Genomic DNA, 72,089 nt, shown 5'->3' with positions numbered 1-72,089 from the left:
CAGGAGACCAAGAACTGAAATGTCTTTGACAAAGATTTAGCGCTGAAGTATTTCTCAAATGTGGAGAGGTTCTGAAGCATCTCTACTTGGAGTACCTGATGAATTTTGTCAACCTCAGTGGCAATCAATCAATATAGGTCCCACAAAGAGCTGATAAAAATTAAATAATTAGCATGGGAATGCGATGCCCAATTGTTGGCTATGAATTTTCAATTGCATTTGAGCCTTTCAAGTAGGACCCTCCCCCAACCCCTTCCCAAAGGTTCAACTGCCCAATATAGATCTGAAATGAAACAAAAAGGATTAGACTCCAGTCTGAATCCATATGAACATAGTTAGTGGAATCATATGACTTGATCAACTAAGATCAGTGAGCTTTTTTATTCTTTCATTAGATGTGGGCTTCGCTGACTAGACCACCATTTGTTGCCCATCCCTAATTGCCCTTGAGAAGGTGGTGGTGAGCCGCCTTCTTGAACCGCTGCAGTCCGTGTGTTGTAGGTACACCCACAATGCTGTTAGGAAGGGAGTTCCAGGATTTTGACCCAGTGACAGTGAAGGAACGGTGAAATATTTCCAAGTCAGAAAATATTGTGATTTGGAGGGGAACTTGCAAGTAGTGGTGTTCCCATGCTTCTGCTGTCCTTGTTCTTCTAGGTAGTAGAGATCGCAGGTTTGGAAGGTACTGTCAAAGAAAGCTTGGTGAGTTGCTGCAGTACATCTTGTAGATGGTACACACTGCTGCCACTGTGCATTGGTGGTGGAGGGAATAGAAGTTGAAGGTGGTGGATGGGTGTCAATTAAGTGGGCTTATTTGTCCCGGTTGATGTTGAGCTCCTTGAGTGGTGTTGGCGCTGCACTCATCCAAGCAAGTAGAAAGTATTTCATCACACTCCTGACTTGTACCTTGTAGATGGTAGACAGGCTTTGGGGAGTCAAGAGGTGAATTACCCTCCACAGAACTCCCAGCTTCTGACCTGCTCTTGTAGCCACAGTATTTATATGGCTAGTCTAATTCAGCTCCTGGTCAATGATAACCCCTAGGATGTTGATCTTGGTAATGCCAATGAGTGTCAAGGCGCGATGGCTGGATTCTCTCTTGTTAGAGATGGTCATTGCCTGGCACTTGTGCAGCACGAGTGTTACTTGCCACTCACCAGCCCAAGCCTGGATATTGTCCAGGACTTACTGCACATGGACAGGGACTGTTTCAGTATCTAACGAGTCACGAATGGTGCTGAACATTGTGCAATCATCAGCGAACATTCCCATTTCTGACCTTATGATGGAAGGAAGGTCATTGATGAAGCAGCTGAAGATGGTTGGGCTTAGGACACTACCCTGAGAAACTCCTGTGGTGATGTTCTGGAGTTGAGATGATTGATCTCCAACAACCACAACCACCTTCCTTTGTGCTGGGTATGACTCCAACCAGTGGAGAGTTTTCCCCCTAATTCCCATTGATTCCAGTTTTGCTAGAGCTTCTTGATGCCACACTCAGTCAAATGCAGTCGTGATGTCAAGAAAAGTCACTCTCACCTCACCTCTGGAGCTCAGCTCTTTTGTCCATGTATTTGGAACGAGGCTGTAATCAGATCAGGAGCTGAGTGGCTCTGGCAGAACCCAAGCTGAGCATCAGTGAGTAGGATATGGCTGAGTAAGTGCTGCTTGATTGCACTGTCGATGACCCCTTCCATCACTTTGCTGATGATCAAGAGTAGTTTGATGGGACGGTAAATGGCCAGGTTGAATTTGTCCTGCTTCTTCTGGGCAGGACATGCTTGAGCAATCTTTAACATTGCTGGGTATATTTTAGTGTCAGAGCTGTACTGGAACTTGGCTGGGCTGGGAGCATAACTAGTTTTGGAGTCTAGCTCTACATTGTAATCACCTGTTGCCTGACACTTCTATTTTGTGTGCACCATCCACCATGGAAACTTCACGGGAAAGTGAAATAAAGTATGTGTAAAACAAGTACATATTAAATGGTTATATAAGAACACATCTTATCACATTTCCTCATAAGATTTTGATAACACTACTAATTTTTAGGGTTTTATGTCGGTTTGAAGTAACATTTATAGAGTTTATTTTAACCACTTTTAAACAGTTTAGTTTGAATTTCTGCTAACGTGACAATTAACTGTTAGGTCAGCTTTGAACAGGACAAGAGCTACTATAAAGAAACTTTCTGATGGACTTAAAACTTTAAAGGTGCAAATAGCTTGGGTTCAAGCATTGTATTTGTCTTAATTGAACTATATTAAATTGGGGGCCACTTAAAGAAAACTCAGCAGCTTGAACTCGGTGTGACACATTGGCCAGAATTTCTAGCTCCTTGGGCAGGCAGGCGCCCGACCTGAACAAGCGTAAAATGACACGTGATGACGTGCACGCGCGCGGTATTTTGCTCGGTGGGTGTGCGTGGGAGTCAGCAGTGCTCCCGCCAACAATTCAAAGACCTATTGAGGCCATTAAAGTCATAGTTGAAAGAAATTTTTCACTGCCTGTCCGACTTTACGGTTGGCGAGCAGGCGAAAAGGCCAAGCAGCCTTTGGAGTTTTTAGGAAACCTCATCCATGGGCGGGATGAGGTTTCCAACATCTTTAAAAATTAAATAAAAATGTAAACTTTTCATTAATAACATGTCCCTGCTCATGTGACAGAGTCACGTGAGGGGACATTTTTTTTTAAACATTTTACAGTTCTTTATTTCTCATTTTCAAAACTGTTGATCTCTGTGCTTCAGGGAGCTTTTCCAGTGCACGCCCACGTGCATGCACTAAGTGGCAGCTCGCCCTCCTCCCCCACCCTACACGGGCAGTGCTGAGCGCTACCACACGTGATTCACATTGGGCGGGCCTTAACTGGCTCACCAGCGTGAAACCGTGGTCCGGCCCCGATTGCAGCCAGTGGTCAGCTTCCCAACCGCTCTCACCCGCCCCCACCGAGCCTGCCCGACGGCCTTTATCTTTAAACAAGAACCATCATGCCTTTGAATCAGACTTCAGATTGCTAATGCCTTAATCAATGAACAATATCTGTAGGGCAGGACACCTATAATTTAAAATGACATATTTTCTGATATTATGTTAGGAAACTACTGCTAATGTGTTCTTAATTACTTTAGAATCTGTGGGAATAAGTTAATATGTCTACATGAAATGTTTACGATAGGTTGTGTTATCGATACAGGATGTAATATTGTTTGTATATCTGCTCTGTATCTACAAGGCTGTGTTATTGTTCACAACGGAATGTAACTCTGGGGGTCTAGAGATTAAGAGATGAATATTTGTCTCAGTCCTCATGACTCTAGTTACAGAGACAGGGTGACACAAGATGACCTTCACCCTAAGCCAATGGAAAGAGGTAATTCAGACTATTTCCTAACAGGGAATGAGATAGTTAGAATTAGGGATAAAAGTTGAAAACTTAGAGACCTTCGTTAGCACAGTTTAGCATCACTTCTGTGGTATAATTCATCTGAGTCATAGTTCAAAGTATCGTCACTTCAGAGACAGAAGGAGAAAGGCATCGCGTGTGCTGGTAGTACTCAAGGAAGCCTGGGACTTGAGGGATAAGAAACCTCCACACTGTCTTTACTGATTTTGTTAAGTATATATAACTCTTGTTTCAGAAATTCCAATAGATCCATAAATACTGGTTGTTACCTTGTTAGGTCAGGCACAGCTAAGGGTGGGATTGTTATAAATTAAAAAATCAGGGGCAGAATTTTTCCACCATCAGGCAGGTGAGGTGGGATGCTCGCCCAACATCTATGTGCGTCATTTTGCGCTCGAGCATGTTGGGCACATGCCCGCACACTGAGTGAAAAATTCTGGCCCAGAATGAGATATTTTAAGTAAAATTCAAAACACCAAAAACTCACATCCTGACTTGCAGCAAGCTAATACCACTGTCCCATTTTCTTTCCATTGTCCAGAATCAATCCCAAATAATCCCACTGTTCTGCTCTCTCCCCATAGCCCAGTATCCATTTCAAACTGATCCATCTGCTACGTGCTCCCAAATTAACCCCACTGCCCCGCTATTTCCCCATAGCACTGTATCTATCCAAATGCCCCACTGTCTCCCCATTGCCCTGTATCAATCCCAAACTAATCCCACTGCCCCACTTTCTCCCCATAGCTCTGTATCAATCCTGAACTAAACCCACTGTCCCACTCTCTCACCATAACTCTGTATCTTCCTTGGCTTCAAATATTTATGTACTCTTCTCTTAATAGATATAAGGTCTCTGCCTTATTTATTCCTGTGACAAAACTTTCCATGCTTCAAGAACCCTCCAGGTAAACATTTTCCGTTGCCTTTCTCCTTGCTCAGTCAAAATTCCAAACTGATGATCCCTTGTAATTGACTCCCCAATGACTGTAAATAGTCTTTTCAGAATAGGAGCTAAGGTCCAAAGTCTCATCCCAAAGGTGGGACCTCTCATAATGCGGCACTCCTTCTGAGCTGTACTGAAGTGTCAACCTAGATTTTGCAACCAAGTCTGGAAGGAAGGCTTGAAGACATTATTCCCTAAGCGAGGTGAGAGTCCTATCCATTGAGCCAAGTTTGCAGCTCAAGCTTCAAGGGTCCTGAAAACAGCACAAACAGAGCTTTGTCTTGAGGTAATTGGTTTTACGTAAGTGTCCATTTCCTATCATGAGACTCTGTGCTGAATCTAGAACCTGCCCATTAACCATCCCTCAATTGTTTTCATATGTTTCAACCTTGTCTCTATATAATAAACTAAATGATGATGACTACCACTTCCATAAAGCTCGAGCCTGAATGTGATCCATTATATAAAAAAGACATTTGCATCCTATTTGTATTGAGTTATTAGCGTCATTAAAATTAGAATATTCTTTATGGAACCACACAAGACTCGTAAGAGTGGTTTTGCATGGTATAATCACAAGCTTTTAGCAAGTCCTTATCAAATAAATCAGTTTCCATTCAGAGAATCAACACAACAAACTATGAGCATTATACTGAGTGCCTTTCACTGAACCCATTTCATAAAAGGGTTCTGAATCGTTTTGATGGTTTTTACACCTGGTTCTGTGATTTGTCACAATAAACAAATCTATTTTGAAGCAAAGGATTAATTTTAATGTCTGTGTTGCTGAAGGATGATAGATAAAGGAAGCAGAAATCACCCTGCTTCTGAGAGCTGATAATTGAGTAACTGTGACACTAAAACTGAACCCAAGAGCTCCGAGGCTGAATCCTATGCAAAGTCATGAGCAATGAAGACAGCCATTCTATGGATACAAATCCAGCAGACCATACAATCATAGAATGATGCAACACAGAAGGAAGCCATTCCGTCCATCATGCTTGTGCCGGCACATCCATTGCAACACAAAGTGCCTCATGCTTGCAGCTGATTGGCTCAAAAATCCAATCATAAAACCAGCACCAACTCCGAATTGAACATTTTTTTAATATGAAAAGTAAGAGAGCCAGTCATATCCAATTGGATTTTCTGAGCAAGGACAGAAGGTAAGGACTTTCTCACAGATGCAAATCTCAGGACTAACTTCTCTCAGCAATTAGGCCCCTTTGTCTCAAGTTCTGCCTATTTACTTTCCACAAGGAGCAATTAGACAGTGGTCTTAAAGAAACAGGCCAGGTTAAAAATAAGAACATAAGAAATAAGAGCAGGAGTAGACCATTTGGCCCCTCAAGCCTGCTCCACCATTCAATACAATCTTGCCGATCTTTTCCCTCAGTACCGCTTTCCTGCCGCTCCCCATAGCCCTTGATTTCCTGGGAGATCAACAATCTGTCTGTTCCAGTCTTAAGTGTATTTAATGATTTGCATCCACAACCCTCTGGTATACAGGATTCCAAACATTCACCACACTTTGAGTGAAAAAATTTCTCCTCAGCTCAATTCCAAATGATCAGCCCCCTATCCTGAGACTGTGACCCGGAGTTTTAGATTCCCCGAGCAGTGAAAACAACCTCTCAGTGTCTACCCTGTCAAGCCCCTTCTGAATCTTGTAGGCTTCAATGAGATCATCTCTCATTCTTCTAAACTCCAGATGCTATTGTTACAACCAGATGAGGAAGGGTGCAAGGACTCCCTCCTTTTTTCTCACTCCTTGGCTGACAGTAACAGGGATTTTGGACATTTATAAGGATGAATGTGCCAATTCAGTGCACCTATTTAACTGTTTACATGCTGATTGCAAAAAAACTCAGTCAACCAGGTTTCCTTGAGTTTAAACATGTAAAGGGTTAATTTTTATGGTGCTAAAAATCCACCCAGGTAACAATCTTGAAATTATTAGAAAGGAAAATACACATCCCGACTGTCACCGGCCAAATTAAGGCCTGGATTTTCGAGTCCTGCCAGCAGTAGGAATCATTTCAGGTGGGACCGGAAAATTTGGAGAGCAGCCAAAAGTCCCGCCCTAAGATTCAACAAGACAAGGCAAGTAAATAAAGAGTTCACTGCTTGCTGTTATTCGTGGCTGAGGCAGTTCTTAAAGCTATTGTCCTTTTTTTCTCTCCTGGAAATATTGCTTTGGAATTTCAAGCTTTCTTTAGAATTTCTCTATCTGCTGTCCACTGTATGATATAAGCAAGCACACCAGTTAGTAGAGAGTGGGGGAAGAGGTAGACAGTCTTCAGCTGCTGGTGTTGGCTGCTTTCGGATGTTACTTATCCAGACTGCTCCAAAGAAGGTAGTGTTTTGTAATAAAAGGCTTTCAAAGATCAAAGAGCTTTGGTCATGTGATGACTAGCTATTGATATGGAATGGAAAACAATTGACAATCTATTCATGATAACGAAGGAGTTTCCACCTCCCATGGTCAAAAAACCATTGAAATACAACAGGAGTCCGTAGTACTTCCCCTTGTGCTTAATCAGTTTTGTTAGTTCTCCCTTGTTATCTGGTAGTCTTAGAGATTGAGACCTTAATGTCCTTGCTATTTTAGGGTAAGTCCTGACAAAGGCAAGTGTGACATTCCACAAGGATGTGGTCCAGGCATAAAAACAAAAAAACTGCGGATGTTGGAAATCCAAAACAAAAACAGAATTCCCTGGAAAAACTCAGCAGGTCTGGCAGCATCGGCAGAGAAGAAAAGAGTTGACGTTTCGAGTCCTCATGACCCTTCAACAGAACTTGAGGGAGTCCAAGAAAGAGTTGAAAGATAAGCTGGTTTAAGGTGTGTGTGTGTGGGGGGCGGAGAGAGAGAGAGAGGGAGAGAAGTGGAGTGGGGGTGTGGTTGTAGGGACAAACAAGCAGTGATAGAAGCAGATCATCAAAAGATGTCAACAACAATAGAACAAAAGAATACAGGTGTTAAAGTTGGTGATATTATCTAAACGAATGTGCTAATTAAGAATGGATGGTAGGGCACTCAAGGTATAGCTCTAGTGGGGGTGGAGGGAGCATAAAAGATTTTAAAATATTTAAAAATAATGGAAATAGGTGGGAAAAGAAAAATCTATATAATTTATTGGAAAAAAAAGGAAGGGGGAAACAGAAAGGGGGTGGGGATGGGGGAGGGAGCTCAAGCCCTAAAGTTGTTGAATTCAATATTCAGTCCGGAAGGCTGTAAAGTGCCTAGTCGGAAGATGAGATGTTGTTCCTCCAGTTTGCGTTGGGCTTCACTGGAACAATGCAGCAAGCCAAGGACAGACATGTGGGCCAGAGAGCAGGGTGGAGTGTTAAAATGGCAAGCGACAGGGAGGTTTGGGTCATTCTTGCAGACAGACCACAGGTGTTCTGCAAAGTGGTCGCCCAGTTTACGTTTGATCTCTCCAATGTAGAGGAGACCACCTGCGGTCTGTCCGCAAGAATGACCCAAACCTCTCTGTCGCTTGCCATTTTAACACTCCCACCCTGCTGTCTTGCCCACATGTCTGTCCTTGGCTTGCTGCATTGTTCCAGTGAAGCCCAATGCAAACTGGAGGAACAACACCTCATCTTCCGACTAGGCACTTTACAGCCATCCGGACTGACTATTGAATTCAACAACTTTAGGTCTTGAGCTCCCTCCCCCATCCCCACCCCCTTTCTGTTTCCCCCTTCCTTTTGTTTTTTTTCAATAAATTGTATAGATTTTTCTTTTCCCACCTATTTCCATTATTTTAAAATATTTTTAAGTCTTTTATGCTCCCCCCACCCCCACTAGAGCTATACCTTGAGTGCCCTACAATCCATTCTTAATTAGCACATTCGTTTAGATAATATCACTAACTTTAACACCTATGTGTTCTTTTGTTCTGTTGTTTGTGACATCTTTTGATGATCTGCTTCTATCACTGCTTGTTTGTCCCTACAACCACACCAATCCCCTCCACTTCTCTCTGTCTCTCTCTCTCTCCACCCCCCCCCCCACACACACACCTTAAAGCAGCTTATATTTCAACTGTTTCTTGGACTCACTCACTGTCGAAGGGTCATGAGGACTCGAAACGTCAACTCTTTTCTTCTCCGCCAATGCTGCCAGATCTGCTGAGTTTTTCCAGGTAATTCTGTTTTTGTTGTGGTCTAGGCATGTTTGTTGTAATCCACCTGTTAAAAGCTTCCAGTAGATTGGCCAACTTGCTTTTCTAAATGCCAGGTGAACCATCTTGTGGCAGCCATCTTAAGTCAGCATCTTTGTTTCCTCACTTGAAATGCCTTTCTTAGAAAAGTTACACATGTGAGTACAGCAGATGAAATTGAAATTTAATATTTGACATCAACACACCTCGGTAACAGTATATTCAACCTTTCATTACAGGACAAACCTATCATCTAGGAACCAATCTGGTGAACCTAGTAAATACAGATCCTTAACAACTAAACATAGCCAGACTCCAAGGCCCAAACCACCTGAACAACAAATTGGGACATGAGCCAATGGCAAATAAATCATGGGTTCTGACTGAATGAGTTCAGAATTAGAAGTAGATATAAGAATGGAGAGAGCAGAAAAATATTCCTCTTCGTTAATGAGGATCTTGAGAATACAGAGGTAGATTCTGTACATTTTAGCTAAGAGGTATATAAAGTGCGTATTGAGTTGATAGGATAGTGAAAGAGAAGCTATTTCCTCAGTGGCAGGGTGTGGGGTGGGGGGGCTGGTGGTGGGCAGAGCAGGGGACATAATCTTAAAATTAGAGGTAGGTTATTCAGGGGTGTTGTCAGGAAGCACTTCTTCACACAAAGGGAAGTGGAAATCTGGAACTCCCTCACCCAAAAAATTTGAAGACTGAGTTTTTTCGATTTTTATCGGGTAAGGGGATTAGGGGTTCTGGAACCAAGGAGGGTAGCTGGTGTTGAGATACAGGTGAGCCACTATCTAATGAAATGTTTGAATAGGCTCAAGGGATGAATGGCCTCCTCCTGTTCCTATGTTAATGAGGAATTCTTTCCCTTCCACCTCAGTAACCAGCCTGGGATAATTCCCAAATGATTCAGAGTGTAAATGCTCTGTCTGGTGTAACACTGCATCGTATAAATAGGGTCCTGGCTGCAAACTTCAACCTGTGCTCAATTAAGCAATCTCAGTGGGGCAGGAGGTTAATACAGTTTACTTCAGTGTCTATGGTCTAGAGAGGGCAAAATTCAACAAGGATTCCTGTTCCTGATTGCTGACCGGTGATTTCTATTTGGAAGTGTTTAATATGTAGACAGAGCTCAGAATATGAATTCTCCCATAGTAGCATTCCCTTTATGGTGCTCACAGGTGAAGATGGCCTCTTGAGGGTGTGGGAAAAAGTTGCTGGTACTTGCAGAACCCAAAACCAGAACATGGGAGCGACAAGCAAGGAGGGAACAAATTGCCATCTCATTGGATGCAATTATAAACAAATAATTTGTATTTGTCGATTGACTTGTTTTTGTAAAAAGTTAGGCAAACACATTGCTCTTGTATTATGGCCACAGTCTGTATTGTTAATTTTGTTTCCTGTTGGAAGCATCATCAATATATGCGTGAATGTCACCCTACCCTTGTGTAAGCACTGCTCTCTCATGCACTCCACACAGTTAATGTGGGAACATAACACCACATCACACAGCTGTCTCCTGGCAAGACTCAATGAGGTCAGAAGTCTACAATGTTGTAAACATCCCAGGGTCTGACTGAGGGCATGTACTCACAGTGAGCACTCACCACTGGGTGACTGCAAGTACAATTGTGGACATGAGGAAGGTCATTCATTCAGTGCAGCGATAATTATCCGGAGAAGAACAAGAGAGAAGGTGAGGCAGAGTGGAAAGAAAGATGGGAAAATATGAAGAGAAGAGAAAATATGACTGATTGTCACTTGGAGGTGACAAGCGGTTAGAAATGGCGCCTGCCCTCTTGTTCCTATGGTAAACCTGACAATCAGTATACTGCCATTTTGAAAGGTGCTACTCATGTTTGGAAAAGTATCTGCCTGTTTCGGGCTCCAAGTCCTTTTAAATATGCAATGGGCCATAGGAGCTGAGTTTCCATTTTTTGGGGAGAGCTGATTGGACTCACTAATCATTTCCACTGGGGATACAGAACAGAAAGAGAAAGGGGAACTGGGGATAGGGGATACATCATAAAATAGAATCATAGAATAATACAGCACAGAGGGAGGCCATGCTGCCCACTGCATCTGTGCCAGCTCTTTGAAAGAGCTATCCAATTATACCCATTCCCCTGCTCTTTCCACACTGTGCTGGAAAATGTTAGGGAGGCAGAGAGAGCGGAGAGAGATATAAGGTTTGGAGGGCAGAGTGGTTGTGAAACAAGAGAGTTGTAAGTGCTCTGAACTGATAAACATTAAGAAGGAAAATCTTTTGGCGGCACTAATGTCGTGTTGTGACTTATTTAAATAAGCTTTAGTTTCTCTGCCATTATTATGTCGATGTGAGTGCAGGGGCGTCTCAACAACACACTCTCTCCCTGGCCTGGCAGAGCTGATTATGGATCCAGAAACTGGGGCTGCCAAAAGGCCTAATCCTTCTTTAAGGCAGCAGGAAATGTGATTTCAAAGTGAAATATTTGCCAATCTGCCAAGCGAGACAGGATTTCTTGAGGAAACTTAACATTTGGAAGCTATTGATTTACAACTTATTAGGATTAAAGGGGCCAGTTTCAATGCATTGAAAACTAGCGATTTGGTTTACAAAACTATTAAAAATCAGATTTATACACAGTGTTTAAGATTTTCCTTTTTGCTGTAACCCACATGAACAGTCTCTCAGCACCTTTTAGTAATACCAGAGCTTTGATTCCTTTATTCTCATTTCTCTCACGTATTTGCAATGGTGCCAAGACAGCTAGTACTGAAGTGTTGGAGTAAGCTATACTTTGGCTTCTTGCCTCCATGATCTGGTTTGGCATTCAGCCTAGATCGATGGCATGAAAGTCTTTTCTGTCGACAGCTGTTAGGCTCCCACATGAACTGGATGATGCCAATCTGCCTCCTGAGATGGCACAAGGGTTGCCAACTCTCCAGGAATGCCCTGGATTCTCCAGGATTTGAAGTTAATCTCCAGGAGAGAAATCAGAGCGGAAAGAAAGATGGGAAAATATGAAGAGAAGAGAAAATATGGCTGATTGTCACTTGGAGGTGACAAGCGGTTAGAAATGGCACCTGCCCTCTTGTTCCTATGGTAACCTGACAATCAGTATACTGCCATTTTGAAAGGTGCTACTCATGGTTGGAAAAGTATCTGCCTGTTTCGGGCTCCAAGTCCCTTTAAATATGCAATGGGCCATAGGAGCTGAGTTTCCATTTTTTGGGGAGAGCTGATTGGACTCACTAATCATTTTAAAAAACAAAAACAGAATTACCTGGAAAAACTCAGCAGGTCTGGCAGCATCGGCGGAGAAGAAAAGAGTTGACGTTTCGAGTCCTCATGACCCTTCGACAGAACTTGAGTTCGAGTCTAAGAAAGAGTTGAAATATAAGCTGGTTTAAGGTGTGTGGGGGGAGCGGGGAGAGAGAGAGAGAAGAGGAGTGTAGGGACAAACAAGCAGTGATAGAAGCAGATCATCAAAAGATGTCAACAACAATAGAACAAAAGAACACATAGGTGTTAAAGTTGGTATTATCTAAACGAATGTGCTAATTAAGAATGGATGGTAGGGCACTCAAGGTATAGCTCTAGTGGGGGTGGAGGGAGCATAAAAGATTTTAAAATATTTAAAAATAATGGAAATAGGTGGGAAAAGAAAAATCTATATAATTTATTGCAAAAAAAAGGAAGGGGGAAACAGAAAGGGGGTGGGGATGGAGGGGGGAGCTCAAGACCTAAAGTTGTTGAATTCAATATTCAGTCCGGAAGGTTGTAAAGTGCCTAGTCGGAAGATGAGGTGTTGTTCCTCCAGTTTGCATTGGGCTTCACTGGAACAATGCAGCAAGCCAAGGACAGACATGTGGGCAAGAGAGCAGGGTGGAGTGTTAAAATGGCAAGCGACAGGGAGGTTTGGGTCATTCTTGCGAACAGACCACAGGTGTTCTGCAAAGCGGTCGCCCAGTTTACGTTTGGTCTCTCCAATGTAGAGGAGACCACATTGGGAGCAACGAATGCAGTAGACTAAGTTGGGGGAAATGCAAGTGAAATGCTGCTTCACTTGAAAGGAGTGTTTGGGCCCTTGGACGGTGAGGAGAGAGGAAGTGAAGGGGCAGGTGTTGCACCTTTTGCGTGGGCATGGGCTGGTGCCACAGGAGGGGGTTGAGGAGTAGGGGGTGATGGAGGAGTGGACCAGGGTGTCCCGGAGGGAGCGATCCCTACGGAATGCCGATAGGGGGGGTGAAGGGAAGATGTGTTTGGTGGTGGCATCATGCTGGAGTTGGCGGAAATTGCGGAGGATGATCCTTTGAATGTGGAGGCTGGTGGGGTGATAAGTGAGGACAAGGGGGACCCTATCATGTTTCTGGGAGGGAGGAGAAGGCGTGAGGGCGGATGCGCGGGAGATGGGCCGGACACGGTTGAGGGCCCTGTCAACCACCGTGGGTGGAAAATATAATTTATTGGAAAAAAAGGAAGGGGGAAACAGAAAGGGGGTGGGGATGGAGGAGGTAGCTCAAGACCTAAAGTTGTTGAATTCAATATTCAGTCCGAAAGGTTGTAAAGTGCCTAGTCGGAAGATGAGGTGTTGTTCCTCTAGATTTTTCTTTTCCCACCTATTTCCATTATTTTTAAATATTTTAAAATCTTTTATGCTCCCTCCACTCCCATTAGAGCTATACCTTGAGTGCCCTACCATCCATTCTTAATTAGCACATTCGTTTAGATAATATCACCAACTTTAACACCTATGTGTTCTTTTGTTCTATTGTTGTTGACATCTTTTGATGATCTGCTTCTATCACTGCTTGTTTGTCCCTACAACCACACCCCCACTCCACCTCTCTCTCTCTCTCCGCCCCCCCCCCACACACCTTAAACCAGCTTATATTTCAACTCTTTCTTGGACTCGAACTCAAGTTCTGTTGAAGGGTCATGAGGACTCGAAACATCAACTCTTTTCTTCTCCGCCGATGCTGCCAGACCTGCTGAGTTTTTCCAGGTAATTCTGTTTTTGTTTTGGATTTCCAGCATCCGCGGTTTTTTTGTTTTTATATTTTAAAAAATTCTTTCAAACTGTTTGTTTGACTGAGAAATTCATCACAATGGTCCAACAGGTCCATGATGCCATGCTCACACATGTCCTGGGTGATGGTGAGTCTCCTGACCCATTCCCAGTCACTAATGAAGTTAAACAGGACTGTGTGCTAGTGCCAACCCTCTGCAGCATGTTTTTCTCCGCAATGCTCCATGATGGTGATCCCAGACTCAAAATGAGATATCACATATTCAAGAAGCTGTTCAGTCTGAGATGGCTCTCCAAGGACATTTGCTGATAGCTCTTCACTAACTGTTGGTTCAGAGCTGGACATGCAATGTAACATGCACTTGTTCTCCAATGCATTGGACAGCTTTGGCCTTACAATCAGCACAAAGAAAACTGGAGGGATGTACCAGCCTGCTCCAGGAAAGCCCTATCTTGAGCCCAAGATTTGTCCAGAACCTGTCAGCAGTGGATATGTTAATTTATCTCAGCAGCACACTCTCTTGAGCTGTCTTTATTGACCACGAGGCACATGGAGAACTGCAAAAGCAAGTGTAGCCTTTGGCAGACTTCGAACATCAGTCTGGGAATCAAGAGGAGTAAGAATGCCTACTGAACTGAAAGCCTATAGAGCAATAATCTTGCCCACTGTGCTCTGAGCATGTGAAACCTACACTGTGTACCAGTGTCATGCCAAGAAGCTCCACCGCTTTCACCTGAGCTGCCTTCGGAAGCTTCTGAAGATCAGATGGCAGGACAAAATGCCAGACACTGAATTACTCACCTGTGCTGGCATGCCAAGCAGATACTCCGTATTGAGACAGCCACCACTGAGCTGGGCTGGTCATGTAGCCAGAGTGCCTGACACTCACTTACCAAAGCAAATATCCTTGGAGAGCTTGAGTCTTTAGTGCTCTTCTATGGCCATCAAAGGAAGTGCTACAAGGATATTTTGAAGCTTTCACTTAGGAGCTTTGATACTGACTTCAAGTCCTGAGAGATGCTCGGGCAGGAATGCTACACTTGGCACAACCTTCCTTCAAAAGCAAAGGCATATCAGAGGCAGAGAGAAAACACCAGGAGAGGAAATGCCGAGCCAGCAACTCATCCAAAACCCATTTGTCTGTGGTATCCTGTCCTATTTGCAACAGAGCCTTCCGGGTGCAGATCGGCCTTAACAGTCACCTACATATCCACAGGAACCCTAGCAAAAACTCCAGATGATGAACATGATCTCTTTGCCTCAGAGGATGAACAAAAAATTGTTTGACTGACGGACAAGACCATCCAATTGGATAACAAAAAGTATTCTCACTTTCCTATTGGCTCAGGAAGGTGGGCTGCAGTGAAGTTGGACATGGCAGGTGGCCAATGGCAGGGGTTAGGGGCAGAGCAATTGGAGGGAGGTAGTAATGTGATACCATCTCCAGGAATGCATTCACCCAGAACTAGCAAACTGAGACATGGGCCTACAGCACCAAGTGGCACTAAATTCACAATCAGAGATGGTGCAACTGGAAGATTGGTATGAAAAATAACCTTTTATTCAACAAGGGAAGGTGGCACAAGCATTTGAGGTTGAAGGGAATGGAGGATTACAATGATAGATTTAAATGAGGAAAGTTGGGAGGAGGCCTGAATGGTGCATAAACACCAACAGGGACTAGTTGTGTCGATTGGCCTGTTTCTGTGTTGTATATCCTATGTAATTCTCTGTGACATATGTTATATTTGACCTGGGAGTGTGTGATTGCTGAATTGGAAAATGTTGTGCTCCTCAGCACCAGCATCTGTCAACTTGATCAGTACAAAGCAAATTAAGTAAATACTGAGCTACATTGCCAGATCAGAAAATATTGAATCTGAGGCATAATTCTGAAGATGTATCGAGCATCAATTCTGGTGTAGAGCAGGCCATGAGACAGATCCTGTGTCAGAGATTGAGTTGCAGGGAATATTTAAAAGAAATAGGCTCTTCAGTCTTAAGGACGCATGAGAAGAAATCAGACAAGCAGTCTGTTATGTACTGGAACAAGGATGCAGTTGTCCCATTGTTTGCCGGTCTCCCATTCCCATGAACTCTCCCCTCCACCCTCCCAGCTCCTGGATCAGGGAGCTGGACTGAGTGGAATAGAAATGATCAATCCAAAGTAGCTGTACCAACTGGGAAGAAGGCAGGTTCAAGAGCAATGTCCAGAATGTGACGAGTAATCTGCAGCTGAACAGGTGGAAACAAAACTGGCATCATTTATGGGAGGGTTAGGGACTGAAATGGGGAAGTATCTTCCTACAGAAGAATGAACCAGTGAGGCTAAATGATCTCTTTTCCCTGTATTTCATACAATAAAGCTTTATGCATTGAACACGCTGACATTAGGAGCTTGTCAATGAACATTCTCATTGTACAAAATTCCACTGGAATGAATCCCTTATTAATCACACACTTTGGGCAGAATTCCAAAGGACATTCACCAAATCACATGCCATTCATTATCTGTCCAATTAAAAAAAGATCCTGGATAGTTATGAAATATAAAACACTCTTTGCTTGTAATCTGACAGTGAACACACAGCACAACAATCCTGTGCATTATACCCTAATAATCGGGGACATGGAGTTATGTGAAAGACTAGAGAAGCTGAGATTGTTTTCCTTAGAGCAGAGAAGGTTAATGGAATAAAACAATATGAGAAATTATAGATGTAAAAGTATTTTCAATTAGGTTATCCGCCACACTTGGAAGTGCCACACTTGCCAAGCCTGTCACCCGTGAATCAGATTGTGATGTGTTGCTAACTGTTTAAGAATATAAAAGAGTTTGTCCCCTGTTGCATTCTGAGCAATTCCATGGGTAAACTGCTAGCGCCATTTAGTACACTGAGCCACAAGACTGCCAGATTTCATTTTGACTGATGCACATTTTTAAAAGTCTAATCACTTTTGTGGAAAGCATATGGTGTGTGATGTGATTTCTCCTGTCTTTAAGTCTGGATTGAATTTCTTGAGTGATTAAGCAGCCTGCAGCACTGAGGTGGGACCGGCCTCTGACTGATTTCAGTTTCCCAATGGAAGCAGTGTTTTGGCAAGGGAAATCGGACAGTGTGAGCTTTGTCCATTCAGCTTGGGTTGTCGTTTTGGACTGGACATTATATTTTTAATTAGGATGTCCAGAGATTTGAAAAACATAAAAACAGACATTAATTTTAATTATTGGAAGCTGGGTGTAGGGTACGGTGGGATCACTTCCACCCTATTATCCGACTGCTTTCCCACTGTGTTTCCATATTAGCCTACTCCAGGTGAGCAGGACAACTGCAAGCATACTGCAAAACCATTATTTAAATATCCATAATGCCTGAGCTGCAATTTCAACTTTAGAGCTGAACAGGGGAGGGGGAGACCGGAATGAGGGAGTGCAGGGACAAAGAACAGGGTGGGGGAGGGAAAGGGAGAGGGAATAGGGAGGAGGAGGGAGATGAGTGAGCGGGAGAGGGGAGGGGTTTTGGGGCGGGGTGTGGAATGTTGGAAGTCAGATCATGGCCCAGAAGGGAAGTTTGAAAGTTGTATTTTAGGGTTCATTGTGTGAGCCAGGAGAGGAAGACCATTCCTCTCAGACTCACAAGGAAACCTTGGACTATAACCTTCCTGACCCATTCCCCCATGATCTCTCCGCCACAGACTGCCAGATCCGTCCTCACAGGTCCCCAGCCGTAGCCTCCTGCTGCCAGCACCCCTACCCCTATCCCTCAATCTCCTCCAACCTCCCACCACCAACCAGGTAGTCATTCTAGCCAAGACTCTGCAGAGATTTATTCAAATGAGGTCCTTCCATTAAGAAATCTTGCTGGATTTCTGACCCAGTGATAGAGATGGAAGTTACTCCTGCGACTTACTTTCCAACTCCAGGAGCTCCTATTAGAAGGCAGAAGCTCGCTGCTTTGTCAAAATTAGATTGAACCCAGGGTTTTGTGTCAGGATCTAGTCAGGGGACTGTTACTCTCACCTCACCCACTTTGAAAATCAATGCCAATATGTCAACTTCACTTTAAAACTAATTTGTTCTCTCAACATGAATATATATATATATATATATGATTTGTATATAATATATATAAATATGGCAACTGGAGGTTATTAAAGTGCCTGGATGTGCTGCGTATGTCACTACATTTTTTCTCCTGTTGACTTGAAATAGCAAACCTTGGACTAACTCCAGATAGTGTGGTGTGAGACTGCAAGAAACTGAGTCTTTGCCATTGTAGTTCAGCACAAGAGGCTTTATTTAAGTTCACAGAACGTTCAGACACTAGGTAGCTTGTGTCATAAAAAGCCAGTTACAGCCATGAATTACTTTCGGGCATGTTGAACTTTTATGGAAGATGTGTGTGTTTTTAAAGAAATACAAGCAAGGACATTGAGCAAAAGGTGGCTGATAATGTAAAGTGACCACTTTCTGGAAAATTCCAATGTGGATTACACTGACAGATCTAACCTGAGAACATGGAATGTCGCACCTGAAAAGGTGTCATGACCTTCTTCAAGCAGAGACACTTGAAAGGGAGACAGGAAAGATGCAAAAGACTGAACTTTAATCTCCTGTGGTTGAGGAGACAAAGACTGATTACCACGTCTCAGCAGTCATCTAAAATCCATCTCATATTGATTTATATCTCAGAATATGTAAAATGGTCGGAGATAAAAGAAAACAGACACTAGGTGCAAGGCATGGTTTTTTTCCCCTTTTATAGGAGTACACAGGGAAAAAAGGGTTAAAAAGCTATCTGCAGAACAGTGCAATGTATGCTGGTGTGTTGTGTATATGACAGCAAGAAGAAGACCAACTAGGTACCCCTGCAGTTTCAGGTGAATTCTCTCTCCCGCTGTTTGTCTCTCTCTCTCTGTTGCTGGAGGCAAGACGCAGCAGAAGCCATAATCAAAAAGGAAATACGACAGCCTCTTCAGCTATCCTGCAGAACCAAATGTCTCCAAACCAACTGTGAAACTGTCAAAGTCAGCTCTACTTGATCACCCAACTTAACAGCTGCAACATATCACCTTCTATACCTCATGGACAAACCAAAGACTGATTCGTATACTTTTAAAAACTTTTATTGGGACCCCTAACTTCTTATTTCTGATTTGTGTGTATGTGTGTTGTGTTTTTATTATTTTTCTTGTGTTTTTAGTAGCTAGTAAACTTACTCTTTCTTTGACTTGACAAAGCCTGGTTAAATTGGTTAAATATAATTTGGACTGGGAAAAGATATCCACGGGGGAAGGGATCCCTTTTAAATTAACCTTATTGTGACCAACCGTGGGGGTTGAATAAAGAAGGGGAGCCAGCTCATTCCTTTGCATCTGGTAGCATAACAAAATTGGGGTCCCGTTCAGGAAGTTAACAAATTGGGGGACCTCACCTGGGGACTGGCCGTAACACTTGAGGTCAATGGGCCATACCTGAGAAGCCCTGGCTTTCTCTAGTTGAGTGAATGGACAAACCTTTTCTATGTCTGAACATCAGTTAGCAGTTGCCAACCCTCCAGCATTGCCCTTCAGTTTCCAGCAATGAAAAATTAATCTCCTGGACGCTACTGCCCAAGAGGAAAATCATAGAAGCATTAAAAAATACTGGATTTTGTTTTAATTTGTTCAGTTTAAAATATCGGCATTGGGGAAAGAAAGACAATTTAACTGGCCAGGCGATCATGTAATGAAATCTCTAGGAATACATCCAACTATAGTTAACGTCCCTAATGCCAAGTTATCCCTGACTCCATTGACCAGAGGTAACCATTCTGTGGGGCAAAGCTATAGACTGAGGAAGTCTGTAATTCTACCTAACTTGTCAACATTTGTTGGGAACAATGAAGAAATGGTGTTTGGGAGAGGCCAGAGAATCCAATTGTTGCTCAGCTTGTTAAGAGTTTATTTGTGAGTTTAACACCTTTCTGTACATTGCTTTCTGGCTTTATTTCCAAGATGCCAACCAATGCTATTTTTTCTGATTGGTGATGGAGAGATCAGAAACAGTGTTTGATTAAAGCAGTGTGCTATTTGTGGCTGAATGCAGGTGCAGTGAGATGTCTCTTCATTCTAAGTGTTGTTTTCTTTCACACTGGAGGAACTTTGTGCATTGGAATGAATTCATCACCAGTGGCCTGTTAAAGAGGAAATTCCAGTCAATCTTTGTCACTACACCTTAGTTAAAAGGGACATCTGGTATGGAGTGTGTTGCTGGCTTCAGAATAGTTCAAAAAGGTTAAATACTAAAAGGGGACAGGGGAAAAACTCAACATTTTTTTAGATGGCATCTTTCAAGTTGCAAAAATCGCTGAGATTAGCTGCAAAATTAAAGTGATCAAACCAGCAAAGGGTGTAAGAAATAGAGTAAGAATAAAATGGAAGAAAATAGTTTCCTCTTTGCCCTTGTCTTTTACTCCTGGATCTTGTCACCAACAACATGTGACTTGTTTACCATCTCTCTTGAAAAACAATATTTCTATGGGGATGCCTTTATAGAATTAACTTAGGGTACATTAATGTATGTTTGTTGTTCTGGGCAAGCAGGCTGAGGTCATGAGTTCAGACTACATTTACAAATTGTGAAGTTATATTCAATAAATCTGGTAGCATGTGCATTGGCTTCAGCTCAGAATAATGATAAAAACTGATGGATTGTAATAAAACTAGCCCATAAATCCTTTTGCAACTCCCCTGTTTTGGCCAAAATGTGTCGCCCGCTATTTTATGAGTCACCCTTTAAAATTAGAATTATTGTAGTAAACCTTGTTCATGGGCTCCCGACATTGGGGGTTTTGAACCCACATGCCTGATTTCTGGTTTAGCTCATCAACTGCTGCTCTCAGATTGAGACTGACTGTTACCAAAATATTGACTGAGCTACTGTGGGAATCCTGGACAAGAATTCACCCACCCAACCAACAGCACCAAAACCAGATGACCTGGTCATTTCTCACTCTTTGTGTAATCCTGCCACACAGAATATGGCTGCCCTACTCATCATAAAAAGTCACCACATTTTACGTTAATTTATTCTTTATGAGGTGCTTTGAGATCTTTTCAAGACATGTGATGAGGCACTATGCAAATACCAGTCTTCTTATTGCTGTAACTCATTGTGGCAACTTCTCTCTCTCTCTCTTTCTGTCTTTCTATCTCTCAATCCCTTTGTTTGTTTCCTTGGACAAGATTTTATTCCATGCACTGGGTGCACAGAGTCAGAAGGAGACCCAGTTCCATGAACCTGACTTTTAAAAATGTCTGATTGAATGTCAGATTTTCGGTTATTTTTGCATTAGTTACTGTCTTAATGCTGCTGTATGCTGCTGGCTGGGATATAGCAGACAGGTCTCCTGATAAGCCCTAGAAAGATCCTGAGGCATAAAAATTGAGAGTGACAGTTACCTTCACAGCCACTGGCAGCACATGGGGGTCAATGCATTGTGGCTCAGTTGTTGTCTGTCACCACCTCACGGCTTAGTGCCAGGTGCCTTTGACACCTCTTCTCCGTCACGTTGAGGTAGGATGTCCTAGCTCTGTACACCCTTCCCACAGGGTAGTACCTGCTTACCCTGCCTCTTCCCTTCCTCCTTCCTGGTGCACGTGGGGCTGCATTTCCCTCCGGACTTTCTGCCCTCCCTCTGGCCTCCAGCTGCTCACGTTGACTAGGTGTGAGGGCTTCTGTGTGGGTGAGGGTGCCATGCCCATCTTGTATCTTCCTTCACAAAAAGCACAATATACTCTTTTCCAGCAGAAAGTTCCTCCTGGCACCCGGGTGCAAGAGTCAGTAGGGACATAAAAAAGTGCCCTGTGAGTGTAGCAGACCCTTGGGATAAATCAGGACAGTTTGAATTGAGTTTTGCCAATTCTGGGGCAGTTAATACAAGTTTAAAGTTAACTCCACAAGGGTACCTGCAGCTCTCCAGCACCCTGGCTATCCAAAGAATTGCATAAAGTTCAGACCCGGGCCCATTCATGCCCCTGTAGAAATAGAGGTGTCGTGTTCAGGGGTGGGGATTCTGATTTCCAGGCACATTCGCCATTTTTGCTATGATGAAGAGGCACTCCATCATGGCAGAAATCCAGGCCCTTATCACTGCCTGTCTCTGTGTCTCTGCATATAGCTTAAATTTTACCTCTTTGTCTTTCTTTCCTCTCTGTTTTCCTCTATCTCTGCCTGTCTGTCTCTCTGTCTGCCTCTCTCTATCTCTGTCTCCCTATCTTTGTCTTGGTCTCTCTACCCCTATCTGTTTTGCTGTCTGCCCCTCTGTGTCTCTGTCTCCCTCACTCTCTATTCCATCTGTCTTCTGATCTCTGCCTTAGTCTATTTCTGTCCGTCTCTAGCTCATGTTCTATGTTTGTTTAATCCGCTTATCTCTCTTTCTCTCTTTGGCTGTTCTCTAGTGTCTTGCTCTTTCTCACATTCGCTGTTTTTCCTCTGTCTCCCTGTCTCTCTTTGTCATCCCATCTCCTGTAATTCCACTTGACAACAGTTTTTCGCTTCCTTGCAGGTTCAGCTCCAATCATTGCCCCTTCATCATTGACCAAAGCAAACCATTTATCTTGTACATAACAGTCACTAGTAAATGGCTGCACAGTGGCTTGTGTGATGCAATGTTCCATTAGCAGCTGCCTCTATTGTTAACTGCGACTACAATTGGACTCAGGATTTCAAACATTGTCATTTAAAATACGGTTTACAGAAAACTAGAAACTTAAAAATGGCCTTTGTATTTCATCAGCTACATTCACTGTCAAATTATCCAATTAATTTGCACCGCCTAGTTATTCAGTATGATTAAAGGTATGTTGATATGCAGGAGGATGAACAGAACCAAACCCTTGCAGGTCTCATACAATATAAAGCAACATGAATGTGTGAAAACATCTGAATCGATCTTTCTAAAGCTAGGGGATGATTACTTTTTCCTCATGCCTTCCTTCACTCCCGGCTCTCACTGCATTGACAAAGCTACTCAGTTGCTGCCAATTATTAAAAGACCCAGATTTACTTTGTAATTCTGTCCTCAACACATTTTATGACATCAGTTGTATTTGTAACAATATACAACAGCTGGTCTCTGTATACTCTGCAGACCACCACTACAACCCATCCTCCAATACACTAGAAATTCTGCTGTGAGTATATCTCACCTCCTAACTTCCCAAAGCCTGGAGAACAATCCAGGAGTACAGAGTGGGATGGAATAAGACCTTACACTGTGCATTTTTATGAAATATATACATATACATATATCCATTGCTATTTCTAAATTTTAAAACAGGACCTTGAATGAACAAGATCCTTAAAATGCCTGAACCTATGTTTATCTGTGACCCCAGAATAAAGAAGCCCCTTTGCAGTTTCAGGAAAATATCTCTGAGGAGCCACTAACAATCACCTGGGCACTGCACAGCCCAACTTCAAACAGAGCTATTCAAGGGTCATTTGCATTTGATAACCCAGGCTTGCCAGCACAAGACAGAGGGTCTGCTAATCTGCTAAGACAGAGGCTCTGCCAAGACAGAGGGTGCCCCAAGACAGAGGGTCCGCCAAGACAGAGGCTCCGCCAAGACAGAGGCTCCGCCAAGACAAAGGGTCCGCCAAGACAGAGGCTCCGCCAAGACAGAGGGTCCGCTAAAATAGAGGGTCCGCTAAAACAGAGGGTCTGCTAAGACAGAGGGTCTGCCAAGACAGAGGCTCCGCCAAGACAGAGGCTCCGCCAAGACAGAGGCTCCGCCAAGACAAAGGGTCCGCCAAGACAAAGGATCCGCCAAGACAGAGGCTCTGCCAAGACAGAGGCTCTGCCAAGACAGAGGGTCCGCCAAGACAGAGGGTCCGCCAAAACAGAGGGTCCGCCAAAACAGAGGGTCCGCTAAAACAGAGGGTCTGCTAAGACAGAGGGTCTGCCAAGACAGGGGGTCTGCCAAGACAGGGGGTCTGCCAAGACAGAGGGTCTGCCAAGACAGAGGGTCTGCCAAGACAAAGGGTCTGCTAAGATAGAGGGTTTGCCAAGACAAAGGCCACTCAAGCATTCCATTCAACTCACAATGGCTGGGATGTTTAGCAGTCTTTGAGACCCAGCCAAATTGCAGATGATGGATACGCATCCTTTATTGGAAACCTGGTGGGGGTCATGTGACCTGGCCTCTGGCTTGTTGAACAAGTTAATATTGTCTTGCTGAAGTGAAGAGCTTAGTATGTTCTTTAACATCTGACTAGCAGCTACACAGAAAGGAGCTCTGCCCAGGTTGAACACCTGGCCCCCATCTACATTGCTTCTCCATTCTGTGTGTCTCAGATTGTGAGTCTGTTTAGATGAGGCAATGAGACTGTTATTTCCCACTGGAGAAATGAACAGGAAAGTTAGTCAGTTCTTAATCCTTAATAAACTTGAAATGCTCGACTACAAAGAATTATTGTTGCAGCGATGGTAACATCATTTAAAATTGGTTGAGCGCTTTAAAAGGAAAAAAAAAATGATAGTTGGGAAAGGCTGGGGAATAGGCAGCACCAGTTGAAGAGAACTAGCAGCAGTACAGGTGTGATGGGTCAAACAGCCTTTAATAAATAGCTGCACTAAAGTGGTAAACACTTTAAGGCCACGAGGATAGATAGGCCACTTGCTGTCAGTCCCAATAAAATATGAGTGGACCCAACTTCAACTTCAATTCTGAGACCAGTGGTTTATGCAGAAGAGTTACAATTAGTCCAGAGAAAGAACAAAGAGACCTGGGGTATATGTGAAGGTGGAAGGGCAGCTTGAGAAAGTGATTAAAAAGGCATACAGGATCCTGGGCTTGATAAACAGAGGCATAGAGTTCAAAAGCAAGGGAGTTATGATGAACTTTTATAAAACACTAGTACTGTGTTCAAATCTGGGCATTTTAGGATTTATATGAAGGCTTTAGAGAGAGTGCAGAAAGGATTTACGAGAATGGTTCCAGAGATGAGAGACATCAGTTATGTGGATAGATTGAAGAAGCTGAGGATGTTCTATTGAGAGGAGTTTGATAGGGGTGTTCAAAATCATGAGGGATCTGGACGGAGAAGATAGAGAGAAACTGTTCCCATTGACAAAAGGGTTGAGAATCTGGGGACACACACTTAAAGTAATTGGCAAAAGAACCAACGGTGACATGAGGACAAGCTGTTTTACACAGCAAGTGGTTAGGATCTGGAATGCGCTGCCTGAGAGTGTGGTGGAGGCAGGTTCAATCGTGCCTTTCAAAAGAGAATTGGATAAGCGTCTGTAGGAAAAAAATTACAAGACTCAGGGAAATGGCGGGAGAGTGTGACTAGCTAAGTTTCTCTTGCACAGAGCTAGCACAGGTTCAATGAGCAGAATGGTCTCCTGTGCAGTAACCTTCTTGTGATTCTAAAAGCTGTTCTTTGTGAATAAAATTCATCTAAAGATAGCTGATTTGTTGTGCTCTTCTCAGCCATGACCTGCGATACAATGAGAAGACACTCCTAGCTTCTTTTCTCCTTCACTCATGCAGGCAATTCTAGCTAGCCCTGGCTTTTTCTGTGGCAGGTTTAATCCAGGCAGAAATATGAGCAGCCTTAGCTTCATCTTACCAATGCCACAAAATCAGATTTCATAGCCAATTGTAATCCCAGGGAAAAAAAAGCATCAATTTCTACACATGTCTGGTCACCTTGATGTCTTTATCCTGAATACCTTGTCCTTTATTTTCTCTTGGCATTCATTGATTTCTGTCAAATTGTGGGTTATTTTTCCCCTCTGAATCTCGTCATTCTGTGCACAAAGGTTTATCTTCCTCACCGAAACCCGTCATTCATGAATACATTCTCATTCTTAAAGTATGCTCCTGTCAAAGCTGGTTGCAATGGTGACCTTAGCCCTAATACTGTACCTCCTTCAATGGTTTGCTTGTAATCTTTGTCTGAGTACACTCCTGTTAAGTGTGTTGGGATGTTTTATTACGTTAGTGGTGTTATATAAATGCAAGTTGTTGTTGTTCAGTCACTTTCCCAACAAGTGAAAGAAAAGAGGATGCTATGAGACAGTTGCACCCACAGAGTTAATGAAGTGGCCTTATTAAAATTCTAGAAGCAAAGCTTGTTTAGGGCTTTTCTTGCCAATTCCCCTTCTCCCCCCTGAAAATACTGATTCCTTGCTGGTTATGGCTCCCCATGCCAAAGTGACTGCTATTCAATGTGAACTTTGACAATGAAGGTCCCCAGAGTGTTTGACAATGGAGGGAGTCAAACTCAGTCCTGATCTGCCCTCACTCAGTGTCTGCACATGAACAGCTTTCTATCAGGCACCAGTGCGTAGCAATCGAGAGTCAGGCCTGGTTCATTTTGTCGTCCTCACCCCAGCCGCATCAATGAGACCAATTGAACTGTGGTCACAGAGCAATTAACTCAGCCTAGACTGGTCAGTATGATTGGCTGTTCAATAGGAAAACTCACTAATTCATGGCAGCGAGGAAACACTGGCCTACAGTTTATATTGTGCTTTTTTTTCCCTCCTTTTCCTACTTTTGGGAAGACCCTGGGCTGTACTTGGCAACTGCTCACTCGAAATCAGGAGATCATTTTGTAGGTCTGCAGTGTAGACCCACATCCCACCCCTTAATGATACAACATGGTAGGAGCTTTCCTGAGAGGCACTCTTCAATAAAGCATTGCCTGGATTTTCATGACATGAAAGAGAGTCAGCAAGTAACAGAAATAAACTGAATACACTTACTAACTTATTCATAGTCTGCACAACGGGTGCACAAAAGGGAGCAAAGAATCATTGTACACTTGCAAAATGATGCAAAGATTCAGCATCCTAGGAGATATTTACACAGAAATATAAACAACTGCCCAATACATTAATCAGCAGAACCTTCATTATTTTGTGAGATATCATATAGGCAAAAAAACTATCAGTCCCCACATTCTATTTCAAAACAGAATAATGATGACTCTCTTGCTGATTAATGTAGAACTTTCTAAACATTTATTAAATTCTGACAGTCCAATATTCCTCCACTTGGAGCAGGCAGTATGAATGATTTAAAAACGTTATCAACTTTTCATGAGAATCAAGAATGCATTAGTTTTTTTCACAAAAAGCAGTAAAACGTCACAACTGTCAGACAGATGCAAAGTGAGAGAAATGTGTTCAGATGAAATATAAATGAGTTTGGTGAGCTACAACCCGGTTTCTACCAAGAACATTAGAATTGTGAGACAAAAGAAGGCAGGAGGTCATCGAGTTTGCCTTATCCTGGTAGTGACATGATGCAACGATAATGGAGTTGTTGTCCAATCACAGTGATCAATCTCAATCAATGATTCTACGACAGACCTAGACACAAGGGCCTGGGTATTCACTGAGTCAGGATGACCTGGAGCCTTTTAAAAATGGCAGCTGGGACCATATGCCGGGATTCCCGACTCCATTCCTGGGGTTTCTAATTTCCCATAGAGCCTTCAAAGGGCGTGGGCTGGTTCAGATTGTGAACCCTCCATCTTGCACTCCCAACCTGCCTGACTCCAGCACGGGGATAGGCATGTCCTACTCCTCCACGATCTTCATGGAATCGGCACAGGTTTTCATTGGGTAGAAATTTCCCCCCATTGGGTGGGGGGGTGGGGGTTGTACAGAGGCAGACGTGAACCCGGTTGGCGCTCCCGATCAGAGCCATGCCGCCATTTTACATGGGCGGGACGCTCGCCAAGAAGCTCTGAGCGCTCCCTGTGTGGGGGCGGGGGAGGATTCTCTGCACGTGAAGGTGCCTCAGGGAGATTAGTTTAAGTTTTAAACATCAAAATAAAGAAATTAAAAACTTTTAAAACATGTCCCCTCATGTGACAGTGTCACATGAGCTGGGACATGTCAATGAATTTTTAAAAAAATTTTATTGCATTTTTAAACACTTTATGAAACCTCTTCCCACCCATGGATGAGGTTCCATGAAAAATACAAAGGCCGCCTGGGCTCTTCGCCTGGCCCCCCTACCTTAAGGTTGGACTGGCAGCACATTTAATTATTTCGATTAGTTTTAACAGGCTTTAATAGGCCTTTGACAGTTCGAACTGAAAATCTAAGTGAGATGTGATGATGTTGGGAAGCCCACCCGATGTCACCGTGTCATTTTACGCATCAGTGAGCAGGCCCCGCCCCTCTCGCCAACCCGAAAATTCGCCCATTGAGTTGTGGTTCCCAGCTCCTCAGAGGACTCGTGATCCATAGTCTGCATGAGGGGACTTTTTAAGAGATGTTCAAAGGGTCCTCCTTATTAGGCCCTCTTCTTGCCCCCATGCCAAGGTAGGTAAGGACTCATAGGCCCTATGACCCTTCATGCCCTCCCTGGGTACTTCCACACCCTTTCACCCACTATGCACTGTAGAGAAGAAATGAACCTATGAGACAATACGACGTGTAAGAAAAAAACTTTAAAAAACAGTCGTTCATTGATAGCTTTCCACTTTCTTAACAATAACTCCTTTTACCTACTGGGCAATAAAAATGTCAATCATCCAGATCCTTTAAAGCATCAATAGCAGAAACCTCTTAACCTTGTGTAAATAAATATTGTGCAATTGACAGCAGAGATCAGAGAGCCAGAGCTTTCAATCAAGCCAGAGCTCAGGTGTTTAAACAAGCTCATAGGTTTCTGGGCTCTCAGCCAAGCCTCATTATGTACTTTTACTGAGAGTCCATATATCCATTAGAGTGCTTTTCCTTACCCATCCCACCATCGCTATAGTGTTCTTTACTTCTTTACAGTGCATAGTAGGTGAATGGGCATGGAAGTACAATGGCTTGGCATGGGGGCATTAGGGTCCATAGGGGATGGGTGGGGCGGAATGAGTTGGTATGGATGGCACAAGGGGAGTGTGTGGAGGGTGTGAGGGGTTGTGAGGGCTGGAGGGGCTTTTTCTTTTTATTTTAACTGGGGTGAAGTCCCACAGCACGGAGGCAGGCCTGTTAAACAGCTGCCCTCGGCACACAGCATCCCCTGTGGCTGCCTCCCAACTTTTTCATGGTCAGCTGGCTGAACTCCAGCCCACGCCCTGCCATCCCTCCCTCCTCCCCCACCGCAAAAAAATGACAATCCTACCTTTGTGGGTGCTTTCTCCAGAGGTGGGTGGGCTGACTCGGGAATTTTCCTAACTGCCACTACTCACCTCAAGGGTGAAAATCCAGGCTGAGGTGTGAAAAGCCCTCAGTGGTGCTCACCACACACCTGGAACAGAATCTTGTTGAGGCGGGAAGGGTCTTGCCTGCCAGCTGGAGAGACACTGCCTATTTTCGGGAATGCCAACCAGGCCACCAGCCAATCAGGCGGTGGCGAGGCCAGCAGCGGGCCTTCCTCTAGATTCAAGACCCCGGGAGTGGAAATCTCGCCTACCGAGATCTGCCGGCCAATCAGAGGCCGGTTGCTCTTGTGCTCAGCAGCGCCGCTGGGGAGGCTGTGGCTGCTGCCGGAAGGACAGGCGCTGGAGTCTCAGGATCACAGAGTGATTCAGGCTACGGGTAAGTCATGTGGCGGGGGTTGGTTCACAGGATGCGGGTCATGGGGAGAGGAGTGTCGTGGGGTCGGCAGCAAGGGCAGGAGCGTAGCTGTCAGCGGGCCCCCTTTCTCAGTATTGAGTCCCTCAGTCAGGCATTGAGGGCCTTTGATCGAGGAACCACACCTTCAGGAAGTGACGAGCTGGCTGCACAGTTTTAGCTGCTATGCACACCACATGGCGACAGGCCTGTCAGCAGCTGGGTTAATACCACTGGCGGCAGGATGAGGCCCTTAAGGGGTCATTAACTGATCAGTTGGTGGTGAGGCGGGCAGGTCAACCGTGGGCCTTCCCACCCAGAACTTAATTCTGGCAGAGGCAGGAAGGTGGTGATGTTTCAGTATGCCACCATCCCACCTAGTTAAATGCCCTTCCTGCCTCCAAGCTCACCACCGCCAAGAGAAGACCCCACCACAGATCTCAAATTACTCATGTCCTGTGTTCCAAAGTGTTACTTTCGGAAAGAAGTCTACCTATGTTCTCGGACATTGACCCACAGAGGGAAGAGCGGGTTTTCCTCTGTGTTAAGTGGTGCAAAGACTGTCAGTATTTGATGATGGCATTGGGTTCAATTTCTGAGGACCAGCATCCCTTACCTTTGTTGAGCACAAAACTGTTCTGGGCAAAATTAAGTTTGTAAAATAAATATAAACTTGGCAATATAGTTTGGGCAAAGCAGCCTGGGAGGTAAGTGCAGGCCAGGGGAATGATAATTATCAGGGGAGCAATAGCAGATGTCAAGTTTAGAGCAGCTAATGTCACCCCATTGCTATTGTTGACCTTTATTTCTCCTTTTCAGTTCCTACCTCCCTGATCCATCCGCTCGCTCATTCATTATGTCGCCAAGCCACCTGCTAAGAATTCTACACATGCAATCATGTCGAGCAATTCAGTGTGTTGGCACCATGGAGGTATTGAAATGCAGGCTCACTGGAATGATAGCCAGAATGAAAGAATCTGGTTCTGATGGGAGACTTTAAAAACTAGACGGTGTAGTCTGAAACATGCGTAGTTACAGAAGGACCAAACAGACAGATTATTTCTCCCAGTCTGTGAATCAGCAACCATGGGCTGGAAACAGCATAAACAGGGAAGAGGAAAGCAAATGGCTATTAGGATTTGCAAGTCATTATCATAAATGGGCTGTGGAAACTGCCACTCTTGGAATTTATGACTAAATTAGATAAACACTTGAAAAGGAAAAGCATTTCTTTTTATTCTTTCCTGGGATGTAGGCATCGCTGGCAAGGCCAGCTTTTGTTGGCCATTCCTAATTGCCCCTTGAGAAGGTGGTGGTGAGCCCCCTTCTTGAACCGCTACAGTCCATGTGATGTAGGTACACCCACAGTGCTGTAATGGAGGGAGTTCCAGGATTTTGAAACCAAGGGTACGGGGAAAGAGCCAGCCGGAGAAAAGGTTAGATGTCAGTCGGGAGCTAGTAATAGCATTGGTATAATGGACCAAATGGACTTATTCTGTGTCAGGATATCTGTCAGGAGTATATTCATGAAGAGGCCATTTCAGAGACTGCACCACGAGAACTAGAGGAAGGAAGATAAAAAATGTTTGAGAACTGCAGTTTCTCTCTGTCTCCGAGTTAAATAACCCTGTGTGAGTGTGACTAACCACATTGAACATGGGAACCCAGCCATCTCTACCTTTTAAAAAATAAAATTGCCATCAATCTATTTTTAGTCTTCCAATTCTGTTAATTTTTTGAATACAGATTACAAACTCAGGGAGCTAAACTGGAGCAATTCCTACTGTAACAGCACAAGAGAGCCAGATTAACACAACATGACTCAAAATTGACTGGACTGAGTGGAGAATCTCTTTCATTTGCAGAGCCAGTGTCTAGTCCATTTCAGCAGATAATCAGGGTTGTACTTGACTGCCCCTTTGCAATTTTTTCTGCTAAAGAAGGTGTCACGGATAAGCAACACTTGAGAACTCACCCCTCCTTTTGCACCACTTCAAAATCACTCTGATCACTTGCTCATGTTCTCATCTCTGAGTCAGAAAGTTGTGGATTGAGAGAGCACTGCATCATCGGCCAGATGTTAAGTTGAAATTCTGAATGGCTGTTTGATGGCTCAAGCAGTTACTAAAGATCCAACTGCACTGATGAAGTCCTATTTAACATTCTTATCTCAGCCAATTCCACTGACTGACCTCTAACTTGTGCTGTTTGTAGGACATTGATGCTGTGTTTGAGTATATAACAAGCCATTATACCATAGAATCTTACACCACAGAAGGAGGCCATTCAGCACCACCACGCCTGTGTCAGCTCTTTGGAAGAGCTTTCAAAATCGTCCCACTCACCCATTCTCTTTCCTCACAGCCTTCCAAACTTCTCACATTCAAGTATATACCCAGTTCCCTTTTGAAAATAATGATGGAATCTGCTTCTACTGCCCTCTCAGGCCGCATGTTTCAGATCACAACAACTCATTGTGAAAAAAAATTCCAATCCCCCCCGCCACTCCCCCGCCTCCCGATTCTTCTGGCAGTTTCTTAACTCTGTGCCCTCTGCTTACTGGCCCTCCTGTCAATGAATACAATTTCTCCTTATTTACTTGTTCAGAACCTCCAGAATTTTTGAACACCTCTATCAAATCTTCCCTTTAATTTCCTCTATCCCAAGGAAAACAATCCCAGTTTCTCTAATCTCTCCACATAGCTGGAGAATCCTCATCCCAGTCTAGTAAATCTCCCCTGCACTCACCTCATGGCCTTGACATCCTTCCTAATGTGGGCTGAGGCCTAATCATTAATTTGAAATGTTTACCCTTCACTCCAAATGCTAAGTAACTGTGTGAAGGCATGAAGACAAAGACATGTTTTGCAGCAATAAGGCATTACATGAGTATTTCATTTGGAGGTGTAGCAGATGAGGAACTCCTTTGACAGCTAATTAGAATATTATTTGACTTCCCTGGACATGGTAGACTTGGGAAAGCTTCCAGCTATGTTAGGGATGTTGCAAACACCAAGTTGCTCATGTAATTCACCCCTAAGGGATGAGTTAGAACTTCTGTGTCTTAGGTGCTATTAACACATTTAAAAAATAAATCTTTAAATGTAATTGCAGAGTTCTGGTCACTTTTTGAATCTCGAGTCATGTTGACACCTACCAGATGTTATGCTGGGATCAGAAGCAATTATTGGTGATGTACTTTTCAGTGCAGAGAGAGATCAGCTGATCTAAGATTGAAGGGGTGTTGGAGAAGCTGAACAGAGCTTTTGACGTATCATATTAACGTTTCCTGACATGGCTACTTTCCTGAAAAATAGCTTTTAGTTCAGTAATTACATTTAGATTGCAATCTAATACCATCCATTTGACAGTATTCCATGATCAGCACAGATGCAAGGCTCTGGCAATGGAAAGGCACATTTTTCAGATAGCTTCACAAAATCTGGGCAAAGGGATCTTATTAAAGCTGTGGCAATGTGAAGCAAATGACTTTTTGCAATAAAATAGTTCAACTTTTCTTGGAACATTTCTTTTTTCATTCAGCAAGCAAATCGAATCCCAGGTCAGTATTCTATATTGTTGTTGGTTTTTGCGGAGTGACTACAGCAGGAGAGTGACACACATGGAGAATAAATGATGGGCAGGCATTGTGTCAGAGAGGACATTCTATAATGCCAGCTGAGATTGTGGCCCCTTCATGCTGCTGATCCACTTTGTGTAGAAAGAGAGAACTGACCACTTATATACATGGGGCCTTAAAACATGTCCAGAAGTCCCGAATTAACTGAGAAAGCAACAGCAATTAGGCTTGGTGAAGGCCACGCAATGTTACTTTGGCAACACATCAGCCAGCCCAGCAACATCCCTCTAAGAATTATAGAATGAATGATGAGTTAACCTTTATGGGACAGGCTGTACAGACTCAGTTTGTATTCCCTCGAGTGTAGAAGATTAAGGGGTGATCAAATCGAGGCGTTTAAGATGATCAAAAGAGTTGATAGATCATTAAAGAGAAACTATTTTCTCTGGGGGTGAAGAGTCCAGAACAAAGGGGGATAGAAAAGTGGGCCTGGGATCCTCAGGTCTGCATACCCCAGTTTGACATTCTTAAGAGCCCGCATTGAATCAGACGTTGTGCAAGTTCCCAATCCCATCAAATCCCATAGTTAGGGTTGCCAACTTTTTGTTGAAAGTATTCCTAGAGAGGTCATCACATGACCTCCTGCCTCTGACATTTCACCATTGGTTATCTAGCATGGTCAATGTAACATCTTCCCAAAGCCAATCAGAAAGAGAGCAGTCTCTTTCTTACCCACTGAGATAAGAGTGGACTATCAGCCATTTTTTCCCAATCTCTAATATTTTTCTTACTGATAAACAAAAAGAAAATCAAAGAAAATTGAACGAAATACAATTTTTAACAGCTGTGTGGGTTTCCGCTTGGGATTTGCTCACAGCGGTGTCCTGGAGATTAACCTTTAAATTCTGGAGAATCCTGAGCAATCCTGGAGGGTTGGCATCTCTGCCCATGATAGTCCAGTGTTTTAAAGGGGCAGTGGGAATATTTCCGAAAATTACCAATGTCAAGCAGCTCCCATTAGCCCAGCATGTGACATGTGTGCGCTTGTGGATGCTTGAATTTGGCCCCCCACCTCCCCCTCTCCAATGGAAAAGGTGACATTCCCCAGAAAACTTAACTTTCCTATTGGACACATGTCACTGTCAATCCCTGTAATTCTTCGTTCTGGGCAGAGAATGGAGTGAGACATCGGGGGTAATGAGTGACACGATTAGATATTTTAAAAATGACAGTCATAGGAACAGGCACATTAGCTCTGTTTGTATTTCTTCAGGAGGAGCATAAAACATAAAAAATAGGCCACACGGCTCATTGAACCTGCTCCACCACTCACTAAAGTGATGGTTTATCTGATTGTGACCTTAACTCCACTTTCATGTCTGCCCCCCACATAACATAAGAACATAAGAACTAGGAGCAGGAGTAGGAGTAGGCAATGCAGCCCCTCGAGCCTGCCCCGCCATTCAATACGATCATGGCTGGTCTCATTTCAGCTTCAACTCCAATTTCTCGCCCTCTCCCCATAACCTTTCAACCCGTTACTAATTAAAAATCTATCTCCTCTCTGAATTTATTCAGCGTCCCGGCATCCACTGCACTCTGAGGTAGTGAATTCCACAAATTCATGACCCTTTGAGAAAAGTAATTCCCCCTCATCTCTTATTTAAATCTATCACCCTTTAGCCTAAAACTATGGCCTCTCGTTCTAGAATGCCCCAAAGGGGAAACATCCATTCCACGTCTACTTTATCTATCCCCTTTAGCATCTTATATACCTCAATTAGATCTCCTCTCATCCTTCTAAACTCTAGCGAGTATCGGCCTAAACTGCTCAATTTCTCCTCATAATACAAGCCCCGCATCTCTGGAATCAATCTAGGGAACCTCCTCTGAACCACCTCCAATGCAACTACATCCTTCCTCCAGGTGCGGTCTCACCAATGCCTTGTACAGTTGCAGCAACACTTCCCTATTTTTATACTCTATTCGTTTAGCAATAAATGGCAAAATTCCATTTGCCTTCCTTATTACCTGCTGTACCTGCATACTAGCTTTCAGTGATTCATGCACGAGGACACCCAGATCCCTCTGCACTAAAGCATTCTGAAGTTTCTCTCCATTTAAATAATAAGCTGCCTTTTTATTCTTCCGACCAAAATGGATAACCTCACACTTATCCACACACACACGTATAACTCCCGACTCCTTTGTCAAACAAAAATCTATCTAACTCAGCCTTAAATATATTCGATGTCCAAACCTCCACTGCTCTCTGGGGAGAGAATTCCATTGACTAATGACCCTCTGAGAGAAGAAATTTCTCCTCATCTTCATCTTAAATGGGAGATACCCTATTTTGAAACTGTACCCTCTAATTCTAGATTCCCCATGAGAGGAAACATTCAGCATCCACCCTGTCAAACTCCCTTAGAACCTTATAGGTTTCAATAAGATCACCTCTCATTATTCTGAACTCCAATGAATACAGGCCCAACCTGCTCAACCTTTCCTCATAAGACAGACTCCTTATCCCTGAAATCAGCTGAATGAACTTTCACTGAACTGCTTCCAATGCAAGTATGTCCCTCCTTAAGTAAGGTGACCAAAACTGTACACAGTGCCTCAACGGCAGTCTCACCGACACCCTGTACAGTTGGAGCAAGACTTCTCTACTCTTATACTCCATCCGCTTGCAATAAATGCCAACATTCTGTTTGCATTTCTAATTGCTTGCATGCTGAATTATTATGATTCATGTACAAGGACACCAGAGAAAAGAAGGCCCTTATAACCTGTGGAAGATTGAGAAGTTTGAGGATTTATATTAATGAGTACTTTCCTACAATTTGTTTGATTAAAATATTCTATTCATGCGTTGTCAAGCAAACCAAGCATTGATTAAAGAAGAACATTGGGAAACAGCAGGCAAATTCTGTTAAAATTCCTGTTGCTGCAGTCTGCTAATACCTCCTTTATTTATGAAAAATTGATGAAGAAAATGGATTCAGGACATTATTTTATTCTGTTCAATTTATCAGCTAACTCAATACTTATTGCAATGATGTGTGGGTGAAAATATGCAGTAGCATTGAAAAATATTTGCAATCTCGTCCTTCTATCTTCAGTCATTGTGCTGAATAGAGGGAGACAGCCTGGAAACCTCTTATAAAGAGTGACAGAACCATAATCACAGGCTGAGTTGTAATAATCTGCAACACGAGAAAGAACACGCAATGTAAAAATCCTGTTATTTCATATTTGGGGGATGGGGTTAAGGCAGCAGCTGGATTCTGTACTTGGAATACAGTAGAAATGATTTAATGGAAGGATATGTGATGAAGTGGGTTGAAGGGTCTTTATCATTCCACCCTATGCTTTAATGAAGGGGAAAGTGGTTTCCTTCTGGAAAGCTAATTTTGGCATAAGTGCTGCTTATTTTTCTACATTTTAAGCAGCAATTTTTTTTTTCATTCCTGAAGGAGATTTTCTATCTTGGTGGGAGTTTTCTACAGACAATCTCACCCCTAGAGGCCTGAGATATTCTATAAAGTATGTTGTATTTTGTGTTGGAGAGAACGCTTCTGGCTAAATGCTTTCTTTCATTTTCTTTTCATAATGCATAATTTTCTTTCAAATAAAAATCAGTCGTGATTAAAGGAGACAAATCATCTGTGTGAGGAGAGAGAGTTATATATTAGTCAATTCGAGGGTTACTGCAGTTTCATATATTGCATTCAGATTCATGCTTGCAAAACTATCAGGTTATGCGCAGCCCAGGTTAGATACAGTGCAGGTTAGGTACAACACAGGTTAAATACAGCGCAGTTTAGGTACAGCACAGGTTAGATATGGTGCAGGTTAGATACAACACAGGTCAGATACAGCGCAGGTTAGGTACAGCACAGTTTAGGTATAACACAGGTTAGATACAGCACAGCTTAGATACAGCACAACTTAGATACAGCGCAGCTTACATACAGCACAGGTTGGACACAGTGCAGCTTAGGTACAGTGCAGGTTAGGTACAACACAGGTTGGACACAGCGCAGCTTAGGTACAGTGCAGGTTAGGTACAACACAGGTTGGACACAGCGCAGCTTAGATACAGTGCAGGTTAGGTACAACACAGTTAGATATATCGCAGCTTAGATACAGCGCAGGTTAGATACAGCGCAGCTTAGGTACAGTGCAGCTTAAATACAGCACAGCTTAGATACAGCGCAGGTTAGGTACAGTGCAGCTTAGATACAGTGCAGGTTAGGTACAACACAGGTTAGATACAGCGCAGCTTAGATACAGCACAGATTAGGTACAACACTGGTTAGATACAGCGCAGCTTAGATACAGCAAAGGTTAGGTACAACACAAGTTATATATAGTGCAGGTTAGGTACAGCACAAGTTATATTGGCACAGGTTAGGTACAGCACAGGTTAGGTACAGCGCAGCTTAGATACAGCAATGGTTAGGTACAGCAAAGGTTAGGTACAACACAAGTTATATACAGCGCAGGTTAGGTACAGCACAAGTTATGTACAGCACAGGTTAGGTACAGCACAGGTTAGGTACAGCACAGGTTAGGTACAGTGCAGCTTAGATACAGCAAAGGTTAGGTACAACACAAGTTATGTACAGCGCAGGTTAGGTACAGCACAAGTTATATACAGCACAGGTTAGGTACAGCACAGGTTAGGTACAGCACAGGTTAGGTACAGCACAATTTAGGTACAGCACAGGTTAGGTACAGCACAGGTTAGGTACAGCACAGGTTAGGTACAGCGCAGCTTAGATACAGCAAAGGTTAGATACAGCAAAGGTTAGATACAGCACAGGTTAGATTCAACACTGGTTAGATACAGCGCAGGTTAGTTACAGCACAAGTTATGTACAGCACAAGTTATGTACAGTGCAGGTTAGGTACAGCGCAGGTTAGGTACAGCGCAGGTTAGGTACAGCGCAGGTTAGGTACAGTGCAGGTTAGGTACAGCGCAGGTTAGGTACAGCACAGGTTAGGTACAGCGCAGGTTAGGTACAGCGCAGATTAGGTACAGCACTGGTTAGGTACAACACTGGTTAGATACAGCGCAGGTTAAGTACAGCACAAGTTATATACAGCACAAGTTATATACAGCGCAGGTTAGGTACAACACAAGTTATATACAGCGCAGGTTAGGTACAGCACAAGTTATATACAGCACAGGTTAGGTACAACACAAGTTATATACAGCGCAGGTTAGGTACAGCACAAGTTATATACAGCGCAGGTTAGGTACAACTCAAGTTATATACAGCGCAGGTTAGGTACAGCACAATTTATATACAGCGCAGGTTAGGTACAGCACAAGTTATATACAATGCAGGTTAGGTACAGCACAAGTTATATACAGCGCAGGTTAGGTACAACACAAGTTATATACAGCGCAGGTTAGGTACAACACAAGTTATATACAGCGCAGGTTAGGTACAACACAAGTTATATACAGCGCAGGTTAGGTACAGCACAAGTTATATACAGCGCAGGTTAGGTACAACACAAGTTATATACAGCGCAGGTTAGGTACAACACAAGTTATATACAGCTCAGGTTAGGTACAACACAAGTTATATACAGCGCAGGTTAGGTACAGCACAAGTTATACACGGCACAGGTTATAGACAGAGTAAACTGTATTAAAAAAGTCAAGCATTTTTATCTACATATCATGGTAGCATTTTCTTTTTGTTTCAGTATGTAATTAGGTCACTCACAGGAAATGGTTCAGCTTTTTCACTATACAAACTTGCCATATCTGGAGGTTATGAACAGTCAGGAATCCAAGGGAAGGGTCAAGCTTTTTTCTAACTGTTGATGACACACATTTAAATTTCCTTTGTGTCAGTCCTCTTTTTAATCAAGGTGTTTCTTAGACTGCCTCATTCAGCTCGTTGGTTCATTTGAAGACTTCAGAGAAGGACTGAGGTCAGAGTTGGACGTCAAACCACATTGTGTCAAAGTCTGGTTCATATTGCAGCAGGTCGTCACTGGAAGTTTCTGTTTTCTGATGAACTTGAAACAATTGTAAATCTAGGGCCGGATTTTCTCATCCTGAATCAGGATCTTTGGAGGCGAGACAACAAAAAAGAAAATGGCACTGGCAGCCTCCGTTTCGGGCTCTGCTGAGGGTGGGAATGGCTGGGGTGGGAGTGGGCAGTAAAGTGAACTTGCCTGCCTTGATAATTGGGGGTCTTGAGGTCATTCGGGTGCTTGTTAAGAGCTTGCCTTCTTAGTTTTTGAGATTTTCATGGGGAGTCCATTAGGAGCTCTCTGAAGCTGGCCAACTCCAGCCTGGGGGGAGCATGGACAGTGGCACTGAAACAGTTTTATTTGATCAACAAAAGTGCAAGTTTGAACAAAAAATTTGACTAATCAACCTTTCCCTAAACCATCCCAGGTCCCAGCTCTTCTGGTCACTTTGAAGATGAAGATCCTCTCATATATTTTAAGACCACAAACTGAAGGCAGCCACATAGCAATGGTCACCGGTTCAGGCCATGGATCGGCCTGCTTCTCTGGTGTCCTACCTCCATTCCTGCTCCGCCCCCACATCGGCCATTAGTCAAGCAGTGGACCCATCCTGAGGGTCATTAAGACACTGACCCTGTGAAAACTTGGCCTCCCAGCAGGCTGGGAACAGAGCCAAGAACATTAATAGGATCAGTCCCACCTCCCCATTCCCACCACCAATGGGAAAGTCTGGATCCTACAGCATGTTATTCTCTAGTCAAACATCTACTGGTTAATAAATAAGTTTACAGAAATCCACAGCCTGATCTACAGTCTAGACAAATTGTTATTCTGTCACCAAAATTGAGGAAGATCATGTTTGAGCATCTCAGAACCAGGAAGCCTGTCAGATCCCAGGGTTCTCTACAAATTACACAGATATTGAGCAGGTAACAGCACAGCCTGGATCATAAACAACAGTGTTTCCTTAACAGGAGGAGTTTGAGATGCTGAGCTGGAGAAAAGCACCCAGAGGACAGTATCACAGTGGTAATATTACTGGGCTAGTAATCCAGAGGAAAACAGAATTACCTGGAAAAACTCAGCAGGTCTGGCAGCATCGGCGGAGAAGAAAAGAGTTGACGTTTCGAGTCCTCATGACCCTTCGACAGAACTTGAGTTCGAGTCCAGGAAAGAGCTGAAATATAAGCTGGTTTAAGGTGTGTGTGTGGGGGGCGGAGAGATAGAGAGACAGAGAGGTGGAGGGGGTTGGTGTGGTTGTAGCGACAAACAAGCAGTGATAGAAGCAGATCATCAAAAGATGTCAACAACAATAGTACAATAGAACACATAGGTGTTAAAGATAAAGTTGGTGATATTATCTAAACGAATGTGCTAATTAAGAATGGATGGTAGGGCACTCAAGGTATAGCTCTAGTGGGTTTTTTTTTTATTTTATATAATGGAAATAGGTGGGAAAAGGAAAATCTTTATAATTTATTGGGAAAAAAAAAAAAGAGAAGGGGGAAACAGAAAGGGGGTGGGGATGGGGGAGGGGACTCACGACCTAAAGTTGTTGAATTCAATATTCAGTCCGGAAGGCTGTAAAGTCCCTAGTCGGAAGATGAGGTGTTGTTCCTCCAGTTTGCGTTGGGCTTCACTGGAACAATGCAGCAAGCCAAGGACAGACATGTGGGCAAGAGAGCAGGGTGGAGTGTTAAAATGGCAAGCGACAGGGAGGTTTGGGTCATTCTTGCGGACAGACCGCAGGTGTTCTGCAAAGCGGTCGCCCAGTTTACGTTTGGTCTCTCCAATGTAGAGGAGACCACATTGGGAGCAACGAATGCAGTAGACTAAGTTGGGGGAAATGCAAGTGAAATGCTGCTTCACTTGAAAGGAGTGTTTGGGTCCTTGGACGGTGAGGAGAGAGGAAGTGAAGGGGCAGGTGTTGCATCTTTTGCGTGGGCAAGGGGTTGTGCCATAGGAGGGGGTTGAGGAGTAGGGGGTGATGGAGGAGTGGACCAGGGTGTCCCGGAGGGAGCGATCCCTACGGAATGCCGATAAGGGGGGTGAAGGGAAGATGTGTTTGGTAGTGGCATCATGCTGGAGTTGGCGGAAATGGCGGAGGATGATCCTTTGAATGCGGAGGCTGGTGGGGTGATAAGTGAGGACAAGGGGGACCCTATCATGTTTCTGGGAGGGAGGAGAAGGAGTGAGGGCGGATGCGCGGGAGATGGGCCGGACACGGTTGAGGGCCCTGTCAACGACCGTGGGTGGAAAACCTCGGTTAAGGAAGAAGGAGGACATGTCAGAGGAACTGTTTTTGAATGTAGCATCATCGGAACAGATGCGACGGAGGCGAAGGAACTGAGAGAATGGGATGGAGTCCTTACAGGAAGTGGGGTGTGAGGAGCTGTAGTCGAGATAGCTGTGGGTGTCGGTGGGTTTGTAATGGATATTGGTGGACAGTCTATCACCAGAGATTGAGACAGAGAGGTCAAGGAAGGGAAGGGAAGTGTCAGAGATGGACCACGTGAAAATGATGGAGGGGTGGAGATTGGAAGCAAAATTAATAAATTTTTCCAAGTCCTGACGAGAGCATGAAGCAGCACCGAAATAATCATCGATGTACCGGAGAAAGAGTTGTGGAAGGGGGCCGGAGTAGGACTGCAACAAGGAATGTTCCACATACCCCATAAAGAGACAGGCATAGCTGGGGCCCATGCGGGTACCCATAGCCACACCTTTTATTTGGAGGAAGTGAGAGGAGTTGAAGGAGAAATTGTTCAGCGTGAGAACAAGTTCAGCCAGACGGAGGAGAGTAGTAGTGGATGGGGATTGTTCGGGCCTCTGTTCGAGGAAGAAGCTAAGGGCCCTCAGACCATCCTGGTGGGGGATGGAGGTGTAGAGGGATTGGACGTCCATGGTGAAGAGGAAGCGGTAGGGGCCAGGGAACTGGAAATTGTTGATGTGACGTAAGGTGTCAGAGGAATCACGGATGTAGGTGGGAAGGGACTGGACAAGGGGAGAGAGAAGGGAGTCAAGATAACGAGAAATGAGTTCTGTGGGGCAGGAGCAAGCTGAGACGATCGGTCTACCGGGGCAGTTCTGTTTGTGGATTTTGGGTAGGAGATAGAAGCGGGCCGTCCGAGGTTGGGCAACTATCAGGTTGGAAGCTGTGGGAGGGAGATCCCCAGAGGAGATGAGGTCAGTGACAGTCCTGGAAACAATGGCTTGATGTTCAGTGGTGGGGTCATGGTCCAGGGAGAGGTAGGAGGAAGTGTCTGCGAGTTGACGCTCAGCCTCCGCGTGGTAGAGGTCAGTGCGCCAGACAACAACAGCACCACCCTTGTCAGCGGGTTTGATGACAATGTCAGGGTTGGACCTGAGAGAATGGAGTGCAGTAAGTTCAGAGAGAGACAGGTTAGAATGGGTGAGAGGAGCAGAGAAATTGAGACGACTAATGTCGCGCCGACAGTTCTCAATGAAAAGATCGAGAGAAGGTAAGAATCCAGAGGGAGGGGTCCAGGTGGAGGGAGAATATTGAAGATGGGTAAAAGGATCCGTTGAACTGGGAGAGGACTCCTGCCCAAAGAAGTGAGCCCGGAGACGAAGACGGCGGAAGAAGAGTTCAGTATCATGCCGAGCCCGAAATTCATTGAGGTGAGGGCGTAAGGGTATGAAACTAAGTCCTTTGCTGAGCACTGAACGTTCAGCATCGGAGAGGGGAAGGTCAGGGGGTATAGTGAATACACGGCTGGGGTTGGGATTGGAAGATGGGGTGGGGACGGAGGGACAGGCAGGGGTGGAGGGTCCTAGATGGGTGTTGGTGTCGATGAGTTGTTGGAGCTTGCGTTCCTTAGCACTTGAGAGAAAGAGAAAAAGTTTCTTGTTGAGGCGTCGGATGAGCCGAAGGATAAAATGAAACTGGGGGCACGCGCAGCTTTGAAAAAGGGTACGGCGGTGCTGCTGGAGGGAGAGGTCGAGTGTGTTCATATGGCGGCGCATGGCACTGAGAGTGGATTTCAGAATGTGACGGGAACAGCAGTCCGAGAAACGTTTTATGTCCCGGAGATACCTATAATCCTGGGTGGGTTCGAAACATGAGGGGTGGAATTTCAGTTGAAATCCATGTGGGGTAAGTCGGAGACGGAGACAGTCACTGAGAAAGGAGATATGGCTGTGAAAGCGGGTTTTAGTAAACACCTTGTCAAACACTAGGAGAGAAATGGAAAGCAATGAAGGTGAACAAGGCAACAGGGAAATCCGGAAATCTTGTCGCAGAGAGGAACAGAACTTCTTCAAGGAGGTAGGCATTTCTTGAAGAGCAGTGGCAGTCAATTAAACACAGAGATAAAAACAAAAAAACTGCGGATGCTGGAAATCACGCAAAAGATGCAACACCTGCCCCTTCACTTCCTCTCTCCTCACCGTCCAAGGACCCAAACACTCCTTTCAAGTGAAGCAGCATTTCACTTGCATTTCCCCCAACTTAGTCTACTGCATTCGTTGCTCCCAATGTGGTCTCCTCTACATTGGAGAGACCAAACGTAAACTGGGCGACCGCTTTGCAGAACACCTGCGGTCTGTCCGCAAGAATGACCCAAACCTCCCTGTCGCTTGCCATTTTAACACTCCACCCTGCTCTCTTGCCCACATGTCTGTCCTTGGCTTGCTGCATTGTTCCAGTGAAGCCCAACGCAAACTGGAGGAACAACACCTCATCTTCCGACTAGGGACTTTACAGCCTTCCGGACTGAATATTGAATTCAACAACTTTAGGTCGTGAGTCCCCTCCCCCATCCCCACCCCCTTTCTGTTTCCCCCTTCTCTTTTTTTTTCCCAATAAATTATAAAGATTTTCCTTTTCCCACCTATTTCCATTATATAAAATAAAAAAAAAAACCCACTAGAGCTATACCTTGAGTGCCCTACCATCCATTCTTAATTAGCACATTCGTTTAGATAATATCACCAACTTTATCTTTAACACCTATGTGTTCTATTGTACTATTGTTGTTGACATCTTTTGATGATCTGCTTCTATCACTGCTTGTTTGTCGCTACAACCACACCAACCCCCTCCACCTCTCTGTCTCTCTATCTCTCCGCCCCCCACACACACACCTTAAACCAGCTTATATTTCAGCTCTTTCCTGGACTCGAACTCAAGTTCTGTCGAAGGGTCATGAGGACTCGAAACGTCAACTCTTTTCTTCTCCGCCGATGCTGCCAGACCTGCTGAGTTTTTCCAGGTAATTCTGTTTTTGTTTTGGATTTCCAGCATCCGCAGTTTTTTTGTTTTTATCTCTGTGTTTAATTGACTGCCACTGCTCTTCAAGAAATGCCTACCTCCTTGAAGAAGTTCTGTTCCTCTCTGCGACAAGATTTCCGGATTTCCCTGTTGCCTTGTTCACCTTCATTGCTTTCCATTTCTCTCCTAGTGTTTGACAAGGTGTTTACTAAAACCCGCTTTCACAGCCATATCTCCTTTCTCAGTGACTGTCTCCGTCTCCGACTTACCCCACATGGATTTCAACTGAAATTCCACCCCTCATGTTTCGAACCCACCCAGGATTATAGGTATCTCCGGGACATAAAACGTTTCTCGGACTGCTGTTCCCGTCACATTCTGAAATCCACTCTCAGTGCCATGCGCCGCCATATGAACACACTCGACCTCTCCCTCCAGCAGCACCGCCGTACCCTTTTTCAAAGCTGCGCGTGCCCCCAGTTTCATTTTATCCTTCGGCTCATCCGACGCCTCAACAAGAAACTTTTTCTCTTTCTCTCAAGTGCTAAGGAACGCAAGCTCCAACAACTCATCGACACCAACACCCATCTAGGACCCTCCACCCCTGCCTGTCCCTCCGTCCCCACCCCATCTTCCAATCCCAACCCCAGCCGTGTATTCACTATACCCCCTGACCTTCCCCTCTCCGATGCTGAACGTTCAGTGCTCAGCAAAGGACTTAGTTTCATACCCTTACGCCCTCACCTCAATGAATTTCGGGCTCGGCATGATACTGAACTCTTCTTCCGCCGTCTTCGTCTCCGGGCTCACTTCTTTGGGCAGGAGTCCTCTCCCAGTTCAACGGATCCTTTTACCCATCTTCAATATTCTCCCTCCACCTGGACCCCTCCCTCTGGATTCTTACCTTCTCTCGATCTTTTCATTGAGAACTGTCGGCGCGACATTAGTCGTCTCAATTTCTCTGCTCCTCTCACCCATTCTAACCTGTCTCTCTCTGAACTTACTGCACTCCATTCTCTCAGGTCCAACCCTGACATTGTCATCAAACCCGCTGACAAGGGTGGTGCTGTTGTTGTCTGGCGCACTGACCTCTACCACGCGGAGGCTGAGCGTCAACTCGCAGACACTTCCTCCTACCTCTCCCTGGACCATGACCCCACCACTGAACATCAAGCCATTGTTTCCAGGACTGTCACTGACCTCATCTCCTCTGGGGATCTCCCTCCCACAGCTTCCAACCTGATAGTTGCCCAACCTCGGACGGCCCGCTTCTATCTCCTACCCAAAATCCACAAACAGAACTGCCCCGGTAGACCGATCGTCTCAGCTTGCTCCTGCCCCACAGAACTCATTTCTCGTTATCTTGACTCCCTTCTCTCTCCCCTTGTCCAGTCCCTTCCCACCTACATCCGTGATTCCTCTGACACCTTACGTCACATCAACAATTTCCAGTTCCCTGGCCCCTACCGCTTCCTCTTCACCATGGACGTCCAATCCCTCTACACCTCCATCCCCCACCAGGATGGTCTGAGGGCCCTTAGCTTCTTCCTCGAACAGAGGCCCGAACAATCCCCATCCACTACTACTCTCCTCCGTCTGGCTGAACTTGTTCTCACGCTGAACAATTTCTCCTTCAACTCCTCTCACTTCCTCCAAATAAAAGGTGTGGCTATGGGTACCCGCATGGGCCCCAGCTATGCCTGTCTCTTTATGGGGTATGTGGAACATTCCTTGTTGCAGTCCTACTCCGGCCCCCTTCCACAACTCTTTCTCCGGTACATCGATGATTATTTCGGTGCTGCTTCATGCTCTCGTCAGGACTTGGAAAAATTTATTAATTTTGCTTCCAATCTCCACCCCTCCATCATTTTCACGTGGTCCATCTCTGACACTTCCCTTCCCTTCCTTGACCTCTCTGTCTCAATCTCTGGTGATAGACTGTCCACCAATATCCATTACAAACCCACCGACACCCACAGCTATCTCGACTACAGCTCCTCACACCCCACTTCCTGTAAGGACTCCATCCCATTCTCTCAGTTCCTTCGCCTCCGTCGCATCTGTTCCGATGATGCTACATTCAAAAACAGTTCCTCTGACATGTCCTCCTTCTTCCTTAACCGAGGTTTTCCACCCACGGTCGTTGACAGGGCCCTCAACCGTGTCCGGCCCATCTCCCGCGCATCCGCCCTCACTCCTTCTCCTCCCTCCCAGAAACATGATAGGGTCCCCCTTGTCCTCACTTATCACCCCACCAGCCTCCGCATTCAAAGGATCATCCTCCGCCATTTCCGCCAACTCCAGCATGATGCCACTACCAAACACATCTTCCCTTCACCCCCCTTATCGGCATTCCGTAGGGATCGCTCCCTCCGGGACACCCTGGTCCACTCCTCCATCACCCCCTACTCCTCAACCCCCTCCTATGGCACAACCCCTTGCCCACGCAAAAGATGCAACACCTGCCCCTTCACTTCCTCTCTCCTCACCGTCCAAGGACCCAAACACTCCTTTCAAGTGAAGCAGCATTTCACTTGCATTTCCCCCAACTTAGTCTACTGCATTCGTTGCTCCCAATGTGGTCTCCTCTACATTGGAGAGACCAAACGTAAACTGGGCGACCGCTTTGCAGAACACCTGCGGTCTGTCCGCAAGAATGACCCAAACCTCCCTGTCGCTTGCCATTTTAACACTCCACCCTGCTCTCTTGCCCACATGTCTGTCCTTGGCTTGCTGCATTGTTCCAGTGAAGCCCAACGCAAACTGGAGGAACAACACCTCATCTTCCGACTAGGGACTTTACAGCCTTCCGGACTGAATATTGAATTCAACAACTTTAGGTCGTGAGTCCCCTCCCCCATCCCCACCCCCTTTCTGTTTCCCCCTTCTCTTTTTTTTTCCCAATAAATTATAAAGATTTTCCTTTTCCCACCTATTTCCATTATATAAAATAAAAAAAAAAAACCCACTAGAGCTATACCTTGAGTGCCCTACCATCCATTCTTAATTAGCACATTCGTTTAGATAATATCACCAACTTTATCTTTAACACCTATGTGTTCTATTGTACTATTGTTGTTGACATCTTTTGATGATCTGCTTCTATCACTGCTTGTTTGTCGCTACAACCACACCAACCCCCTCCACCTCTCTGTCTCTCTATCTCTCCGCCCCCCACACACACACCTTAAACCAGCTTATATTTCAGCTCTTTCCTGGACTCGAACTCAAGTTCTGTCGAAGGGTCATGAGGACTCGAAACGTCAACTCTTTTCTTCTCCGCCGATGCTGCCAGACCTGCTGAGTTTTTCCAGGTAATTCTGTTTTTGTTTTGGATTTCCAGCATCCGCAGTTTTTTTGTTTTTATCTCTGTGTTTAATTGACTGCCACTGCTCTTCAAGAAATGCCTACCTCCTTGAAGAAGTTCTGTTCCTCTCTGCGACAAGATTTCCGGATTTCCCTGTTGCCTTGTTCACCTTAATTGCTTTCCATTTCTCTCCTAGTGTTTGACAAGGTGTTTACTAAAACCCGCTTTCACAGCCATATCTCCTTTCTCAGTGACTGTCTCCGTCTCCGACTTACCCCACATGGATTTCAACTGAAATTCCACCCCTCATGTTTCGAACCCACCCAGGATTATAGGTATCTCCGGGACATAAAACGTTTCTCGGACTGCTGTTCCCGTCACATTCTGAAATCCACTCTCAGTGCCATGCGCCGCCATATGAACACACTCGACCTCTCCCTCCAGCAGCACCGCCGTACCCTTTTTCAAAGCTGCGCGTGCCCCCAGTTTCATTTTATCCTTCGGCTCATCCGACGCCTCAACAAGAAACTTTTTCTGTTTCTCTCAAGTGCTAAGGAACGCAAGCTCCAACAACTCATCGACACCAACACCCATCTAGGACCCTCCACCTCTGCCTGTCCCTCCGTCCCCACCCCATCTTCCAATCCCAACCCCAGCCGTGTATTCACTATACCCCCTGACCTTCCCCTCTCCGATGCTGAACGTTCAGTGCTCAGCAAAGGACTTAGTTTCATACCCTTACGCCCTCACCTCAATGAATTTCGGGCTCGGCATGATACTGAACTCTTCTTCCGCCGTCTTCGTCTCCGGGCTCACTTCTTTGGGCAGGAGTCCTCTCCCAGTTCAACGGATCCTTTTACCCATCTTCAATATTCTCCCTCCACCTGGACCCCTCCCTCTGGATTCTTACCTTCTCTCGATCTTTTCATTGAGAACTGTCGGCGCGACATTAGTCGTCTCAATTTCTCTGCTCCTCTCACCCATTCTAACCTGTCTCTCTCTGAACTTACTGCACTCCATTCTCTCAGGTCCAACCCTGACATTGTCATCAAACCCGCTGACAAGGGTGGTGCTGTTGTTGTCTGGCGCACTGACCTCTACCACGCGGAGGCTGAGCGTCAACTCGCAGACACTTCCTCCTACCTCTCCCTGGACCATGACCCCACCACTGAACATCAAGCCATTGTTTCCAGGACTGTCACTGACCTCATCTCCTCTGGGGATCTCCCTCCCACAGCTTCCAACCTGATAGTTGCCCAACCTCGGACGGCCCGCTTCTATCTCCTACCCAAAATCCACAAACAGAACTGCCCCGGTAGACCGATCGTCTCAGCTTGCTCCTGCCCCACAGAACTCATTTCTCGTTATCTTGACTCCCTTCTCTCTCCCCTTGTCCAGTCCCTTCCCACCTACATCCGTGATTCCTCTGACACCTTACGTCACATCAACAATTTCCAGTTCCCTGGCCCCTACCGCTTCCTCTTCACCATGGACGTCCAATCCCTCTACACCTCCATCCCCCACCAGGATGGTCTGAGGGCCCTTAGCTTCTTCCTCGAACAGAGGCCCGAACAATCCCCATCCACTACTACTCTCCTCCGTCTGGCTGAACTTGTTCTCACGCTGAACAATTTCTCCTTCAACTCCTCTCACTTCCTCCAAATAAAAGGTGTGGCTATGGGTACCCGCATGGGCCCCAGCTATGCCTGTCTCTTTATGGGGTATGTGGAACATTCCTTGTTGCAGTCCTACTCCGGCCCCCTTCCACAACTCTTTCTCCGGTACATCGATGATTATTTCGGTGCTGCTTCATGCTCTCGTCAGGACTTGGAAAAATTTATTAATTTTGCTTCCAATCTCCACCCCTCCATCATTTTCACGTGGTCCATCTCTGACACTTCCCTTCCCTTCCTTGACCTCTCTGTCTCAATCTCTGGTGATAGACTGTCCACCAATATCCATTACAAACCCACCGACACCCACAGCTATCTCGACTACAGCTCCTCACACCCCACTTCCTGTAAGGACTCCATCCCATTCTCTCAGTTCCTTCGCCTCCGTCGCATCTGTTCCGATGATGCTACATTCAAAAACAGTTCCTCTGACATGTCCTCCTTCTTCCTTAACCGAGGTTTTCCACCCACGGTCGTTGACAGGGCCCTCAACCGTGTCCGGCCCATCTCCCGCGCATCCGCCCTCACTCCTTCTCCTCCCTCCCAGAAACATGATAGGGTCCCCCTTGTCCTCACTTATCACCCCACCAGCCTCCGCATTCAAAGGATCATCCTCCGCCATTTCCGCCAACTCCAGCATGATGCCACTACCAAACACATCTTCCCTTCACCCCCCTTATCGGCATTCCGTAGGGATCGCTCCCTCCGGGACACCCTGGTCCACTCCTCCATCACCCCCTACTCCTCAACCCCCTCCTATGGCACAACCCCTTGCCCACGCAAAAGATGCAACACCTGCCCCTTCACTTCCTCTCTCCTCACCGTCCAAGGACCCAAACACTCCTTTCAAGTGAAGCAGCATTTCACTTGCATTTCCCCCAACTTAGTCTACTGCATTCGTTGCTCCCAATGTGGTCTCCTCTACATTGGAGAGACCAAACGTAAACTGGGCGACCGCTTTGCAGAACACCTGCGGTCTGTCCGCAAGAATGACCCAAACCTCCCTGTCGCTTGCCATTTTAACACTCCACCCTGCTCTCTTGCCCACATGTCTGTCCTTGGCTTGCTGCATTGTTCCAGTGAAGCCCAACGCAAACTGGAGGAACAACACCTCATCTTCCGACTAGGGACTTTACAGCCTTCCGGACTGAATATTGAATTCAACAACTTTAGGTCGTGAGTCCCCTCCCCCATCCCCACCCCCTTTCTGTTTCCCCCTTCTCTTTTTTTTTTCCCAATAAATTATAAAGATTTTCCTTTTCCCACCTATTTCCATTATATAAAATAAAAAAAAAAAACCCACTAGAGCTATACCTTGAGTGCCCTACCATCCATTCTTAATTAGCACATTCGTTTAGATAATATCACCAACTTTATCTTTAACACCTATGTGTTCTATTGTACTATTGTTGTTGACATCTTTTGATGATCTGCTTCTATCACTGCTTGTTTGTCGCTACAACCACACCAACCCCCTCCACCTCTCTGTCTCTCTATCTCTCCGCCCCCCACACACACACCTTAAACCAGCTTATATTTCAGCTCTTTCCTGGACTCGAACTCAAGTTCTGTCGAAGGGTCATGAGGACTCGAAACGTCAACTCTTTTCTTCTCCGCCGATGCTGCCAGACCTGCTGAGTTTTTCCAGGTAATTCTGTTTTTGTTTTGGATTTCCAGCATCCGCAGTTTTTTTGTTTTTATATCTATAGTAATCCAGAGGCCTTGACTAATGGTCCCACCATGGTAATTTGAGGAATTAATAATCAATTTAAAAACCTGGAATAAAATGCTCATTTCATAATGATTATGAAACTACTGGATTGTCTTAAAAATTTCATCTGGTTCACTAATGTCCTTTAGGAAAGGAAGTGTTCTGTCCTTTCCTGGTCTGGCCTATATATGACTCCAGATCCACAGCAATGTGGTTGACTCCTATACTGTCCCCTGAAATGGCTGAGCAAGCCACCTGTTGTCAGCTTGCCAGAGAATCTCCCATTCCAACCCAATAATGAATTAAAAAGTAAAGACCCCAAAACATAGCACAAATCTCCTGTTGCGTAATAATATTAATTTACTCTTCACTCACAGAAGAGCATTTTCTCCAACCCCAGTAGGACATGCTTCTTTGCCCATGACAGCATTCCTGTAGCTGTTCTACAGGAGATTAGATGACAGCGAAGAGTTCTATCTATACATATTCTTCCTCTTCACTGTGTCCTCATTGTAGTGACACCAAGATGCATTGTATCTTCTCGTGCTCTATTATTCTCGAGGAATTACTTAAAATCTCACTTCCTTCAGTTTTCAAATTTGTCCAATAATCCTGCATAATTTAAAACCCAGAGTCAGCACCATCAAGTCATTACTTATTGAACTAATCTATCTTCCCTTGTACTTTTTCCAATCTTGCTGTGTCCTTCACTGTGGATGTTGGGTATTGAATTCTTGATTAAAATTAAAGTATTGAATGGAGGTGATAGTCTTTGGGAAAAAAATGGATGATTAACTTCAGCATCTTTTAACATTATTGCGCTGAAGACATCAGAAGGGGAATTAACTCAGCGAGATATGATGACTGACAATGTGAGGGAGTAAAGTAACAGCTGCAAGCATCATTAGCCCAGAGTGCCTAAGTGTGCATGTTGAATATAACTAAGAGCGTTAATCTTGCTCCTTTAACTGTTGAGCTCAGATCACCTTGTAGACTGTTCTCTGGTATCATCAACATTCATCCTTCAAAGAACAACTGAGCGCAAGAGAATCAAAAGATTATTAAAGTTCATGTTGTCTTTGCTCAGAGAGGCCACTTAGTCAATCTCACTGCTTCCAAACATAAAGGACCTACTGCATCCAATACAGTAGCTCACCATAGTCTCTTAAATACACCCAAGTCATTTAGGTCTCCAATAATCTACTAGGAAGTCTATTCCAATTATTGATCATTTACTGAAAATGCCAAATAGGTTTCACCAAAGTTGTTACTTCCTGATATATCTTGCTTCCTCTCTTGACGTGAATCTTAAATTGAACCTTCCTGTTAAGTTTTATAGTGCAAATGTTTGGCAATAAACCCCTTCCTGCAGGGTTAAGACAAGGAGTTTGAAAGTTAGGGTGGTGTAGAACTCTAATGCACCTCTCAAAGTGTCTTAATATCAAACAGCACTGCAGCACATTCCCACTCCTCCACTGTTAGGGCATTTCCCAGCAGCCCCATTAGGAACAAGGATTGAAACCAGTCAAAATGCAAACATATGATCAAGGAGCAGGAGTAGGCTATTCAGTTCCTTGAGCCTGCTCCGCCATTTAATAAGATCATGGCTGCTGTGATAGTAACATCAAATCTGCATCCCACCTACCCCTGATAACCCATCACCCCCTTGCTTACCAAGAATCTATCCATCTCTGTCTTAAAAATATTCAAATACTCTGCTTCTACCATCTTTTCAGGAAGAGAGTTCCAAAGACTTACAGCTCTGAGTGAAAAAATTTTGCCTCATCTCTGTTTTAAATGGGCAATCCCTTATTTTTAAACAGTGACCCCTAGTTCTAGGTCCTCCCACAAGAGGAAACATCCTCGCCACATCCACCCTGTCAAAACCCCTCAGAATCTTATATGTTTCCATCAGGAGTTTCGCCTCTTACTCTTCCAAACTCCAGTGGATACAAGCCCAGCCGGTCCAACCTTTCCTCATAAGACAACCTGCCCATTCCAGGTTTTAGTCTAGTAAACCTTCTCTGAACTGCTTCCAATGCATTCACATCCTTCCTTAAATAGGATGAAAAATACTGTACACAGTACTGCAAAATCATTTCATATTGGCGCCCATGGCGTTAGAGGCAAGGTACTAGCATGGATAGAAGATTGACTGTCTGGCAGGAGGCAGAGAGTGGGGATAAGGGGGTCCTTCTCAGGATGGCGGCCAGTAACTAGTGGAGTTCTGCAGGGGTCAGTGTTGGGACCACAACTTTTCACTTTATACATTAATGATCTAGATGAAGGAACTGAGGGCATCCTGGCTAAGTTTGCAGATGATACAAATACAGGTAGTATTGAGGAGGCGGGGAAGCTGCAGAAGGATTTGGACAGGTTAGGAGAATGGGCAAAGAAGTGGCAGATGGAATACAATGTGGGCAAGTGTGAGGTCATGCACTTTGGTAGGAAGAATAGAGGCATGGACTATTTTCTAAATGGGGAGAGAATTTAGAAATCTGGAGTGCAAAGGGACTTGGGAGTCCTAGTCCAGGATTCTCTTAATGTTAACTTGCAGGTTGAATTGCTAGTTAGGAAGGCAAATGCAATGTTGGCATTTATTTCGAGAGGACTAGAATATAAAAGCAGGGATGTGCTGCTGAGGCTTTATAAGGGTCTGGTCAGACCACATTTAGAATATTGTGAGCAATTTTGGGCCCCGTATCTCAGGAAGGATGTGCTGGCCCTGGAGAGGGTCCAGAGGAGGTTCACAAGAATGATCTCAGGAATGAAAGGCTTAACATATGAGGAACGTTTGAGGACTCTGGGTCTATACTTGATGGAGTTTAGAAGGATGAGGGGGGATCTGATTGAAACTTACAGAATACTGAAAGGCTTGGATAGAATGGACGTGGGGAAGATGTTTCCATTAGTAGGAGAGACTAGGACCCGAGGGCACAGCCTCAGAGTAAAGGGAAGACCTTTTAGAACAGAGATGAGGAGAAACTTCTTTAGCCAGAGAGTGGTGAATCTATGGAATTCATTGCCACAGAAGGCTGTGGAGGCCAGGTCATTGAGTGTACTTAAGACTGAGATAGATAGGTTCTTGATTGGTAAGGGGATCAAAGGTTATGGAGAGAAGGTGGGAAAATGGGGTTGAGAAACTTATCAGCCTTGATTGAATGGCGGAGCAGACCCGATGGGCTGATTGGCCTAATTTCTGCTCCTATGTCTTATGGTCTTGTGATGGGAGTAGGACCATCATTTCCCATGATAATCCCTCAAAACTGACTTCTGCAATTCCTTCTAATTACTCAATTTTCAAAAGTAGGACAAATGGCAATGCTTCCCCTTCAAAAAAGTGTCAAAATGGTGAGATACCCCCTTTAAAAGGGAGCCCTTCCGGTGAGATAGCCTCTTTAAGAAAGTCTGGCAGCCTGCCCACATGGATGCAGCGCTCATTCTGATCGCAATTGTCTCGTCACTGTAATTCCTGACTTCATTAAAATGCTCAGTGAGAGCCTGCAGCTGTTTCATTCCACTAAACATTACCTTCATTTTCACACATTCTTCAACAGAGTTATAATTAGAAGCAAAATTGATAAGAAAAACATTAACACTTGGAAGTATGGTAATAGTTGCAATTTTATTAAAATAAAATTGAGTCTTTGAATACTGCAATAACATATGTTTGGATTTAATCTCTAATTAATAAAAGCTTCAAATTCCCTTTTATGTCGAAAGCAACATTTTATTAATTTATCTATCTGTCCCTTCCGGTGTCACTATCTCAGCGTCTGTCAGTCTCTCTCTTGTTAATATACGAATGTATCTGCTTTTCCATTTACCTGACTATAATTGGTGGCAGTTCTCCTTGAACCTTTCTGTTATAGTCCCACATCTTGTAGGCACTGCAAAACTCTGCAAATTCCTTAAAATATTCTCATGCTCGTTTTCTCCTCCCCCTTTTCTCTGTCCATTTCACGGTCTCATTCTTGCTGTCATTCTCAAGAAAAGATCCCAAGTTCCTTTTTTTACCCGAGGGAGTACTGCACTGTTGGATCTGCTGATTTTCGGATGAGACGTTAAACCAAGGCTCCAACCTGGCCTTCCCGGTCAATGTAAAAGACTCCACAGTAACATTGAAAAGAAGTACATAGGACTTCTCCCCGTGGCCTGCTTAATATTTATCCCTCAATCGACATCACAAAAAACAGATTATCTGGCCATGATCACGTGGCCGTTTGTGGGAGCTTGCTGTGCACATATTGGCCGCCACATTTCCTACATTATAGCAGTGGCTATACTTCAACAAATATTTCATTGGCAGTGAAGCACTTTGGGGTATCCTGACATCATGAAAGCTGCTATAGAAATGGGAGTTCTTTCATTTTAATTGGTCTGTGTCAGTATGAGATGGAATTGTCCTGGATGTTCTTAGGTTGGGGAAGGAAATGGGGCTAGAGTTCCTGTTCCTGCCCACTATCATGTATTCCCTGCTGCTAGGGTACTTGTGAGAATAAGATTGTGCTCTATGATTCTGGTTCGATTGGATGTTTAGCCTATTACAAAGGTAACCCTTTGATACAGGTTTCTTGGACAAAGTCCTGGAACCTGACTATAACTTGTAATAGAATATAATGCAACAAGGGGTCAATTCATTCAGACAATTAAAGGAAGGCATAAAGTTAACAATAAAAGGAAGTTTAAATCCTATCTACGTTTAGTACTGACACATGGTGGAAGAAAGGATTGTGGTTATGTTATTCAACTAATAATCCAGTGAATGTGAGTTTAAATCCCACCATGGCAGTTTGAGAATGCAAATGCAATTTTAGAGAGATCTGAAAAAAATCAAAAGCTAGTGTTAGTGAAGACGATTGAAAATTGTTGTTGAATTATTGTAAAAATCCAACTGATTCTTTGTCCTTTGTCCTTTCAGGAAGCAAACCTGCCATCCTTGCCTGGTCTGGACCATATGTGACTCCAGTCTTCACATCAGTGTTACTGACCCTGAATTGCCCCTTGATGTGGGCACATGAACCATTCAGTTGTATCAAAGCCCAACCATCAGTTCAAGAAGAAAATCCATTGCCACCTTCGCAGGGAAACTAGAAACCGGTGAGAAACCGTGACAAATACATCCCAAAAATGGATTAAAAAATAATTCAGTCATCCACTGGATCTTTTGAGGGGCCCAAAATAAGACAGCATTCATTGAGCAGCTGTTAATAACAACCTCTGCCTGACATCAATCAATCCCACATCACAGAAACAATTATGTTCAATTATATAATTGTACTTGCCCCAGTCTTTATTCATTTGCTGAGGAGATTGCTGTACACTGAATATATTTACAAACTCTTAATTATCTGACAATTTCTATTGTCCTCTAAGACCTGCCACCTGCCACCACCCCACTCCCATTGGGCTGTTCCCTCAATTATCATTAGATGCCAGAGGACTTAAGATCAAAATGAGGAAAATAATAAGGGAGGACAGGGATTTATTCACTCAGCGGTTAGACTCATAAACATTTCCAGCATGGTGACCGACCCTTCAGCTCATCACATTAATGCTGGTGAATTTCCCCAAATGAACAACCCAATCTTGTTCTACCCTCCCCTCACTCCCCATCCCTAGAATATTCTTCTCTTTCAAGCAGCCAATCGATTCACTTTTACACTAATTATGCATTCTAAAGCTTTGTGGCAGAAAATTCCACATCCAAACCATTCTCCATGTGCAGTAATCGACTTTCACTTATTTCATTAAATTATCTTATTTCAAAATATTTTTCTGATTCTCTTAAATGTGTGTTTTCTCATTATAATCACCAACCAGTTACTTTTATTGCAAACCTTTCATTGTCTGGGAGACTCTACCAAACCATCCCTCTAATTCCACAGCTCCAGTGTGAAAAATCTGAACACCACAAGTCTTGTTCCAAGAATAGGCCCTCACTTTGGTACAATCCCAGTCTTCACTGCACCAATAAGGGGTGCCTAAGTCTGTACGCCATAGTCCAACTAAGGCTTATACAAATCCAGCATTACCTCCTTGCTTTTATAGTCTACATACCAAACCAATGATTCCACTTGGGAACATAGGAGCAGGAGTAGGCCACTTGGCCCATTGAGCTTGCTCCACAATTCAATAAGAACATGGCTGATCTGGTCTTAACTCCACTTTCCTGTCTGCCCCCTATAACCCTTGACTCCCTTGCCTAACAAAAATCTACCTAAATAAATTCAAAGATCCAGCCTCCACTATTTTCTGGGGAAGAGAATTCCACACACCAGCCACCCTTTGGGACAAAATTTTCTCCTCATCTCTGTCTTAAAAGAGAGACGTCTTATTTTTAAACCAAGTCCCCTAGTTTTAGTCCCCCCCACAAGGGGAAACATCCTCCGGGCATCCACCATATCAAGCCCCATATCAAGGACCTTATATGTTTTAATAAAATCACCTCACATTCTTCTAAACTCCAATGGTATAGGCCTAATCTGTTCAACCTTTCTCCATAAAATAAGCCCTTCATCCCAGGAATGGGCCAAATGAACGTACTCTGAACTGCTTCTAAAGCAATTATATATTTTTTTAAATAAGTCGACTAAAACTGTACACAGTATTCCAGATATGGTCTCACCCAAGGCCCTGTACAGCTGCAGTAAAACTTCCCTATTTTATATTCCATTCCTCTTACAATAAACGCCAACATTCTATTTGTCTTCCTAATCACTTATTGTACCTGCATACTAACTTTGTGATTCATGTACCAGAACACCCAGATCCCTCTGTCCCACCGAGTTCTGCAATCCCTCTCCGTTTAAATAATATGCTGTTTTCTATTCTTGCTGCCAAAGTGGACAAGTTCACACAGTTTATTCCATCTGCCAATTTTTTGCCCACTCACTTAACCCATCCAAATCCCTTTGCAGACTCTCTACTTGCACTTGACAACTTTCTTTCCTTCCATATCTTGTGCCATTGGCAAATTTAGCTACCATGCATTTGGTCCTCTCATCCAAGTCATCAATATAGATTGTAAATAGTTGAGCACTGATCTCTGAGACTAGTTACAGCTTGCCAATCTGAAAAAGACCCATTTTTCCTACTCTCTGCTGCCTGTTAGCAAACCAATCCTTTATCCGTGCTAACCTGTTACCCCCTACATCATGCACCCTTAAATTGTGTAGGAACTTTTGATGTGGCACCTTATCAAACGCCTTTTGGAAATCCAAGTATACCACATCTATAGGTTCCCCTTTATCATCCTTGAATGTTGTTTAAAAAGCTCCAATAGATTAGTTAAATGTGATTTCTTTCACAGAGCCACATTGGCTCTGCCTGACCACATTGTGATTTTCTAAATATCCTGCTATAACCTCCTTAATCATGGATGCTAGCACTTTCCCTATGACTGATGCTAGACTAACCTGACTATAGTTTCCTGCTTCCTGCCTCCCTCCTTTCTTGAATAAATGTGTTACATTTGCTATTTTCCAACCTGGGACCTTTCCAGAATCTAAAGAATTTTGTAAGATTATAACCAATGCATCTACTATATGTGATGCCACAACTCTGAAGAGTCTACGATCGAGGCCATCTGGTCCTGGAGACTTGTCGGTCTGTAGGTCTAATAGTTTTCCTAGCACCCTTTTCCTGATAATAGTGATTGCATTAAATTAATCCCTCCCTATCGCCTCTTGATTTCCAAGATCCTTTGGGAAGTTTTCTAAGTCCTCTACTGTGGAGACAGACACAAAATATCTGTTCAACACCTCCGCCATTTCCTCGTTTTCATTATTAATTCCCCAGATTCTTTCCCTCGAGGACCCACGCTAGCTTTAGTTACTCTTTTCCCATGCAAATACTTGTACGACATTTACTATCTGTTTTTATATTACTAGCTAGCTCTCTCTCATTCTCTGCTTTCTGCCTCTTTATTATCTTTTTAGTCATTCTTTGGTTCTTGAAACCTGTCCAATCCTCTGACCTACCACTAATCTTTGCAGATTTTTACAGTGTTTCTTTGAATTTAATACTTTCCTTAACTTCCTACTGAGCCACGGATGATGCATCATTCTCAAAGAACCTTTCTTTCTCACTGAGGGAAATCTTTTCTCAGCGTTATGAATACATCTCCTTAAAAGTCTGCCTCTGTAATTCTACTGTGCTACCTTTTAACCGAGTTTCCCAGTTCATCTTGGCCAGCTCTGCCTTCATAATCTCATAGTTACCTTTATTTAGGTTTCAAACACTAGTCATGGACCCACACTTCTCCATTTCAAACTAAACATGAAATTCTGTCATGTCACCTAGATGCTCCTTTGCCATGAGGTGAATGTTTAATCCTGCCTCACTGCACATTACCAGGTAGCCTACTCCCTGGTTGGCTCTAGAATGTACTGCTCTAAGAAATTGTCCTGAATACACCCAATGAACTCATTTTCCAGGCTACCTTTGCCAGTCTGATTTTCCCAATCTGCATATAGATTAAAATCTCCCATGATTATCATGGTACCTTTCTTGTACACCCAATTTATTCCTTCCTGTATGCTCAGTCTTGCAGTGTAACTACTCTTAGGGGGCCTATAAACTATTCCCACAAGCGACCCCCTTACCTTTACTATTTCTTATCTCAACCTAAACCAATTCTATAAGTTGCTCTTTAAAGCTAAGGTCTTCTCTCAGTAGTAAACTAATGCCATCCTTAATTAGCAGAGCTACCCACCATCTTTTCCTAGCTCTCTGTCATTCCAATATATCAAATACCCTTCAGTGTTCAGGTTCCAGCCTTGGTCACCTTTCAACCATGTCTCTGTAATGCCTATCAGGTTCAACATATTTATCTCTACCTGTGCTAACAATTCATCCCTTTTGTTACAAAAGCTATGAGCATTCAGATACACTTGCCTTGATCCATCCACATTTACTGGCACTGTCACCTGCAATGACCTACATATTTGCTCCTACATATTGCATTAGCATTTAGTCTTTCTTGGTTCTACTCCTATCTTTAAATATTCAGCCGTCTCTGTCCAAATGCAGCAAGACCTGGGCAATATCCAGGCTTGGGCTGTCAAGTGGCAAGTAACATTTGTGCCACACAAGTGTCAGGCAATGACCATCTCCAAGAAGAGAATCCAACCATCGCCCTTGATGTTCAATAGCATTACCATTACTGAATTCCCATTATCAACGTCCTGGGAGTTACCATTGACCAGAAACTGAACTGGACTAACCATATAAATATTGTGGCTACATGAGAAGGTCAGAGGCTAGGAATCCTGCAATGAGTAACCCACCTCCTGACTCCCCAAAGACTCTCCACCATCTACAAGGCACAAGTCAGGAGTGTGATGGAATACTCCCCACTTGCCTGGATGAGTGCAGTTCCCACAACACTCAAGAAGCTTGATACTGTCCAAGACAAAGCAGCCCGCTTGATTGGTGCCATATCCATAAACATTCACTCCCTCCACCACCGATGCACAGTGGCAACAGTGTGTGTACTATCTACAAGATGCACTGCAGGAATTCACTAAGGCTCCTTTGACAGCACCTTCCAAACACATGACCACTACCATCTAGAAGGACAAGGGTAGTAGATAGATGAGAATACCACCACTTGGAAGTTCCCCTCCAAGTCACTCGCCATCCTGACTTGGAAATATATCGCTGTCGCTGGGTCAAATTCCTGGAACTCCCTCCCTAACAGCACTGTGGGTGTACCTACACCACATGGACTGCAGCAGTTCAAGAAGGCAGCTCACCACCACCTTCTCAAGGGCAACTAGGGATGGGCAATAAATTCTGGTCCAGCCAGCAAAGCCCACATCCCATGAATGAATATTTTTTTTAAAATGACTCGGTATTAATCATATTGAACTGCATCTGCCTCATAGTTGCCCAAGTCTATCTATGTCCTGATGCCATTTTTCACAGTCCATAGATTGGATTTTCAATCCAGGGTTAGGAACTTCATGGTCGTATCATGTGTGGGTCCTGACCCCACCTCATGCCAGCAGTAGCCGTGTGACATAATTTTTAAAGGTAAAGGCCCTAACTATGCCAGAGATGAGTTTGGTACAAAGAAGCCCATGAGACTCAAGCACAGCCTGCCTGCCGAGATCACCTTGTGTTTCTCCAGTGCTTAATCATTTCATTTCTTTTTATGCCATAAATGGTATAAATGCGGGTTGTGAGGAACCTCACCAATCAACTGCAGTTTGGGAATTAGTAAATACGATGCTTAAGATTGTCTGCCCATCACTTTTAATGGTGAGTGTCCCCATTTTCCATGTCCATCTGTAACATCAGCCCTTAGCCATTTATGAATATCTGACGTAAGACTAGCCAGCTTATAGTTCTCTGGCTTGTCCCTGCCACTTTCTCTGGAATGTGGTATCATATATCCCACCTTCCAATCCTCTCTCATGATCCCCCTCTCCTTAGAATTTTTGTTAAAGTTTCCATGTTTCTGCCTTCAGGATCCTTGCCTGTAAACCATCAAGTCAGAGTAATTCATCGAGCTTAGGTTTGAGGAATTTCTTTATTCCCATTTATCTTTGATTAATAAGGTCAGTGAATACTGAGCTCAGTTCTCCTCCAAGCTTCTCTCTGTTGTGCCTATGAAGTTCTAAGTATGTTACTATATGTGCCTTCGCTCTTCCTATGCAGCTATCAAGACAGATCACAAAATTATCCACTGTCAGATTTCATTCCCAAACTGCAAAACTCAGTGATTAGAACTTGTCTCAGTCCTTTCTACCAGAGTATGGGGGAGACGATGGCGTAATGGTAATATCACTGGGCTGGTATTTTAGAGGCCCAGGCCAATGTGCTGGGGACAAGGGTTCAAATCCCACCACAGTAGCTGGTGAAGTAATAATCTGGAATTAAAAAGCTAGTTTCAGTGCTAGTGATTGTTGTTTAAAAAAAAAACCTCAACTGGTTCACTAATGCCCTTTAGGGAAGGGAATCTGGCCCAAGTGTGACTCTAGACCCAGAGTAATGTGTTTGATTATTAACTGCCCTCTGAATTGGCTTAGCAAGCCACTCAGCTCAAAGGCAATTAGGGATGGGCAACAAATGCTGGCTTTGCCTGTGACACCCACATCTCATGAAAAAATAAAGAAAATTATCTGGAAAGGACAAATGTACAGGGTTACAGGGAGAAGGTGAGGGAATAGTACTGTGAATTGCTCATTCGGAGAGCTGGTGCAGTGACGATGGGCCGAAGGGCCTCCTTCTGCACTCTGACAATTCTTTGAGGGATGAACTCAATCCCTTTCTGCAATTTTCTTCTTTGATCTCAGTTGCTACCATTTGTCTGGTGAGCGATAGATATGGCCCATTCTTCATGCTCGATAAAGCAGGACTGTAAACGGTTTAGCATTGTATTCAAGGCTTGGTATGAATATCTTTTACTGTTTCTTTCTGGCTCTTTTATCTCTATCAATTCCATCTTTCTTTCTCTCTATTTCATTTTTGGAACATGATTTGACACTGAATTCAATATTCAAACTTATACTTTCCAGTTTACACTGTGGGTGGAATTTTCAGGCAACTGCACAAGCGGAACTGGGGGTGGGCTGACCAGCAACTTCCTGCGATGGGCCCTGAGCCATTTTGCAATTGGCTGCTTAAGCTAATTAAAGCACCTATTAATGCCATTGTTCCAACACAGACTGAAATTTCCAGTCAGCAATCAACCCCCCCACCCCCCCGACAGTGAGGCACATAACCCAGCCCCCAGCCAATGAATGGCGATGGCCTCCTGGTGGCAAACTGGGGGTGGGGGTGGGGGGGGTTTGGGGGTGGGTGGTTTGGGTTTGAGGGGGGGACGGTGGTTTGGGAGGGGAGTGGGTGGCCAGTGCTTCGTCATGCAGTTTAACCCCTTCCCACTACAGCCCCCGGTCACCTATTGGTTATCTTCTTAAAAATTGAGTCAAGCGCCGGTGCGGGGTTAGACACGGAACTGGTCTTAACGTTGATGTCCCAAACATCCTCCTCTGCATATCTCCGAGGACTCTTCAGCCTGATTACACAGGACTTAGGAGCGGGAGTAGGCCATTCAGCCCTTCAGCCTCTGATTAGTTGAAGAGACATGCTGTTTTTGCCCTGTTCACACAAACCAGAAGTTCCCTGTAGACAGCGTCACATTGCAATGCCTCTCTAATTTCCCTGTATTGCCACAGAAAAGGCCACAGAACGTCTGTGGGCAATTGTAAGTGCCATGAACAGCAAGTGCCATTCACTCACCAGTGACCACAAAATGCAGGTTGCTGTGTTTCATCTGACCCAATAACAGGCCTTCTCTCACATCATAATCTTATCAAAGCATCATCTTCCTATCATGCAATGAGAATCAGCTCTGTCGCTGTGATAGCAGTCTGCTGTTGCTAATCCCTCAACCTTACTTCTTCCTGGATTGTGGATAGATTGCAGGGCTGGAATGAAGTCACATCCATTTTGGTCCTGGGCCATTCTGGACATTTCATCTGTCTTCACATTAGGATTCTCTGCCTTTCAAAATTGTACAGTGATCATTTGCTCCTCTTCCTTGAAGCCAAAAGACTGAGGGTTATCAGATAAAATGAGGCTATGTCAGATAGACTGAGGGTATATCAGATAAACTGAGAGTATACCTGATGGATGTCCATCACTCATTTTCAGAATTATTTACAACAAGAGTTTCATCTTCTCCCTCATGGAATGTTGTCTGTTTAGATTGACTCCTGAATAATAGATTCTCCAGAAGACAGAGCCCTGAAACATTAATAAAACTCCCCTCTCTCCAGAATTACTGCCTGTTTTTATCTCAGATTTCCAGCATCTGCAGTATTTTTAGTTCTTTAAGGGCCAGTTCACACTGGCACAGGCATGATGGACTGAATGGCCTTCTTCAGTGCCGTAGGATTCCATCACCTCAGTTTAGTGTTTCAATAAAGGACTAACTTCAAATTAGGAATGACTAAATGGCATCCAGAATTCTAAAGCATTCAAAGGCAAATCTTGGCAACTTTCAAGCCAGTGTAAATTTCTCTGTATTGCAGCACCTGTAAACATGATTTTCTATTATTTTTTAATAATGAACATGATAAAGAAGAATGAGAGAGATGTAAAATAGCACTGAACATTTTAAATTCACTTTGGAGTAAAAATTAAGCTATGTAATCTTATTACTTTTCCTATGAATGAAATGATTTTCTAAGAGCTCAGGGTGTGTGGGCCTGGCTTTCTTTGGTCACTTGCTAACCAAAAGAGATCAAGGGTGTCATTATGTCGCTGAGATCTGTTTTGAAAGAAGCAAAATGGGCTGACTCAGCTTATATCCCAGCTTTGAAATAAATACCTGTTTGCCCAACAATAGAACTCTGCGTGTAACCAGTCCCTCCATCAGCTGATGCTCCTCTCTTGAAAGTGCTAACTTGTGCAGTTTCAGCATGCCATGTGTCTGTGCAAGCCACCATTACCACCGTGCCCACTGCTATCCTTGCTCGATGCCAGCACAAGTGTGGGAATGTCTGAACAGCTCTTCATTTTTTTCACTCCTTACCTCAGAGCATGATAAGAAAGACAGAAAGAACTTTCATTTCTGAAGCACCTTTCATGACCTTAAGCCACGCCAACATGTTTTGCAGTCAATTAAATACTTTTGAAATGTAGTCACTGTTACAATGTAGGAAAGACAGCAGCCAATTTGTGCTTCCACAAACAGCAATGTAATAATAACCAGATAATCCATTTTTAATTATGTTAGTTGAGGGATAAATATTGACCAGGACATCAAGGAGAACTCCCATAGTCTTCTTCGAAATGGTACAGTGGGATCTTTGACTTCCACCTGAGATGGGGCCTCAGTTTAACATCTCATTGGAAAGACAGAAGGACAAAGTTGGACAAAAGCAAAAAGAAACAAATGATTGGAAGGCCCATGACAACGTTCTCTAACTTTGAAAACTTAACTGGGCTTTCTATCAAAATCATTGTGGACCACAATGTAAAAACGAGACAATATAACAAGCATTTACCAATAATTTATACCTATGGTGTACAATTAGTACCACAAACATAAATAATTAACACTTGGAACCTTGAAACAGGGTGAAGCCATTTAATCTGTTCTCTCACCTGGAGATCAAGGGTAATATTTCCAAATTTGCTGATGAATCCAAACTGGATGGGAACGTAAATTGCGAGGAGGCTTCAGGAGGACTTGGTGAGGTTAAGTGAATAGGCTAGAACATGGCAGATGGAATATAATGTGAATAAGTGTGACGTTATTCACTTCGGTAGAGAAAAAGAAGGCGGCGGAGTATTTGTTAAATGGTGAGAGGTTGGGAAGTGCGGGTATCCAAAGAGACCTGGGTGTCCTTGTTCATGAGTCACTAAAAGTTAGCATGTAGGTGCAGCAAGTAATTAGGAAGGCAAATGGTATGTTGGTCTTCATTGTAAGAGGATTTGAGTACAGGAGTAAAGATGTCTTGCTGCAATTGTACAGAGTCTTGGTGAGACCGCACTTGGAGTATTGTGCACAGTTTTAGTCTCCTTATCTAAGGAAGGATATACTTACCATAGAGGGAGTGCAACAGAGGCTCACCAGGTTAACCCTTGGAATGGGGGGATCATCTTGTGAGAAGAGATTGAGGAGACTGGGTCTGTATTTCCAGGAATTTTGAAGAATGAGTGGTGACCTCATTGAAACTTATAAAATTCTTACAGGATGTGACAGGGTGGATGTAGATCAGATGTTTCCCTTGGCTGGGGGGGTGGGGGGGGGTCTAAAACCAGAAGACATAATCTCAGGATAAGGGGCAGCTCATTTAGGATTGAGATGAGGAGGAATTTCTTCACTCAGAGGGTGGTGAATCTTTGGAATTCTCTACTCCAGGGGGCTGTGGCAGCTCAATCATTGAGTATGTTCAAAGCAGAGGGCGATAGATTTCAGGCTACTAATGACATCAAGGGATATGGAGATAGTGTGGGAAAATGGCATTGAGAAAGATGATCAGCCATGATCTGATTCAATGGTGGAGCAGGTTTGATGGGCCGAATGGCCTACTCTTGTTCCTATGTTCTTATGTCACTCAATGAGATCATGACTAATCTAGGCTCCATCACACAACAACAAGGGGCTGATGAATTGTTTGCATCAGACTCATAAGTTTTTATATTTGTCTGATGCTGATGGTATTTGTAATATTCTCTGCTTTTATTTCAGATTTTGTGGTTTACAGGATAAACAATTCAAGACACACACTGAATTAGCAATTTGACGGGAATGACAATTCACTGTTGCTTTGAAATTCTGTCAGTGTGTGACCTTTAAAATAATGCTTGATCAAATCTGCAGAACCTACATCTTGTTGACTTCTTCACCTCATTAACTAACTTTTGAAGCAGTCAGCAAGATTGACATTAAACAACGTGCATTGTGACTGAGGCTTTATGTTAAAGTTGTCCTCCATTTCTAGCATGTAAGTAAATGTAGACAGTTTTGTTGGTAATATTAGAATGTGGGCTACAGCCTTTAGGAGCTTATGTAACCATTAATGACAATTTAAACAGTGGTAAGGATGGGGTCTCCCCATCAGGACCCCATTTTAAGGAGTTAATCACCCTTACCAATCAATCTAAGAAAACAGGTCATTATTAATTAATTTCTTTCTGTCCCCTCATGAAATGATGGGTTAATAACTGTGACCCATGCTCTGAATGTAAAAGGCACAGACATCACAATAACTGAAGTCACACCCTCCAGTCTCGAAATTGTCTGGTGCACTGGATGGGCAGAAATTTCCCCCAAATAAATACTTCAGTCTCCACCACAGAGCCTATCCCCTAGCCCAGCAACTGCCTGAGGCTGACAGACAGTTTGCAACCTTGGTGTGGTTTTTATCACCAAGGTGAGCTGCTGATCATGTATCTGCACTGTCACGAAGATTGCCTACTTCCACCAGTGAATTGTTGCCTGACTCCGTCCTGCCTTGGTTTCATCTGTTGCTGACACAATGTCTTCACTACCTCTATTGCAGCACATTCTTGGCTGGCCTCTGTGTTGTATCCTTTGTAAACCTGAGGTCATCCAAAACTCTGCTGCCTTACTCGAACTGAGTGCACCTCACCCATCATCTTGTGCTCAGCTCACTGACTTATAGAGCGGAATCAATCCAAATTTGCAGCAGCGGGCGGGAAAAATGATGCTTTACCCGCCGACCAGTAATGGCTTCTTACGCCACATCATCCCAATTCGGCCACGTTAATAACGCATTCCCGGGAAACACGCCATTTCCATGGCAAGCAGGCTCTCATTCTCCGCCACACCATCACCTCGCAGTTTCATCACACTGGGCGCCATATTTAAAGTGCAGCCGTGCGCACACCTCTCAGTGATTCCAGCCCAGGACAGCAGCACATGGCCCCAAAAAGCAAAAAGACTGCAGCCCCCGGGTTCAATTATGTGTCCCTTGAGCACCTTCTGGATGCAGTGCAGACTTGCCGTGATGTCCTCTATACTCACTCTGGCCGCAGGATGGGCAGCAACATCACCAATCCAACTTGGGAGGTGGTGGTAGCAGTGGTCAGTGCCAACATCCTGCAAAAGAGGACAGCCACCCCCCCAGTGCCGCAAGAGGATGAATGATCTCCTCTGTTCCACCAAGATGAGTCACTCTTCCCATTTCTCTCAACTCACACATTCACAAACCCATCACACATCCACAGGGCCCTCACTCACTGCCAGTTCAAGGGACATCACCATTCGCTCTCTCACACACATCGTCATTGTCCTCATCCCATCCATGGGACCACTCACCACCCACACAGGTCAGGCATACTTATCATCTGGCCTGGCAGGCGTCCTGCTTACATTCTCTCCATCTCTATTCATGCAGGACAAGCTGGCACACACCAATAGGGAGAGGTCACAGACCAGTGGAGGCATGCTTGAAATCAAGGTCCTCGCGGACTTTGAAAACAGAGCCATCCAGCTGGCCGACGATGACCAGGACCGGTCCTGTGCTGACGGTGAGGTCGACGTTGCTCTACCAAGTGAGGATCCAGCAGTGCAACATCCATCAGAAAACCATGCTGTGATATGTCCGCAGTCCTCTGTCATGTACTAGTTATCTCCCCTTGTTTTCACAGGCACATCTGCCAAGCAGCTGACAGAGTCCACGACCCAGGGCCTCCAATCAAGCCCTGAAGAAACCTCTGAAGAGGAATCTGAAGGCCCCCTCCCTGAAGTCCCATCACCACACTCACCCACACCCTCCCCCAGCGCAGAGACACACACCTCGGTGGGACCTAGCTTTACAGTAGCCTCAGGATCACAATCTGGTGAGCACATCACACCATCTGATCCACAGCAGGTGGAGGCAGGGGATTCCCAGGTCCCCGGCACTCAGAGAGCTGCTGGAGGCCAGAACGTTGCTGAGTCCGAGTCAGATGATGAGCCTTTGGACTCAGTCATTTCACAGACGCTGGAGTTGCAAAGGCAAGCTCGGGAACATCAGGAAGGGATGTCTGCTGCACTCCTCAGAGTGTAAGGCACGATGGAGGAGTCTGTCCATCTTCAGGCTGAGGTGATAGCGCCGGCATTGCAACGCACCGAGGTCAACACTGGTAGGATTGCGTCTGCCATGGAGACCTTGGTCCAGGCTGCGCGGGCTGAACTCCATCGCTGATGCTAGAGTTGGCCTCCAACATTGTGTATGTGAGAGGGGTGTGGAGCAGCTCAATCTCACTCCAGCTACCCCTTCCCCTCACGGAGTCAACCTGGGGCCCTCAGACACCCATAGGGAGGAGGGTCAGCAAGTGCACACCCCAGGACCATCCACCCAGATGACTCCGGGAGAGTCTGGCCCATCCGAATCCCCTCTGCCTGTGACCCCCACAGCTCCAGCTCCACAGACCAAGGAGGGGGCCACTGCTGCACAGAAGGACCCTGAAAGCAGGCCGGGGCCCTCCAGGTCTCAGCCCTCCAGAGGAGGCCCATCAAGACCATCACAGACAGGGCATAGCGGTGAGCAGGCTGCCTCCATCTCCACTATGGATGTCCAGGGAGCACCAAGACTTAGTGGCAGGGTTAGGAAGATGTAACTCTTTCGAGTACAAACACATTTCCATCTGTTCCTATTCAGATGAAGTTACATTGTTTCATAGTTTGCCATTGTGAGTTTTGAACTTGTGATCTTGGGGTTATAAACCCAGTACCATAACCACTTGGCTATTTAGGTCAAGCCGTTAGGCAGATGTAACTCTTTCGAGTACAAACACGTTTCCATCTGTTCCTATTCAGATGAAGTTACATTGTTTCATGGTTTGCCGTTGTGAGATTTGAACTCTTGATCTTAGGGTTACAAACCCAGTACCATAACCACTTGGCTATTTAGGCCAAGCGTTAAGAAGATGTAACTCTTTTGAGTTGAAACCAATAAAACCAAATTAACAAAATTGGGATAAATCAGGCACAGCCCCTAATTCAGGTCAGCTGTAAAACCAAGAACAAAGTTTAAAGGAAACTTACAAACTTTAAATCAAAATGTGATTAAAGGGGTCAACAAAACACCCCAGTCCGTGCGGTGCCCACCGGGCACAGAAGGCCTCGAGAGTGCCAGCAGACACTGCGTGCTCCCTCTCCAGGGACATCCGGCCACGGAAGAGGGACAAACATTCAGGCGGGACTCCCCCGTCGATCGCCCGCTGCCTGGACCTGTTAATGGCCAACTTGGCCAGGCCCAGGAGCAGGTTCACAAGGAGGTCCTCCTCCTTCCCGACCCCCCTTCTGCACTGGGTGTAAATGATGTCTGTTACAGTACTTGTAACTCTTTCGAGTACAAACACATTTCCATCTGTTTCAGATGAAGTTACATGTTTCATAGTTTGCCATTGTGAGATTTGAACTTGTGATCTTGGGGTTATAAACCCAGTACCATAACCACTTGGCTATTTAGGTCAAGCCGTTAGGCAGATGTAACTCTTTCGAGTACAAACACGTTTCCATCTGTTCCTATTCAGATGAAGTTACATTGTTTCATGGTTTGCCATTGTGAGATTTGAACTCTTGATCTTAGGGTTATAAACCCAGTACCATAACCACTTGGCTATTTAGGCCAAGCGTTAAGAAGATGTAACTCTTTTGAGTTAAAACCAATAAAACCAAATTAACAAAATTAGGATAAATCAGGCACAGCCCCTAATTCAGGTCAGCTGGAAAACCAAGAACAAAGTTTAAAGGAAACTTACAAACTTTAAATCAAAATGTGATTAAAGGGGTCAACAAAACACCCCAGTCCCCGCGGTGCCCACCGGGCACGGAAGGCCTTGAGAGTGCCAGAAGACACCGCGTGCTCCCTCTCCAGGGACATCTGGCCGCGAACGTAGCCGCGGAAGAGGGACAAACAATCAGGCGGGACTCCCCCGTCGATCGCCCGCTGCCTGCACCTGTTAATGGCCAACTTGGCCAGGCCCAGGAGCAGGTCCTCCTGCTTCCTGACCCCCTTCCACACTGGGTGCCCAATAAATGATGTCTGTTACAGTACTTGTAACTCTTTCGAGTACAAACACGTTTCCATCTGTTTAAGATGAAGTTACATTGTTTCATAGTTTGCCATTTTAACTTGTGGTTACAAACCCAGTACCATAACCACTTGGCTATTTAGGCCAAGCCGTTAGGAAGATGTAACTCTTTCGAGTACAAACATGTTTCCATCTGTTCCTATTCAGATGAAGTTACATTGTTTCATGGTTTGCCATTGTGAGATTTGAACTCTTGATCTTGAGGTTACAAACCCAGTACCATAACCACTTGGCTATTTAGGCCAAGCCATTAGGAAGATGTAGTTGCAGAGCCTGGGCAGGGGTATTAATTACTTATACATAATGTTCACGATTGCCAATAGACTGCCAAGAATGTCTCCCTGCCTGTGGCTCATTTTTATGATGAGCAGCGTTTGTGTTACTCAGATGTGAAACCTTGGTTCCTGCACCAGATAAAGGCAGGTGTCTCAGTCCAGAGCCTCTTCCCTGTGGTTTACTTTGTGTACCCTTCAGACCAAAGTGATAGTCCAGATCCCTGGACACATTACTGATACCTGCATCTCGATGGTGCTTGTCATTGCTGCCAGAATGTAGTGGGCAGGCGTCACAGAGTTCCATCATTCTCTCTGTGTATTCTCAGCACCTGTAAGGCAGGGCTGGCCCCATCTCTTCAGTATCTGTGCCCAGTGACACTGTGCTCCTGAAGGGGTCAGGTGCTGAAGGCGGACAAAGGATCAGATGCTTTTAAAGTTTCATGGCTGCGTCTTCATGATATGACCCTGATCAGAGAGCGCAATTGATCTGCCCTCGGCCGGACAGGAGTCAGACATTCTCAGAGGCTGTGTGAAGATCTATGGAGTGTCTGCACTGCATGTTGTCATCATCCTCCTGCAATTGAGCGACTATTAGGGTCTCCACTGTATCTCCATGGCAGGAGCATTATCACTGAGGATATTCTCGCTACCATAAGCCTGGCCGGAGTCAAACATTCACAGATGCGATATGAGGATCTATGGAGTGTCCTCACTGCGTTTTATCATCCTCCACAAATCTAGCAGCTATGAGGGCCTCCCAAGTGCTTTGCTTCATCTGGCCAGTGCGAGAGCCTGATCCCTGCCATCGTCGCCTTCGAAAACCTCCTCACCCTCACACCAGTCGACGTTCTCTTCATCCGAGGAGACCTCCAACTCCTCCATCTCCTCCTCAGCCAGCTCCTCACCCCTGTGGAGTGCCAGGTTGTAAGGGGGGCAGCAGATGATGACGATGATGTGTGACACTCTCTGTGGACTGTATTGCAGGGCTCCACCAGACCAGTCCAGGCACCAGAACCTCATTTTCAGCATCCCGGTGGTCTGCTCCACCAAGTTGCGAATTGCAGCATGAGCCTCATTATATCTTCGCTCTGCTGCAGTCTGAGGCAGCTGCACAGGTGTCTGCAGGTAGCACATGTCCCCGAGGAGTCAACCCTGCAGCCGTAGCGGACCCTGGAAGATGTCAGGGATCTGTGACCGACTGAGAATGTAAGAATTGTGGACACTCCCTGAAAACCGTGCGCAGACCTGCAGAATGCGTTTGTGGTGGTCGCCCACCAGCCACACATTTAGCGAATGGAAACTTGTTGCGATGGAGATCTGTACACCATGTGAGTGCAGTCGATGGCACCCTGCACCAGTGGGACTCCCAAGATCTGGGTGAATCCAATCGCTCTTGCATTCTGGCTGTCCTGGACCTGGGTGAAATGCACAAAGTTGTGTGCCCTTGCCAAGATGTGACCTCATGGATGTATTTGTGGGTGAAGGCTTGTGATATCCCACAGGGGTCACCTATGGAGCCCTGAAAGGAGCCACTGGTGTAGAATTTGAATGTCACTGTCACTTTCACAGCTACTGGCAGTGGATGCCCTCCATGTCCCCATGGCACCAAATCCTGCAGCAGGTGGCACGTGTGATC

The sequence above is a fragment of the Carcharodon carcharias genome, chromosome 34 (assembly GCF_017639515.1).
Source record: "Carcharodon carcharias isolate sCarCar2 chromosome 34, sCarCar2.pri, whole genome shotgun sequence".
NCBI classification, from domain to species: domain Eukaryota; kingdom Metazoa; phylum Chordata; class Chondrichthyes; order Lamniformes; family Lamnidae; genus Carcharodon; species Carcharodon carcharias.
This window is presented reverse-complemented; position numbering follows the sequence as displayed.